The 72,089-nt window shown below is 45.1% G+C and overlaps 1 pseudogene; it reads left to right on the forward strand.

Moving 5' to 3' along the window:
• The first annotated feature begins 7,119 nt into the window (after nucleotides 1-7,119).
• Nucleotides 7,120-43,426, forward strand: LOC132533726 (NADP-dependent malic enzyme, mitochondrial-like; annotated as a pseudogene).
• Nucleotides 43,427-72,089: the final 28,663 nt, after the last annotated feature.

Here is a 72,089-nt window from a genome sequence, read left to right on the forward strand (position 1 = left end):
ACTGTTTCACTGCTCCTAAAGTTCCCCTTCCCCATCCAATGCAAGTGGGGGCAGAATTTAAGCCTCTTGTGTACATAAGAGGCTTTCAAATGCTTCTGCTGTGCTAGCTGGACTTCAAATAGCACTGAACACCCAGGAGATGTTTAGTGGTATTGTAAGGGTAAAAGAAAGTTCACTTGGATAGTGTGCTGCTTTGCCATGTGCACAACCTGGATTCAAGCCCAGCCCCATCACACTGGAGGAAGCTTTGGGATTACGGTCTCTTTCCCTCTCTCCTTGCTTCTCTCTCTCTCTCTTAAAAATTATCATATTGGGAGAGGACTTCCGGAGGCGGAGCTACGAGCAGCAGATCGCTTTCTCTCCTCTCCTCTCCTCTCCCGGATCAACTAGGAATACCAAAGGAGACCACCCGGACCAAAAACAAGACAGGACTATAATGACCACAGGAACCCAGTAAATCACCCGTGAGTACAAACATGCGTGGCTGGTGATAGAGAGGAGAGAGGGGCCTAAGGAGAGATTAAGTGACTGCTAACAGTTCAACAGTTTGTCAGTGGAGACACCACCTCCAGTCTGCTCCACCAACAAGGGGACAGCTGAAGGGAGGAAAGGACTCCCCAGAGACTCACCAAGTACAACTCTGAGTCTCCATTGCTACTACCCTCAGAATCTGGAGCAGCAACAGGGAGGGACACCAGGGCACAGAGATCTAACCGGGAAATTCAGGAGAAGACCTATACCTCGGTGGCATAGCTGAAGGGCTGTGAAAGTCTCTTTGCATAACCACTGGATTATCTCTGCCACACCCTGCTTTATCTCTTGGTCAGGAGTCATTGATTAAGCCAAGAAGCCTATTGATAGTTTAAAAGCCCTCAGGCTACCATAGCCTACAGGGGAAAAAAAAAGGCTTTTACACCACTGAACTCCAACTCAGGGATTGAAAAACCTCTTAACTTATATAAAATGGTTAAAACAACAAGAAAAAATCATGGAGACTCGAACCAGGACAAGAGTCCAGCTAAAAGTCCTCCAGAGGGCGAAGCACAAAACGAGTTCAACATCCAAACATTAGCTAAGGAAATAATAACAGGAGTGAGTAAAGAATTTGAAAAAATTGTAATCAGAACTGCAGGAACAACAAATGAGAATATGGAAGAAAATTCTAATAATCTCATGGTTATTAGAGAGCTGAAAGCTGAAATTGCTGAGCTAAGAAGGCAACTAGCTGAACAAGCTAAAACAGTATCAGAGCAGGGCAACCAAATAGATGAACTCCAGAAAGCAGTAGAGGGCAGAGAGAATAAAATCAATGAGGCTGAAGACAGAATTAGCAAGATTGAGGATGAATTAGAGACAACTAAAAAAGAAGTAAGAGATCTCAAAAAGAGATTAAGAGATGCTGAAAACAACAACAGAGTCCTATGGGATGACTTCAAAAGAAACAATATACGCATTATTGGCTTACCAGAGGAAGAAAGAGAAGGGGAGGAAGAAAGCGTTCTCCAGGCCATAATAGCTGAAAATTTCTCTATTCTAGACAACACCAAAGACATAAAGATTCAAGAAGCCCAGAGGGTCCCAAACAGAATTAACCCAGACCTAAAGACACCAAGACATGTCATACTTAGATTGGAAAGGAATAAGGATAAAGAAAGGATCCTCAAGGCTGCAAGAGAAAAACAAAGAGTCACCTACAAAGGAAAACCCATAAGATTAGCAGCAGACTTCTCCATACAAACACTACAGGCCAGAAGAGAATGGCAAGATATCTATCGAGTGCTCAATGAGAAAGGGTTTCAGCCAAGAATACTATATCCTGCTAGATTGTCATTCAGACTAGATGGAAGCATCAAAACCTCCTCAGACAAGCAACAGTTGAAGGAAGCAACCATCACCAAGCCTGCCTTGAAAGAAGTTCTGAAAGGTTTCCTATAAACAACCAGACCACCACAAATAGAACATATATCAAAACACTCTAAAACTCTACAAGAATGGCGTTAAAATATCTTCAATCTTTGATATCAATAAATGTGAATGGCCTGAATTCACCTATTAAAAGACACAGAGTAGGAAGATGGATCAGAAAACACAACCCAACAATATGTTGTCTACAGGAAACTCACCTAACGCAACAAGACAAACACAGACTTAAAGTGAAAGGATGGAAAACTATCATTCAAGCCAATGGCCCACAAAAAAGGGCAGGAACAGCTATTCTCATATCTGACATGATAGACTTTCAAATACATAAGATTAAAAAAGATAGGAATGGACACTACTTAATGCTCAGAGGATCAGTCAATCAAGAGGACTTAACAATTATTAATATCTATGCACCCAATGAGAAGTCATCTAAATACATCAAACTTCTACTGAAAGAGCTACAGCAATATATTAACAGTAACACAATCATAGTAGGGGACTTCAACACCCCACTATCTCAACTTAACAGATCATCCAGGAAGAAAATCAGTAAAGACATAAGGGAGCTAAATGAAGAGATAGATAAACTAGAACTATTGGACATTTTCAGAGTCATTCATCCCAAGAAACTGGAATACACATTTTACTCAAATCCACATGGATCATTCTCAAGGATAGACCATATGTTAGGCCACAAAGACAGCATCAGCCTATTCAAGAGCACTGAAATCATCCCAAGCATCTTCTCAGACCACAGTGGAATTAAACTAACACTTAACAATCAACAAAAGATTAGTAACAGTGCCAAAATGTGGAAGCTCAACAGTACACTTCTTAACAACTTCTGGGTCAAAGACGAAATCAAAGAAGAAATCAAAATGTTTCGAGAGTTCAATGAAAATGAAGACACAAGCTATCAAAATATTTGGGACACAGCTAAAGCAGTCCTAAGAGGGAAGTTCATAGCTATACAAGCACACATTAGGAAACAAGAAAAGGCACAAAGAAACAGCCTGATTGCACATCTTAAAGACCTAGAAGAAGAACAACAAAGGAACCCTAAAGCAACCAGAAGGACAGAAATTACTAAAGTTAGGGCAGAAATAAATAACATTGAGAATAGGAAAACCATACAAAAGATCAATGAAAGTAAATGTTGGTTCTTCGAAAGAGTAAACAAAATCGACAAACCTTTAGCCAGACTCACAAAACAAAAAAGGGAGAAGACCCAAATAAATCGGATAGTAAATGAAAGAGGAGATATCACATCAGACATTGCAGAAATTCAACATATCATGCGAGGCTTCTATGAACAACTATATGCCACCAAGTTAGAGAACCTGGAAGAAATGAATGATTTCCTAGATACCTACCAACTTCCAAAACTAAGTAAAGAGGAAGTGGATAACATGAACAGGCCCATCACAGCTAATGAAATTGAAACAGTTATCAAAAATCTTCCCAAAAATAAAAGTCCTGGACCAGATGGTTTTACAAATGAATTCTACAAAACTATCAAAGAAGAACTAATACCTCTACTTTTAAAAGTCTTCCAGAAGATTGAAGACACCGGAATACTCCCTGCCAGCTTCTATGAAGCCAACATCACCCTGATACCAAAAGCAGACAGGGACACAACCAAAAAAGAAAACTACAGACCAATATCTCTGATGAACATAGATGCGAAAATATTGAACAAAATTCTAGCCAACCGGATACAGCAGTATATCAAAAAGATTGTTCATCATGACCAAGTGGGGTTTATCCCAGGCATGCAAGGTTGGTTTAATATATGTAAATCAATCAATGTGATCCACCACATCAACAAAAGCAAGACCAAAAACCACATGGTCATATCAATAGATGCAGAGAAAGCCTTTGACAAAATACAACATCCCTTTATGATCAAAACACTGCAAAAAATAGGAATAGATGGAAAATTCCTGAAGATAGTGGAGTCTATATATAGCAAACCTACAGCCAACATCATACTCAATGGTGAAAAACTGGAAGCATTTCCCCTCAGATCAGGTACTAGACAGGGCTGCCCACTATCACCATTACTATTCAACATAGGATTGGAAGTTCTTGCCATAGCAATCAGGCAGGAGCAAGGAATTAAAGGAATACAGATTGGAAGAGAAGATGTCAAACTCTCCTTATTTGCAGATGACATGATAGTATACATGGAAAAACCTAAGGAATCTAGCAAGAAGCTTTTGGAAATCATCAGGCAATACAGTAATGTGTCAGGCTATAAAATTAACATTCAAAAGTCAGTGGCATTCCTCTATGCAAACACTAAGTTAGAAGAAATTGAAATCCAGAAATCAGTTCCTTTTTCTATAGCAACAAAAACAATAAAATATCTAGGAATAAACCTAACCAAAGAAGTGAAAGACTTGTATACTGAAAATTATGAGTCACTACTCAAAGAAATTGAAAAAGACACAAAGAAGTGGAAAGATATTCCATGCTCATGGGTTGAAAGAATTAACATCATCAAAATGAATATATTACCCAGAGCCATCTACAAATTTAATGCTATCCCCATCAACATCCCAAGCACATTTTTTAGGAGAATAGAACAAATGCTACAAATGTTTATCTGGAACCAGAAAAGACCTAGAATTGCCAAAACAATCTTGAGAAAAAAGAACAGAACTGGAGGCATCACACTGCCAGATCTCAAACTATATTATAGGGCCATTGTCATCAAAACTGCTTGGTACTGGAACATGAACAGACACACTGACCAGTGGAATAGAATTGAGAGCCCAGAAATGAGGCCCCACACCTATGGACATCTAATCTTTGACAAAGGGGCCCAGACTATTACATGGGGAAAGCAGAGTCTCTTCAATAAATGGTGTTGGAAACAATGGGTTGAAACATGCAGAAGAATGAAGCTGAATCACTGTATTTCACCAAATACAAAAGTAAATTCCAAGTGGATCAAGGACTTGGATGTTAGACCAGAAACTATCAGATACTTAGAGGAAAATATTGGAAGAACTTTTTTCCGCATAAATTTTAAAGACATTTTCAATGAAACGAATCCAATTACAAGGAAGACTAAGGCAAGTATAAACCTATGGGACTACATCAAATTAAAAAGCTTCTTCACAGCAAAAGAAACCACTACCCAAATCAAGAGACCCCTCACAGAATGGGAGAAGATCTTTACATGCCATACATCTGATAAGAGTTTAATAACCAACATATATAAAGAGCTTACCAGACTCAACAACAAGACAACAAATAACCCCATCCAAAAATGGGGGGAGGAATTGGACAGAATATTCACCACAGAAGAGATCCAAAAGGCCGAGAAACACATGAAAAAATCCTCCAAGTCTCTGATTGTCAGAGAAATGCAAATCAAGACAACAATGAGATATCACTTCACTCCTGTGAGAATGTCACACATCAGAAAAGGTAATAGCAGCAAATGCTGGAGAGGATATGGGGTCAAAGGAACCCTCCTGCACTGCTGGTGGGAATGTCAATTGGTCCAACCTCTGTGGAGAACAGTCTGGAGAACTCTCAGAAGGCTAGAAATGGACCTACCCTATGACCCTGCAATTCCCCTCCTGGGGATATATCCTAAGGAACCCAACACATCCATCCAAAAAGATCTGTGTACACATATGTTCTTGGCAGCACAATTTGTAATAGCCAAAACCTGGAAGCAACCCAGGTGTCCAACAACAGATGAGTGGCTGAGCAAGTTGTGGTATATATACACAATGGAATACTACTCAGCTGTAAAAAATGGTGACTTCATCGTTTTCAGCCGATCTTGGATGGACCTTGAAAAAATCATGTTGAGTGAAATAAGTCAGAAACAGAAGGATGAATATGGGATGATCTCACTCTCAGGCCGAAGTTGAAAAACAAGATTAGAAAAGAAAACACAAGTCGAACCTGAAATGGAATTGGAGTATTACACCAAAGTAAAAGACTCTGGGGTGGGTGGATGGGTGGGTAGAATACAGGTCCATGAAAAATGATGAATGAAATAGTGGGGGTTGTATTGCTAAATGGGAATCTGGGGAACGTTATGCATGTAAAAAAAAAAAAAAAAAAAGAAGTAGAAACGCAAAGCAGAAAATGACTGAGTTTGGAGTATGGCACCAAAGTAAGAAAGCAGAAGTATACTAGAGTTTGCAGTGAGTACCTCCCTAATACTTCCTCTCCACTTTTCCAAGCTTTGGGTCCATGATTGCTCAACAATTTGTTTGGCTTTGTATGTTAACTCTCTTTTCAGTCACCAGGTTCCAGGTGTCATCAGGATGCCGGCCAGACTTCCCTGGATTGAAGACACCACCAATGTGTCCTGGAGCTCAGCTTCCCCAGAGACCCATCCTACTAGGGAAAGAGAGAGGCAGACTGGGAGTATGGACCGGCCAGTCAACGCCCATGTTCAGTGAGGAAGCATTTACAGAAGCCAGACCTTCTACCTTCTGCAACCCTCAATGACCCTGGGTCCATGCTCCCAGAGGGATAGAGAATGGGAAAGCTATCGGGGGAGGGGGTGGGATATGGAGATTGGGCGGTGGGAATTGTGTGGAGTTGTACCCCTCCTACCCTATGGTTTTGTTAATTAATCCTTTCTTAAATTAAAAAAAAATTTAAAAAAAAAGAAACTAGGAAAAAAAATTATCATATTGGAGCCAGTGAAGCCCCCCAGCAACAGCAATACATAAATTATCGTGTTTTTTTTGAGAAGTAGTGGAGCCCCAGTAATAATAAAAAAATAAATTAATTAAAAACAAATGAAAGAGAGTGCCAAGTGCAACAATCTGTGTGTATCTTCTATCCTATTCCTCTCTCTCTCTATATATATATATATGTGTGTGTGTGTGTGTGTGTGTGTGTGTGTGTGTGTGTGTGTGTGTGTATTTCCTTTTTTTTCTGTAAAGCTAAAAACTATATCAAGATCAACTAGGTACAACACAGTGATGACCCAAACTCCAGGCAGTTCACAAGCAGAGATGGTGCCCCAATTCCCAGGAGGAAGCTAGGGCACAGAGTAGACCCTGACTTACCTGTGCCAGGTGGTTGAGTCAGCAGAGCTGGAGTTCAAATGCAGCTCCAACTCCCCACCCCCACTCGGAATCTGCAGGGAATTCAGGGCTAGATGGTGGGGTTCTAGATACCCATGGGACTGCCTCTCTTCCTCCTCTCCAGGGCATGGCCTTCATGCTAGAGGAGCAGCTGCAGCTGTGCATACATGGCTTGACCCTGCCCTGCTTCCTGAGCCAGGACGTGCAGCTGCTCCCTGTCATGAGGTCCTATGAGCGGCAGCAGAGTGACCTGGATAGATCAGTGGTGTCCTCTGGCCAACTGCTTTCTAATACACTCCTGCAGGCACCCCAAACCCAACCTGGCCCCCAGAGCAGTGCAGGTCCACCTAAGGTTCTATCTGTTTGACTGGGAAGGATTCCATCCATGAAAACCCAGAAAGCCCCTTAAAAAGAGGTGGCATTTGAGTCAACCAGAGAGAAGCATGAATGAATGCCTTCATTGAACTGTGTGGATTTTCTGGTGGGACCCTCGGCTCCTGGAATGAGGAGAATGACGCTGTGTGGGGTGGAGGGAGAGAAGAGGGTTCCTTGCCTCCAGGATCCTACTGTCACATGTGATACTTGTGAAACCTTCCCCCAACAGGACAGATGGGGTTCTGGGGACATCAGTGATCAGAGTGGTAAATGGAATTGAAGCTTACTTCCAGCCACTCAGAGACTAAAGCTGAATCTTGAGACCAAAGCACAGCCTCAAGGACTAGAATCCTACTGGTCTTTGGACAGATAACTCAGCTAGGTAATCTCTGCCATGTGAGTCACCCAGGTTTGAGCCCGGCCCCCAATCACTGGACAAAGCTTCAGTGCTGTGGTCTCTCTCTCTCTCTCTCTCTTTCTCTCTCTCTCTCTCTCCCTCTCTCCCTCTTCCTCTCCCTCTGCCTTGAAAGACAGAAAGTCCACCTGATGGTTTTACCCTCTTGAAACAAACAAACAAAAAAATCAAGACCCTTTGTGAACTGAAGTCTAGGAGGAAGTTTTGAGACACTCTGCTCCCAGAGGTAGGAAAATGCAAGGTGTTTGGCCTCTCTCTGCTTGCCCTAAATCAGGTTAAAATCTTTCCAGTCCTTCCCATTGCCATTCTTAAGGGAGTGGGAGGTGAAATGGGGTTTCCTGAATGTCATGTGTGAGTGTGTGTGAGTGTGTGTGTGTGTGTGTGTGTGTGTGTGTGTGAGAGAGAGAGAGAGAGAGAGAGAGAGAGAGAGAGATTCAGACAGAGAAAGAGGGAGACACACCACAGCACCAGAGCTTTCCTGGTGCTCTATCACCCTCCTGTGTGGTGCTGGGACTCCAACCTGGGCCACATACATGTCAAGGCAAGTCCTCCCCAACCAGTGAGATATTGCTCTAGCCCCTTCCTCTATTTCTACCTACCTAGAAGGAGCGAGTGCGTCAGGTAGTGGATTTCATGGACTCTATCTCTGATTTCCAAGTTCAAGTGACAATAATGCAAATATCCTTTCATGTCAAAGCTGGCATGTGACAGCATCCAGCTTTCAGGAAGGGAAATGTTTGCTGCCTACATGAATCCACCATCCTGACCACCATTTTTTATAATGAGTGACAAGTAAGAGAAGGAAAATAAGGGAGATATCTGCAGCACTGCTACACCACGTGGAAAGCTTCCCCTTCAGGTGGGGGCAAGAGAGTCAATCCTGGACCCTCACAAATGGGGATGGGATGAGCCACCACCAGAGCCCTCAGCCTGGTTCTTGTCTTCCTTCCTGAGGTACATCATCCCCATGACGCTCCAGAATCAGAATGAGAAACTCTTATACTGGGTGCTGACGTCTGATGTGGAGGGTTCATGCCCATTGTGTACATGCCCACCATGGGGCTGGCCTGTCAGCACTATGGCCTGACCTACCGGAGGCCACAGTGGGTCCTGGGGATGGTAGTAGAGGTGGAGACATCTCCTGGATAGGACCCCATTCCTTCTGCTGGCTTTGGCCACTGGACTTCTACTTGCCAACTCCTGATGTTAAAAATAGTTCTTATTTTCTTTTCATCATGCCTGGGGCTTCTCCTCTCCATGCCACCTTTTTCAGAGAGAGAGACAGACAGAGACAGAGATAAACCACAGCATTGAAGCATTGTCCAATATGTTGGGGACCAAAATTGACCCTGGGCCATGTACAGTACAGGGCAAAGCAGCTCACTATCCAGGTGAGCTCTCTTGCTAGCCCAAGACATCTACTTTTCAGCACTACCCAATAAATAAAGAAAGAAATAAAAGGGAACAAGGAAATAAACAAATTTGACAGCACTGACTATACTAAATGCATCACATCCCAAAGACAATGTCTCTATGGAACTGTGGGCTGCATCTGCAAAACCCCACCACCTCCTCGGCTGATGGAGGCAAGGGTTGGGGGACCACTGGAGGCCCATGGAGGTACCAAGGGCCAGGCATGGTCGTGTGGAGACACGAACTTCTGGGAGTACTTCAGAGAGACAACTCAATTTTATTGGGGTGATAACAGGTATATATATATATATGGTTAGAAAAGGAAGAAAAGGATTTGGGCGGTAGCACAGCAGGTTAAGTGCAGGTGGTACAAAGACAAGGACCAGCATAAGGATCCTGGTTTGAGCCCCTGGCTCCCCACCTGCTCACAGGGGAGTTGCTTCACAAGCAGTGAAGCAGGTCTGCAGGTGTCTGTCTTTCTCTCCCCTTTTCTGTCTTCCCCTCCTCTCTCCATTTCTCTGTCCTATCCAATAATGATGACAACAGTAATAACTACAACAACAACAACAAACCAACAAGGACAACAAAAGGGAATAAATAAACAAATAGAAAAAATAAATAAATAAAAGTGGCAAAAAAAGGGAGAGAACTAATAGAAGAGGATCACTCCAAATAAGGAATATTGGGGAAAGGCCCATTGCTAGTATGCTGAACAAAGTGGCTAGTAAAGGAATTTATGATCAGGCTGGTCCTGGAGAGTAGGGTTAATCTTATCTCTGGCCAGGGGGAGGGCCTCTTTTATTGCAGGTCAGTGGTCCATTCAGCTTCTTGTAAGCTGAGGCTGGAAGCACATGCCGATCTCTTTGTAGAGGGAACCTGGGGTTCAACCCCCTCAAGGCTTAGGGACAACTCTCCACATGGAAGTAACAAGTTGAGATGAGAAAGTTCTGACAAAAGCACTGCAGAGCTCCCCCAGCCCTGACTAAGATCTGACCGGCAAGTGCCTCATTCAGAGCTGTGTTGCTGTCTGTTTTTCTCCCCGTATCTCCCTCTCACCTCCCCACCGCCTGTTTCCTGGTCATTTCTGAAGGAAGGGAGGTGAGCTTGCCTGCCTGCTGGGTGTCACTGATGGATCACTGAATGTTTAGATTCCAAAGACAAGAGTTCTCAGGCTGACTCAAAGAGCCAAACACCCTCCTTTGTGTTTCACTCTAATTTCACTTCAAATGTGATTTTATTAGGGTGGGGCAAGAGGGGACAGGGGTTCCAACTTCTTTCAGAAACAAAGATTTCCAGGAACATTTCCTAAAGCGATCCCTCATGGGGGGTTTGTGTGTGGGGGGGTTGTTTTCATAGTGTATTCATGCCCCGGCCAACGGGACATGAACAGGGGCTAGGAACCCAAGAACCTGAAATGAAAGGAACAGGAGACACAAGGAATGACAGCAAGACAGGATTCTGATCAAGCTGCAAAATTTTATTGTGTTCACAGGCATTATAAGGCTTTGGGGAAGGGGGAAGTACTGGAGGAGGAAGAGGAGGGGGAGCAATCATCAGGGTGGAATGTTCCTTGCAACATACAATAGCCGAAACCATGTTTGTTACCACAACTATGTGGTGTGTCACTTGCTTTCTGATAAATGGCCTACCTGAGGGGAAATGGCCTGCCCGTGGGGGAAATGAAAACTTGTCTTGAGGGCTTCCATTGTTTCAAAGCTTATCAAGCAGAGAATGGCTCCTGGCATCTCCTCCCTTCGTTACAATTTAACTGAGACAGGCAATCATGGGTGAGGTATAGAGACCTTAACAGCAGTTTTGGTGGGCATTAACCAGAGGGAAGAAGTATTGACCTGATTCCTCCTGTGGGGTGAATGTAAAACCAGTCTTCCCGCATCTTATAAGGCTCTTGGTGTCTTTTTGGGGAGGGGAGGCAGAGCCAAAGTTTTCAGGGTGTAGACAACTTCAAGGCAGAAGTTTTTTCTTGCTGACACCAACCTCCATGCAAATCAGGTTTGCTTCACGGGGGACTCAGAGGTGGACTATAGGGTCTTCCCCCTGAAGTGCTTTGCCTTGCACCCCTTCCTGGTGTCCTTTCCCTGCCAAGGTTGGATGTCTCAATGTATAATTCTGAGTTTTATGCCATCCGAAAAGGAGGTCTGTCACCCTCAGGTTCAGCCAAGCCTCTGTCAGTCAACTCAAACCTATCATAATGTATTTGTAAGGGTTTTGATGCCAAGGAGTCAATTTGCCATTTTATAAAATCAGTAATCTTATTAAAAATAAAGGGTCCTAAGGTAATCATTAACAAAAGACTAATCAGGGGTCCCACGACTGAAGGCAGCCAAGAAGGGGGAATTCATCCATGATTGTGCAGAGGAAGGGTCATATCTATTTCTCAAATCTCGACTAAGTGTTTGTAGGTTTTTAACATTTTGTTCTATAATTCCTGATTCATTAATATAAAAACAACATTATTCTTGTAAAGCTAAGCAGGTTGCTTCCTTTTCTGCTGTGAGAAGGTCAAGGACTCATCTGTTCTGTAAAGTAACCTTTGCCAGAGATGTGATCTGTCTCTGTAGTGACTCTAGACTGTTTGTAGTGGAATCTATGACTTGTTGTAATTTGTCAGAAAAGTCATGGGAGAAGTAAATAGAATGTCCTACTGCCCCACCAACTATGCCAGTAGAGGTAGCTAAACCTATGCCAACTATCAATGGGAGGAAAACAGATCTTTTATGAGTGGAGTGTAGGAGCCATGCAAACTCATCAGGTTCATATAAAGTGAGTTGGGGGATTATAGCTACCATGAGGCAGGGCCCAGGGGTAGCTATATAAATACCACTACCAGGGGTAGTGGTATTTATGCTAGTCAGAAGTGTCCCACAGCACCAGAAGTAAGCTAATTGTGGTGCTTCATGGACAGTGCTTACAGAAATATTATGGGTGCAAGTGAAATTAACAGGGCCAGTGTTGTTGGTATAAAGGAATACCAGTATAAATGAATTGCCTATGTGTTCTAGAAAAAGTGGGACTGAGGAGACGGAGGGATGGGGCCCCATAGGGGGGTCATTTGTGGTTGCATCTAGAAAAGTTGGCGGTGTGTTGTTTAAAGGTTCTGCTGCAAGAATGGGTCGTGAAAGGGATGCACATAGCAAGCAATGGGAAATGTTGAGAACAATCTGAGAATAATTTAAAAGGTTAATTGCATATTGGAGATATAGGGGCCAAGTAGCCCATTTTTTAGTGACTTCCATGGCCGAATTTGTTTGGAAAGCCGAATGGAGCTTATTCTCTGTTTCTATAATGACTTGATTTACTTGTTCTCTATGCTCGGCCAATGCCAATTGTCTGGATATATGTATAGTTACTGTAGGATATGTGGAGTATCCATTATTATATAATTTACCTGTAACTCCCTCTTGCCAACGGGTATCCCAGGGATCAGAAATCTGAATAGTAAACTGGGACCCTTGTAATCTGAGACTACTGGGCTTTCCTGTTTTGGTTCTTGGCAAGTGGGCATCATGGAGAATGCAGGACCAATAGCGGCAGCCTCCATAAGTGGAAACATCAGTAAGGCATCTGCTCCGGTCCTTATTATCAAAAAGAAAGCAGGCATAAGGCCGATGGGTGCTAGATATAGTCTTGGGAGAAATATTAATGACAACAGTCTCCCAGAAACCTTTAGGAGGATAGTGTGCTGTGCCAATGTTTTGGACTGTAGTGTGAGAGTCTTTGGTTTGTGTCTCTCTAACCTGGAATTCCCACTGATAAACAAGGGCTGTACAAGTGGGAATGGCCAATATTAGGGGCATGTAGAGAAGACAACGAAGCATCACACGGTTGGACTTCTTTGGAACCATCTTCAGATTTTAGTGTTGTTTTCCTGAAAGACAAAAGAAGAAAAAAGGGCCTCAGGAACTCACATTCTTGGGCACGGAATACATTAGTAATTCTTGGGGCTTTAGGGAAGTGTATCAACACTGTTTTTAGGAAGAGCAGGGCAATCTCCCCTTGAGGGTGAGATTCCATTGACTTGTCTAACAAGCCTTTCATGAAGCCACGTAGGAGCTCCTTCATTTTGATCATATATGCAGGCCGAGCCACGTCCCCAGATGAGGACAGGGTCAGGACCTTTCCATTGTGAGGGGGTCATGCCACCTGAACATGGCTTGTCTATTATGGGTCTCAGGATGCCAGAGATGGTTAGCAGCAGATCTTTCTTGTGCATCCAGATTGAGAAAATTAAGAACAAAAAGAGCATGGTTGAGGCTATTACGTGGCACTCCACGAGTTTCATAGACGGAAGTCTTTTTGAGTTTATGTAGAGTTGCCTTAAGCATTTGGTAGGGTTCCCATCAATACGTAGGCTGCAGTTCCATTAACAGAGCCGTCAGTAAATACCAAGGAGGCCTTATTAAGAGGCTGGGTAGCTGTTATCTTGGGGAATACAAAGGGATGCACAGCAGCAAATTGTAGCAGGGGACTGTTGGGATAATTATTATCAATGGTGCCTGAGAAGGAGGCACATGCAATAGGCCAGTCATCAGAGGCTTGGAGCAACCAATCAAGCTGATTTTTAGTGTAGGGTAAGATAAGAGAGTCAGGATCTTTTCAAAAATATTGACGGCTCAGTTTTCATGCTTTTATAATCAGCTGTGCAACCAGGAATGGATATGTGGCAAGCACCTTTTGAGGGGAAGCAGGCAGATGAACCCATAGTAGGGGGTGCCCCTTATCTTTGGCTTTAAGTGAGTTTTGCCAGAAAACACCAGTGGGTGTATGAGAAGTGGAACAGATAACAAATACCAGGGGTGTATTATAGTCAATTTGAAAAACAGTCTGCTCTTGTATAGTGCGGTTTAAGGAATCTTGGGCTTCAGTGGAGAGCTTTCTGGGAGACAATGGGTTTGGGTCACCGTTAAGGACTTCATTTAGGGGGAGAAGGGCATGAGTGGGCAATTTTAAATATGATCTAAGCCATTGAATATCACCTAGAAGTTTTTGGAAGTCATTTAAGGTCTGTAAATGGGAGGTGCGTAGTTGAATTTGAGGGGTTAGCATGCGATGGTGAAGTAATTCATATCCCAAATAAGTATAAGAGTCAGCTATTTGTACTTTATCGGGGGCAACTTGAAGTCCTCTATTTGAAAGGCTGGCTGTCAGGTCTTCTAGGCATTGAAACAGGCTGTCCTTTTGATCAGCAGCCAAAATTATATCATCCATATAATGTAGAATATATATGGAAGGCCATTTTTGTCTAATTGGAGCAACAGCCTCATCAACAAATTTTTGACAAAGGGTATGGGTATTGGCCATGCCTTGTGGTAATACTTTCCATTGATAACGGGGCATAGGGCCCTGAAAATTTATTTGGGGTATGCTGAAGGCAAAATGGGGCCTGTCATCAGGGTGTAAGGGAATAGTGAAGAAACAATCTTTGAGATCAATAACTATTTTAAGATAGCCAGAGGGGATCACTACAGGGGAGGGTAGACCTGGTTGAAGGGTCCCCATAGGGAACATTACTTTGGTAATAGCTCTTAAATCTTGTAATAATCGCCATTTTCCTGATTTCTTTTTTATGACAAAAATTGGGATATTCCACGGGGAGGTAGTTGGCTCTATGTGAACTGCAGCAAGCTGCTCCTGCACTAGCGTCAGTGCTGCTTTGGCTTTTTCTTGTGTTAAAGGCCATTGATCAACCCATACGGAGACACTTGTTTTCCAGGCAATTTTTTCTGCTTGGGGTGCAGGCATGTCAACGGCCATTAGGAAAAAGGCAGAGGGGGAGGGATACCCAGCCCAGACTGATCTGTCCTTTGGACGACTGTAAGGGGTTCTCTAATTCCTTGAGAGTTTTTTTACAAGTCCACTTCCCGGGAGAAAACCTTGATTTAACATCTGCCGGGACACCTTTTCGTTGGGGCTGCACATAATGACATTCATTTGAGATAAAATATCATGGCCCCAGAGATTAACTGGCAGCCCAGGGATAACAAATGTAGTAACAGAGCCAGTATTGCCCTCTTCATCTGACCAAGTAAGAGCCTGGGAGCTGACTTTGGGGTCAGTGGACTGGCCTATGCCTTTTAAGTGGGTGTCAGAGGCCGTTAAGGGCCAAGTGTGTAGCCAGTCTTTTTCAGAAATGACTGTGGCATCAGCCCCTGTGTCTATAATACCAGTAAAAGGTTTGCCATTTAAAAATAGTTTCAAGGAGGGGCGGTCGAGAGAAACCTGTTGGACCCAATATGCGTCTGAGGACCCAGGGGGGGGGTCATCGAGATGGGACTGTTTATGGAAATTACTATTAAGGTGCTGTAAGGGAAGTAATATTAGTTGTGCTAAATGCTCACTGGGTGGAATGACCTGTGTGCCTTCTTGAGAGGAGGCGATAACTTTAATTTCTCTAGTGAAGTCATTGTCAACAACTCCGGGGACCACATGTAGACCTTGGAGGGTGGAACTAGCTTTTCCTAGTATTATGCCAAACAAATTTTGAAGGAGGGGGCCAAAGACTGCAGTATTTATGGTCAGAGGGCCTGTATCAGGGGTTAATACTGTGAGGAAGGTGGCACAGAGTTCTAGTCCTGCGCTGCAAGCGGTGGCTCTCCAGAGACTAGAGACCGATCTGCGGAGGCATTGGGAGTTGGCTGGGGAGGGGGAAGCAGCTGGGCTGGAGCCGGAGGGACAAACCTGATAGCCCCAGGGGTTATCCTTTGTGTGGGGGCCAGGGGCCAGCCCCGCAGGAAGTTTCCCAATGGTCGGGGGCTTAAGAATTGGCCCTGGATCTTACTTCTAGATCTACATTCAGAGGCCCAGTGCTTGCCTCTTTGGCAGCGCAAACTGTTGCCGGAGGAGGGTGCCCCAATACAAGAGGTTGGACTTGGGCGGTGGCCATACACTCTCTGATAAAATGACCAGGCTGTTTGCAGTTAAAGCAGGTCTTGTTTTGTTGGCTGGCGCCTGCAGAAAAATTATTGTTACGGAGGGTGACACCAATGACAAGCCCAAGAGCATGTGTAGTGCCGATGCCAGAGCAAAGCTTAACATAATCAGCAAGAGTGCCACGCTTGTGAAGACAGATGGCATCTTGACGAGCGGGATTAGCATTTTCAAAAGACAAATGTTTAACACAAGGATTATCAGTTTCATCACCTCTGAAAAGCCTTTCTGCTTTTGATTTAGCCTCATTTAAGCGGCTAATAAAATCACTATAGGGCTCTCTGGGCCTTGCCAGGTGCTTTCATGCTTTTAAGCCAGCCTGTTGTATCTGGGTGAGCAAGCCGGGTGGGAAACGGGCTTGAACCTCGTTGGAATTATAGGGGCTCTCACCTACGAGTTTTTTAAGAGTCCAAGTCTTTGAGGAATCTTTTTTTTCTCATTGCGCTGAGCCAGGTCCCTACAGTTTTCTATAAACTCAATTCTCCAGGAGACATAATTGCCTCCATTAAGAGCAGTGTGAGCCAGCCGATTCCAGTCATTGGGAGTGAGCCATTTATCACTAAATCCTTCTAACAAAGCTACAGTAAAAGGAGCGGTCGGACCATAGTTAGCAACCACCGCTTTAAATTTTTCTAAGTATTTAAAATTTAGATTTTTATGTTTTTGAGAACAATTATCATCATTATCATCATCTGAACTTGATTGGGCTTTGTCATTTTTGGTTTTAGAGGGGGTGGAAGATTGTGGGAGATTATTGTCGCTATCAACATCTGAATCTGGAGGTTCTTCAGGGTCTTCTATTTGTATAGAAACCTTATGTGCAGGGTCAGTTTGAGTCTGGCTCCGAGTGACAGGGAAAGCCAAAACTGGTTTTGATTTGGATGATTTAGTTTTAGGGATTGGGCTTAGGTTTTTTGGTGAGGCTAAAAATGTAGGTTCTTCTGTAACTGCAGCTATTTCTTTCATTAATTGAAGCTGCTCTCTCCAGTCAGCAAGGACCTTGTGGAGGGTGGAAATTCCTGTAAGGGCTCCTGAGCGTGCCTGCCTGATGGAAGGATCATCAAGGAGTTGGTCAGGCTGGAGAGCAGGGGCATGAATGTAAGGAGGGGGATTAAAGGGAGGAGGACACCAATCAGGATTGTGGTATTTGGCAGCCTCTCTTTCTAGCGAAGCCTCCTCCTCCACGGGAAGTGCTTCAGGAGAGGGAGGGGTTTTGTAAAACTGGATAGAGGCGGGGGAAAGATTGCAGGGTTTTATTCTCATGTGAATTAGCAATACGAGGGTCAATGGAGGTAACTTTAGTGAGTGAGGTGGAACCTGTAGGCAGGGGACAGGGTCTTTATTTTGGCCGGATACGGGGGGATCAAGGTCAACAATTACAGAAGAGCACTGGGATGGGGTCTTTGTCCTGGAGGGCAGGCAAGAAAGTTGCCGGAGGACCTTTTCACCCTCTGTAATGAGGCTTTTAATATCAGGGTGATTATTATAATTTTTTTAAGATATCATTAATTAAATTCCAATAGGAAAAGGCTGAAACAGGGACATGTTCAGGACCAAAAGATTGATAGTAGTCATTAATACAATCACCAATTCTCCTCCAATGCCTCTCATCAATAGTGCCTTCCTGGGGAAACCAGGGGCAAATATCTCCAATATCATCTAAAAACTTCTTTAAATCTTTCTTTTTAACCCTTGTTCCTCGTGTCTTGAAAGACTCCTTGAGTCCATTAATAAATAAATCCTGTTTGCTAAATGCCTGTCCCATGGTAATGCTTACCTTGTGCCTCTGTGACACTCAGATGTGACTCATGGCTGGGCAGCTCCATGGTGATCTATGCGAGCCTGTGCATTACCTCCTCGGGCCACGGTGGCTCAGTGAATTTCGGATAGCAGCAGCATTCCAACGTCCAGAAGGCTTCTTCACCCCATGTTCGGGCGCCAGATGCCCCAGCCAGCGGGGTGTGAATAGGGGCTAGGAACCCAAGAACCTGAAATGAAAGGAACAGGAGACACAAGGAATGACAGCAAGACAGGATTCTGATCAAGCTGCAAAATTTTATTGTGTTCACAGGCATTATAAGGCTTTGGGGAAGGGGGAAGTACTGGAGGAGGAAGAGGAGGGGGAGCAATCATCAGGGTGGAATGTTCCTTGCAACATACAATAGCCGAAACCATGTTTGTTACCACAACTATGTGGTGTGTCACTTGCTTTCTGATAAATGGCCTACCTGAGGGGAAATGGCCTGCCCGTGGGGGAAATGAAAACTTGTCTTGAGGGCTTCCATTGTTTCAAAGCTTATCAAGCAGAGAATGGCTCCTGGCATGTTCAAAATATCCTTTTTTTAAAAATTTTGCAATTGGGGGCTGGAAGTAGCCTACCTGGTAGAGTACACATTACCAAAAGTAAGGGCCCGGATTCAAGACACAGGACCCCAGCATGGGGCAGGGGTAGGAAGGACACTATATGAGCAGTGAAGCAGTCCTAAATGCTGTCTCTTTCTCCCTCTCTGTCTCTCTCTCCTTCTTTCCCTCTGTCATTCTACCTTTCACCTTCTGTTTTTAAAAAAAGCCACTAGGAATGGTGGAGTCAGGCAGGCATATATCAGTGATAACCCTGAAAACCCTAATGACAAAAAGAAAGGACAGCAGTTGGGGGGCCAATTGGACATATACCTTGTCATCCCCATGACACAGGCACCACATGGGAAATGCTATGACATGACAGCAGAGGAAGCTCCAGTGCAATGGTGTCTTTATATGAAAGAAACAGTTGCCATGGATTATGAAACCATATATGTATAAAACTTCAGCTATGAAAAAAATTAAAATTTAATACATAAATATAATGAGAGAGGAAGTCAGGCGGTAGCAGCAAAGCAAGTTAAGTGCACATGGCAGAAAGTTCAAGGACCTGCATAAGGATCCCAATTCAATCCCCAGCTCCCCACCTGCAGGGAGAGTCACTTCATAGGCAGTGAAGCAGGTCTGCAGGTGTTTATCTTTCTCTCCCCATCTTTGTCTTCCCCTCCTCTCTCCATTTCTCTCTGTTCTATCCAACAAAGATAATGACTACAACAATAAAACAAGGACAACAAAAACGAATAAATAAATATTTAAAAACAATTTGAAAAGAAAAGGAACACCCACTGCCCTAGTTTCTCCCTGAGTTTCTTTCATTTTCTGCCTACCAAAGACTGGCTGACGCTTAATGCTATGGCTCAGCCACTGGCACTGGGCCAGAGCTGAAGAAGTGGCCTAAGGGGGATTTAGAGGGTCTGTCAGCAAAATTCCATCTGATCCCCCAATCACTGTCATACTCTGCAGGAGAGAGCTGGGTGCAAGAGACAGGATAGTGTGGGGCCACTTACCCTGGGGCTTGACTCATGGGTTTCAATCAGTGGATGGACTAGCTCTTATTAAAGTACAGTTCTGTATGCAAGAGAGAGATCATCTGATCACTGCACTGACCCATAGAGAATTCAAGTCCTGCACTCTGCCATTTGAATATATATATATATTTCATTTTATTGAGAGAAAGACAAGAGCACTGCTCATCCCTGACTTTAGGTGGTGCTGCGTGTTGAACCTCGGACCTCAGAGACTCCAGCATGAAAGTCTTCTGCATGAACATTGTGCTGTCTCTCTTCCCCCACTCCCACCCCTAGTCAGTATTTTTTAAAGGCATGTGGAGATTTACATACACAAAATAACGTCTAAGATGTACATGAGTGGAAATTTTTTGGCATACCGAAGGAGCAGCTTGTATTTGGGGAGGCAGGGAACATGCTACATGCTCCTATGAGTGTGGACACAGGGACTGGAGTGTCAGGGGACTGACAGGCCTCATGTAGATGCATTCCTATTTCCCACTGGAGCCAGAGGGGGATGAAGTTTCGCAACTCCAACAGGATGTCCTGAGCTTGAGACCCTTCAGCTAAAGGCAGAGCTCCCTGGCAATGGAAACAAATGGACCTGAGTTTCCTTTTGATCAGCCCTTGACCTTTTCTTCCCTTGGTCCTGGCCATCCTGGCTACAGCAATCAAAAGAAGAGGTGTAGGGAAAATTTCCTAACCCAAAAGGGAAATGTGTGTATGCAGGCATGTGGCCCAGACCTTTCCTCAGATAATCTTGCTCTCCTACTGACTTGTGAAATGCCCTCAACCTGATGTCCCCTCAAGCTGACCAAAGCCTCCATCCCAAAAGAGAAGCTTCTTGAAAGAGGCTGCAAAGGGCATAGGTGTTCTCAAAGGTTCTAGACTAGGGCGTGAGTGAAGCCTCATTGTAGAATAGCTTCAATGAATGTACAGACTGCCTGTTCAGCAAAGAAGCTCAGCACCAACCAACTGGTCTACCCAGCTCCAACTTAGACCCCTTCTCTGTGTGAGTCCACTGCACTGGATGGGATTCCTTTAAATTCTCCTACTAGAATGTCCTCAGACGTTTAAAAAATGTTTTGTTTGTTTGTTTATTCATGGAGTTGAGAGAGAGAACCAAAGCATCACTCTGGATACTGCCATTCCAGGGATGGAACTTAGAATTCATGCTTGATAGTAGTGCACCTTATAGCAGCATCTTCTGAGACACAGAGCATATTTTCAGAGATCCCAGGCAAGCTGAGAGCACTGAGTGCAAAATGCATCCTGGAACCTGTTGACCTCTCCCACCTGGTGAAAGGTCAGGGGGGAACGAAGGTCATGGTCCACTTCATCCTGACTTAAGAGCACTTTCACTGGGGCCAAGCAGTAGTGCACCCACTGAGCACACACATTACCAGGTGCATGGATCCAGGCTCAAGCTCACGGTGGTCCCAACCTGCACAAGTCATAAAGTAGTACTGCAAATGTTTTTCTTTCTCTAGCCCTCTCTATCCCTCTCTCCCTCTCAGTTTCTACCTATCCAAGTATACATGTTCTAGTATTCTCTTTCAGTAACTGGCAGATAGCACATGACCAATCAATTAGCTTGGTTTTTCCCCTCCTTCATACAAACTCTTGCTTCCTTTTTCAAGTCCTCCCAAACATCTTCACCTCTGGCCACCTGCCCCAGTGTCTGTCCTTCCCTGGATATTTCTGTTTATCCCTGTGGCTCTGCCTGGGCATAAGCATGGAACAGACAGATTCATTGGCTGCTAGTGACTTACAAGCTATGTCTTCTCTCTGTGTCACTGTCACTCATCTTTGGATCTCTGTTCCTACCTGTTACTACTACCCCACCACTACCACCACCATGCTCCTTCCCCACCCCTCCACTGCCCTGTACTATTCCTTTCCACACCATCACTGATGACCTCTGAGCAGGGGACCTCTCAGACTCCCAGTTCCACACATTTTGTTGTCTCTAAGTTTGGCTTCCTGTGACCAGGACATATGTTTCCTTCTCTCCTCACTAAGTACTTCACTCTGTTCTCCTTAAAACTCTAGTTCTTGGCACCAGGAGTCTGTGAGCTCTGTCTAGCCAAGCTTCTGAGATAAATTAAAGTGGGAAGAGCCCTCCCTCCACTCACAAATAACTTCAAGATTGTCCTCAGACCTCTGCATGGAAAACTGCCCCTTTAATGACAGTGTGAAATGGGACTCTGGGTGTGGAGGAAAGCAGTTTAACCTTGGCTCCCAAGCTGCTGCCTCAGTGGGTCTTGAGAGCATCTCCCCACACCTGTTTCACCCCTCAACAAATAATAAAAACAGAAAACAAAAAACTGAGGCACAAAACACAAACATGAATGACTAAGAGGACAAAAGTAAACCTGGTCCACTTTGTAAAAAACAAGCCAGTAGGGTCTTTTTCTCTCACTGTCTCATTCATACTTACACATAAGTCACCTATTTGAGTGGGCCACTGGGTCAGAAACATACCAATTGCAGGCTCTTATGTATAAGGAATACTTGCTTTGGATAAACCAGAAACTCATGTTAGAGCAGAGCTGTGTTCCAAAAGGCATAATGCCCAAAGGTCCATATTATGTTCAGGCTTTCTACATGTTTTCTTATTTTATAAAGTGGTGGTGTGAGGGGGTCTACAGCATAGCTTTGAAAGAACGTTGTGACATGTTAAGTGTGACTTCTTGAGATGGGAAGGGGGTATTCAAAGCCTCTGCTATTATTATTTTTGGAGTCATAAACATTCCAGTAGAAAAAGAAAACCCTTTGTAACTCATTCTGAGTTTTCTTGTCACTTTTTACGGTTGTCACATAACAGCTGAAACCACATTGACCTCCCCTACTCTAGATGGAAGCATCTGGGAGTTGCCAAATGAGGATTTTCAAATGCTGAAGTCATCTGATGTTTGGGCTGGGGTGTCAGGTTAAGCAGAAATTTTCATCTTTGGGAGCCTTTCTGATTCTTCTGTTGCTTATAAACTGTGCCATTGGCTGTGATAAGATCCTGTCAGCTTTTCAATGAGCATTCGCTTGTCTGCATGAGCACAATATGTTTCTTCTCCAGCTGTTTGCACACCTTATTCTCTCCAAGGAGAAGAGCTGGAAACATTCCCCCATAATCCTTAGAATTTGACTTCATTTTCTCTTGCAAGAAAAAAAATAGCACCTTAGGACCAAAGCCGCTAAAGTAGTAGATAATGTTTGCACATTTCAGGAAGGAATAAAGCATCAAAATGTCAAGAAACCTGTTTTAGCTTCTTCTGTGTTAACAGAGACGTATCTTCTTTTTTAATTTTTTATATTTTATTTATTTATTTTCCCTTTTGTTGCTCTTGCTGTTTTTGTTTTCAATTGTTGTTGTAGTTATTAATGTTGTTATTGATATCATCGTTAGATAAAACAGAAAGAAATTGAGAGAGGAGGGGAAGACACATAGGGAAAGAGAGAGACAGACATATGTAGACCTGCTTCACACCTGTAAAGTGACTCCTATACAGGTGGGAATCCAGTATGACAGTCCTTGCACTTTGTGCCACATGCACTTAACCCGCTGTGCTACCACCTGATTTCCAGAGATCTACTTCTAAAGGGATTACTGTCTTAAGAGTAATTCCCAGGAGCTCCACTTCCTCAGAGCCCTGCCCTAATAGGGAAAGAGAAAGACAGGCTGGGAGTATGGATCAACCTCTCAACGTTCATGTTCAGTGGGGAAGCAATTACAGAAGCCGGACCTTCTACCTTCTGCACCCCATGGTGACCCTGGGTCCATATTCCCATTGGGTTAAAGAATAGGAAAGCTATGAGGGGGATGGGATATTGAGATCTAGTGGTGGGAATAGTATTCCTCTTATCCTATGGTATTGTCAGTGTTTCCATTTTATAAGTAAATACATTTTAAAAAGAAAAAAAAGTGAATAACTCACACCCAGGGACCAGGCAATGGCACACTTGGTTAAGAACACACATTACAGTACACACAAACAAAGGTTTAAGCCCCTGGTCCCCACCTGTAGGAGGAAAACTTCACAAGTAGTGAAGCAGTGCTGCAGGTGTCTCTCTGTTTATCATCATCATCATCATCATCATCATCATCATTATTTTACCAGTATACTGAATAACTCTGGTTTGTGGTGCTGTGGTGTCAGTGAAAGTTCACGGCACCAGTATGCTGGGCTAGCTTTGTAGAGGGAGACAGATGACCAGGGACACATGGCTGAGCAGGGAAGCAATATTTCTACAGGGCCCTCTGACTCTCAGGCATTAAAAACATTTCCTCACTGGTTCTAAGAGGACAGGTTCCCTTTTGCCAAAAAATGTGTGGAATGGAGGTTTTTGTCAGCAACAGAGAGCCTTTGTTGCAGAGGTGAAGATACAGACACACCCCTCCCCACCACCCCCCGATTTCATTAAGTTTTCCTTTTGTGTTTGACCCAATGTCAAGAATCCCAGTCCAATGTTTTCTGTTTGAGTGGGTTTTGTCAGTCTCTCTTGTCTAATTCTATTTGAGGAGAGTTCTAGGGGTCACTCACTCCTTTGCAGGCTTACATAAGGCCTAAGGGACATTTACTTTCTCCTAAGTGGAATGGTCTTGGTTTCTTTTTCCTCTCATGTAACTTAATTCTGAAAGTCGAGAGTTTTTTTCTGGCTCCTGATGGAAACTTCAGATGCTGCTGTGATTAACAGGCCTCTTTTGGGTGGAGATAGCATTGCCTGTAATTCCCCTTATGAAATCTCAGCAGACCAGATTCTAAGAAATGCACCATATGCCAGCACTTGAGTTCAAACCCCCAGTCCCCACCTGCATGGGGAAGCTTCATCGGTGGTGCAATAGTGCTATAGGCTCTCGTCTAAGTATCTTGTTCTGCCTCCCTCCCTTCCTACTTATCTCTATCACTTTTCCTCATGATCTCTCTCTCATCTCTATCAAAAAGAAGGGAAGAGTGACAAGAGAAGAAAGAGGGGAAACTGTGGGTGCCTCTGCTCATAGCTGCCACATGGTTGTTGTATTCACTTCCTAAAGTTACCTCAACAAAATGCCCAAAACTCTGGCCAGAAAGGTGGATCCACAGGGAGAGCATATGCCTCCAAGCATGAGGCTCTGGGTTTGATCCCCAACACTACACAACAGCACCATGGACAGAGACAAAAGGGATTCATGAGTAGCAGGGCATGGCTTTACCCTCCCCCCCACACACTCTCTTTCCTTCTCTCTCTCTCTCTCTCTCTCTCTCTCTCTCTCTCTCTCTCAAATAAATAGTAAAAATTGGGTCACATGCATGAGAAGTATTCCATTTTGTAAATAGACCACAGCTTTTCTATCCACTCAACTGTCATTGACATCTGGGTTAGTTCTGGGTTTGAGCTGTTACAAACTATGCAGCTGTGAATATATGTGTTGTTTTCGCCCGGGGCTGGCTTCACGGTTGGGTAACAGACGACCAGAAACACACGGCTAAGCTGAGAATGCAGTCTAATCTTTATTTATGAGCGGGAAATGTGCTCCTCCATCTTTCTCCTCCAGAGGAAGCGTGGAACTCAGGAAGTACATAGGAAAGGGCGTGGGGAGAAGGAAGAAACTAGCAAGGGCTAAACCAAATCTCCCAGTGGGGGAGAGTGAGACCAAAGCAATATAACAGAAAAGACTATGTAAATAGACCACAATGTCAAGCAATGTAACAGAAGCAGAACTAGATCCCAGAAGCAGATCTAGAAGCATACCAACATATATGTGTATAAAGATCTCTTTGGAGCTGGTGTTTCTGTGTTCTTTAGCTAGATCCCTAGGAAAGGAACTGATAGATCAGAGGACATATCTGTTTCTAGTGTTCTGAAGAGACTACAGGGGCTGGGTGGGGGCACACCTGGTAGAGCACACACATTGCACGGAGCCTGGTTTATTTTATATGTGTCAACAACTATAGTGTACACCATTATCCCCCAATAAAATGATTAAAAAGATTTATAAAAAGAAAGATAAGAAGAATCAAAAGAATCTCCAGACTGCTTCCCACAGGGCTTGGATTTGCATTATCCCAGATGTATAGAAGGCTTTCCTTCTCCCCATCCCCTTGCCAGCACTTGGTGTTTCTGTCCTTTCTGATATCTGACATCCTCACAGCTGGCATCTCTTTGTTGTTCTTACTTGCATTTCTCTGATAACCAGTGACTAAACGTTTATTCACATGTCTGTTGGCCATCAAGATCTCCATCTATCACAAGGAGATAAGAAACTGTCCTCAGGTGTCAGTAACTGTCCTGTAAACCATGATTTCTCCCAGGAAAATTGCTTGTGGTGGGGGATGGACTACAGAGCTGGCTCAGAGGCAGAGCACATGCATGAGTTTGATTCCTCAGTATCTTGTTTCTGAAAAATACATCAGAAACTTGTGGCTTCAAACAGTGAAATGTCTCATCTCACTGCTGGAGGCTTGCATCCTGGAATGAAGGTAATGGTAGGGTCATGAGCTTTCTAAAAGCTATGGGGGTGTCCTGTCTTGTCTCTGTAGCTTCTGAACTTCACAAGTAAGCCTAGTCCCTGTTTAGTTTGTGGATTCTGCTGCATTCACCCAGTCTGCCATCATCACTACATGTCCATTTCTACCTGTGAGTCTCTCTCTTCCCCTCTTCTCAGGAGACAACCAACAGACTAGATGACAGCGCCTCTTACCTTGAATGTGTCGGCAAAAACCCAATTTCTTTTTTTTTAAATTTTTTATTTAAGAAAGGATTAATGAACAAAAACATAAGGTAGGAGGGGTACAACTTCACACAATTCCCACCACCCAATCTCCATAACCCACCCCCTCCCATGATAGCTTTCCCATTCTCTAGCCCTCTGGGAGCATGGACCCAGGGTCATTGAGGGTTGCAGAAGGTGGAAGGTCTGGCTTCTGTAATTGCTTCCCCGCTGAACATGGGCGTTGATTGGTCGGTCCATACTCCCAGTCTGCCTCTCTCTTTCCCTAGTAAGGTGTGTCTCTGGAGAAGCAGAGCTCTAGGACACATTGGTGGGGTCTTCAATCCAGGGAAGCCTGGCCAGCATCCTGGTGGCATCTGGAACCTGGTGATTGAAAAGAGAGTTAACATACGAAGCCAACAATTTGTTGAGAAATCATGGATCCCAAGCTTGGAATAGTGGAGAGGAAGTGCTAGGGAGGTACTCACTGCAAACTCTAATGTACTTCTGCTTTCAGAAAAACCCAATTTCTAAGTAAGATCACTGGGATTAGGGTTTCCACATGTCAGTTAGCTGGATCCAGTTCCTCCGAGGGGTTCGCAGGAAATATCTGGCTATAGTATCACTCTCTAGCAAAAGTAACCCTCCTCCATCCTCATTTATGGACTGCTAGGTCATGCCCCTGGCACATTTTATCCCATGTCATTCTCATTTTGAGGTGACTCTGATCATATGTCCAGAGGCTTTATTCACTCAAAACAAAAATACAAACAGAAACATAAGAAAAGATGCAGACCGGTGCACTTGTGTGTATGTTAGTGTCCTGGATCCAGAAAGCTCACAAGTGCCCTGTGGAGGGTGATTATAGGGTAGGCTATGGGGGTGGCACCAGTGAGAAGACAGGTATTTTCTGGCCCTACAGAATAAACAGTCTAGTGGGAGGCTGTTTGCACTCAAGATGTGGCTTCCTAAATGATAACCTCTAGCCAGGCCTGAGAACAGTATGGTGATGTGCATGCCTGGGTTCTGGTGCCCTCTGGTGACTGTGGCTGTGTCTCTTCTAGTGGGCTGTTCATCACCATTCATGACAAGGGCCACATTGCCACCATGCTCAACTCCTGGTCTAAGGGTGACATTAAGGTAGGTTTCTTCTCTTCTGTGCTGTTGCTTTGTGGTGTACTGGGTCCTCTCAGCCTGGACCAGAAAGAAAGCCACCACAGCACTAAAGGGAAGAGTCAACACACCTGTCCCAGTTATGACAGGCTCACACACCTGTCATAGCTACGCAGGGAAAGGCCTGACAGAGGGAGAGTGGGCCAGAGCAAGGCTTCCAGGGATATCAGGGGCTAAGGGTCTGAACCCATATCCTGGTGCATGGTAACCTTGGCTTCTCTAAAGGATGATGACAGATGGGTTCCCTCCACTGAGCCTGCAGCAACCAAAAACCCTCAGAGGGGAGTCGAGGGGACAGAGGACCACACTGGCTCAGATAGGCTGGCATCCAGAGAAGGACCACTGCAGGAGCACTCCCCTGTCTTGCAGGCTGTGGTGGTGAACACATCCTTGGCTTGGGGGACCTGGGCAGCTATGGCTTGAGCATCCCTGTGGGCAAACTGGCACTATACACAGCATGACGGGGGTGTCTACCCACACCAGTGTCTGCCTGTGATGCTGGATATGGGCACCAACAACCAGATAATGCTCCCAATCTGGGTCACAAGGGCAGGGATGCTTCTGCCTCAGGGCACCTCCTCTGCACAGGCCACACAGGAGAAGGATAGAGAGAGACACACAGGCAGAAAGAGAGAGATGCCAGGCCAGGCAACATATGTGTCCAGCAATGAAGTAGTTACAGAAGCCAGAACTCCTTTGTTCTGTCTCCCCAAAAGAATTTTGGTTCATACTCCCAGAGGGGGGAAATGTTAAGGGAAGATGACCTGAATTCCACTGGGATCTGAAATGTTTGTCACCAAGAATCTTTATTTCTATACCATCACTGAGAGGGAAGAGAATCTCAAAAAACAGAGGAAGTCAGGTACTGTTTTGCTTCTCTGGGAGAAAAGAGGGAAAAGGAAGGACATTTGGAAAAAGTAATAGGTGTAAATGTGACTTAGAAAGGAAGTGAATAAATAATAGAAATGAATAAAAGTGGGCAAAAAATAAAACTACATACACACATATATAGACACACACACATACACACACATACACACACACACAGAGAGAGAGAGAGAGAGAGAGAGAGAGAAATATATACTCAACCCACACCTATGACCTCAGAACTATGGCAATTTCTGCAGTAGATGGATGGAAACACAGAACTCTGGTGGTAGGGATGGTATGGAATTAGACCTCTATTATCCTATAATTTTGTAGCACACTATTAAGTCACTAATAAAACATCAAATTAAAAGGAATCAGGAAAAGAAGCCAGACCAAGTAAGACAAGGGCCTGGCCCAGGTGTGAGCCCCCACACCAAACAGGGATGCTTGGCACTAAGGGAAATTCAGGTGCTGTGGTATCTTTTCTCCTCCTTCACCACCTCCTCCTTCTCATTCCTCTCTCTCTCTCTCTCTCTCTCTGTCTCTCTCTCTCCCTCTCTGAAAAACTTGGTCCTGGGCAATGAAATTGTGCATGCCTTAGTCCTGGTTCCAAAAAGCTAAATTCATGGAGAACATGGAGAGAAATGGTGAAAGTAGCATAGTGGTTCCCATTCTAGACTCTTTTCTTCAGTCTTTTTTCCACCAAAGCCATCCTTAAGTCCAAAGATACCTTTCCCAGCCACTAGAATTCAGCTGTTTGTTTGCTTGTCTGTCTGTCTGTTTGATTGTTTTACCAGGGCACCAATCAGCAATGGCTAAGGATTGAACCTGTGACCTTGGAGACTCAGGCATGGGGTGTTTTTGGTATTACTATTAAGCTGTCTCCTTTGCCTCCCCGCCCAAAGGTGTCATTTGATTGGATGCTGGGTGTATCCAGAGTTCCATAAGGAAATTCCCTTCCACAACCGGACTCAGGAAGTTTCTCATCTCCTGGCAAATAGAAACCTGGTTCTAGCACTGAGTATCTACGGATCAGTGTTTGTGTTCCATCCTGATTATCTTCTTACGATAAATTCTTAGAAACATAAGGCTGGGAGGGATAGCACAGGGATTCTACACAAATACTTTCCTGCCTGAGGCTCTGAGGTCACAGGTTCAACCCCCAATCACACCATAAACCAGAGCTAAGCAGTGTTGAAGGGGAGGTAGAAAGAGAGAAAAGAAAGAAGGAAGAAAGAGAGAGAGAGAGAGAGAGAGAGAGAAGAGAGAGAGAGAGAGAGAGAGAGAGAAATAAATGAAGGAAGGAAGGAAGTAATAAAAGGAGAAAGGAGAAGAAAGATCCTGCAGGTGTGGAGGGGAGGCAAACGTTAGTAGCTGTACTCCAGTGTCTCTCTTCTGTCTGACTCTCTCTACCTCTGAACCTGTATCTAAAAGAAAAACAGTTGTGGAGAGAGGCAGGCAGTGGTGCCCCTGGTTTAGCACACACTGCAGTGTGCAAGGTTCTGGGTTCAAGCCCCTGGTCCCCACCTGCAGGGGCAAAAACATCACAAGTACTGAAGTAAAGCTGCATGTGTGTCTCTGTCTCTTTCCTTCTCTATCTCCCTCTCCCCTTTCAATTTCTCTCTGTCTCTATCCAGCAATAAATAAAAAAATGAAGTTATAAATTACAAAAAGGAAGAAAAACAATTGATTGCTGGAACCAGCAGTTTTGTTGTGCAGGAACCGAGCTCCGAAACCAATGCTGTGTCAAAATTTAAACAAAGAAACAAATAACGGAGCTGGCTTGGAGGTGCAGAGTAGCCCCCTAGGCTGGAAGCTTAGCCCCCAGGCCCCTTCAGCACAGATCATCACCTCCCAACCCCACATCCATCCTTCCCACTGGGCTGCCATCCTGAATAGTCAGTCTGTCTGTCTGCCCCAGGAGCTGCTGGGTGACCCCCTGTACATAGCCTGTGGCAGGAGCATGTACATGGGGAAGATTAGGATTAAGACCAGATGCTGGACGAGTTCATGGATGCAGTCACCCACAAGTGAGAGACACAAGCCCCTGTGATGGTGTGGGGCAGGAAGGGGCTCTGAGAACAAACTGAGGGGGGGGAGTGCTCAGGGGGGATGAGGAATGGAGACTGCCTCACCTTTGAACTCAGAGACAATCAGGGCCATCAATGGTGAGTGTGTGTGGGGTTTGGAGGTGAGTGGTTACTGAAACACATGGGGGAGGGAACCCAGCATCTAAAGTCCAAAGAGGGAAACCTCCAGGCCTGAGCTGTTCTGACTGGAGGCAGGCTATAGGATGTTATGAGTGGAGGGGAAATGTGTCCTTCCCACAGAAGGTTCTAGCATTTAGGATGCCTCACCCCTACCTGGGGCCAGGTTGAGTAAGTGAGCAGGTCCTGTGGATGCTGGCTGTAAGATTAATGAGGGGACATCTCTGCCCTGGAATGATGGTGCCCTCACTTTGCGGAGAACTGCCCAGGGAAGTCCAGCTAAGGCCAGTGAGTTGCTCACTCTGTCTTGCCCCAAATCCCATCAACCAGCTACACACACATACTTGGAACCAAAAAGAAAGATCCAGAAAAAGGAGCTGAAAATGTACCTGAAGGGACGAGTATGCTGAAGAGGACACATGAGGCTGAGGCTCAAAGGGGCAGGAGTGTGGTGGATGTGTGGAGAAGAGCCAGAGGGATGTCATCCAGAAATGCCCACAGAGGTTGTCCTCTGGCCTAAATAAGCCAGCGCTGCCCACAGTGCTCTGGCTTCTCTTGGAGCAGAGCCCCCCGACACAGGATGAGGAACTGAATGAACTGCGTGTCTCAGTGGCTCTTCAGGGACTCTTCAAGGAGCTGGGAGTAGCTGAAAGTGCTGGGTTCAAATCCCAGCACCGCATGGGAGCATCCCAACACCAGGGGAACTTTATGCCTGGTGGACCAGTGCTGTTTCTTTCTGTTTTATGCCTGACCCCCAACAAAAAATAGGGAGCAACAAGGCACTATGGGGCTTGTCTGGTAGAGTGCATATGTTATAAGGCCAGAGGACCCTGGTTTGAATCCCAAGTCACTATCTGTGAGCACCTGCAGGGGGGACACTTCCTGTGCAGAGGAGCAGTGCTGTGGAGGTGTCTCCCTTTCTCTAGCTCTCTATCCCTTTCGGTATGTCACCCTTTCAACTCATTGCTGGGGCTCAGTGCCTGCACAGCTCCATAGCTCCCAGAAGCCATTTATTTTTCTTTCCTCTAGATAAAGGGTGAGTGACAGAGAGATAGAGAGGAGAGACACAGAGAGGAGAAGAGAAATCACAGCGCTGGTCCATTACTTGTGAAGCCACTCCCCTCTCCACTGGTGCCCCCATGTTGTGGCTGAGGTTCAAACCCAGGACCTCTTGCATAGTAGCATATACGCTCACTGACTTCTCCACTCAGATACAGAATCCACTGCCATGTCCAGTTTGAGGGCATCACCAATGCCAATGCCTACCTTCTGCTAAACAAGTACTGAAACAAGTACTGAATGTTAAATGATGATATGCAAGGTAGGTTCTGCCTTGGGACTGAGTATCTAGGACTGACTCCCTCACACATGACCACCTGCTGCCAGCGTGCTACTGGGGCTCCACTGCCTCATGGCTCAGGTTTCACTGTGACCTGGGAGAGAGTTCTGGGGCTTTGCTAAACCACTGCTCCCTGGTCTAGACCTTGGAGACCATGGCTGCATCCAGGGAGATGAGTATTACATGACTGCATATATCTGTGACTGTGTACAAGGTCGCAGGGTCTAGCCTCTGGACACCACATGGGATAACCTACAAGAGGGAAGCTTCATGAGCAATGGAGCAGTGTTATGGTGTCTCTCCTCTTTCTATCTCTCTCACTCTTAATCTCTCTGTCTCTTGATGTCTATCATATATATATGTATATATATATATGTATATATATATATATATATATATATATATATATATATATATATATATATCATGTAGGTATTGAGCCCTATCAAGAACACTGGTGGCAAAAAATGCAATGAAACATGTAAAGGGCATTCTAAATAATGCAACCAGCAAGTGCAAACTGGACTAGGACAGAGCACCTTTGTGAGCCACAGTTTCAGCCTCTCTCCACAGAAGTAGCTAACAAAGACCTGAGGCAGATACAGTAAATGTTTAAAGTGCTAATATATGGGGATCATATGGTGGCATGGCTAGTAGATCATACAGGTTATCATGCTCAAGGACCCAAGTTCAAGCCCCCAGTCCTCATCTGCTGCAGGAAGCTTCATGAGTACTAAAGCAGTATGGCAGATGTCTCTCTCTCTCTCTCTCTCTCTCTCTCTCTCTCTCTCTCTCTCTCTCTCTCAACCAGATGTCCTTCATGTTTACATTTACAGGGAATGATGAAGTGTGAGTAGTGGGTCCCCTTTCTGGTGGCCTTGAAGACCACAGGGGACGGGAGGGGCTGCTAGCAGACACTGTCAAGCACGTTCTGCATTGGAAGTGCCCAGGAGGGTCCAGACTGTGTCCAGGGGCCCTCAACAGTGGGGACTAGAAAGCTGTCCCCACAGCCAACACATGGGCCTGTGACTGCAGATAGAGGTCACCCCACAGGGAAAGGACTCTCTGGGGAACAGTCCTGCTCACTGCCAGCCCAGTGTAAGAGCATGCTGCACCTGCTGCCCCTGCCTTTCCCTCTGGCTCTGGCAGAGCTGCTGTCATGCTGAGTCAGAGCAGGCCAAGTAAAGCAGTCCAGGGGTTGGGGTTGGGAGGTGGGGTGGGTGCCTGGGTCCTGCATCCTTGGGTAGACTCTCTTCAGAATTTAGGAGGAAATACGTGGCTACGACTCTGGGAACTATTGCTGGTCTGTCTGAGACCAGGAATGTCCCAGAAGACACCAAAAAGGAGGTGGTGATAAGGGAGTCCTTGCTGGAGTCCAGCAACTCCACACTAGGCTGGGGAGAGGGAAGCCCACTTGGTCTTCCCTGGTTTTGCCCTGGTCCCTGTGTCCATGGGGGTAGATGGGAGTGAGGGCACACCCAGTCCCATCACTTTTATGCCTCCCAGTGGCCACTTGTGGCTTCCATTAAGTGACCCAACTTAATGACACGGAGCTGACAATGGGCCCACAGGGACAGCTGGCCAGTCACTATGGCTAGCATCCAACAAGCCCACCTTCTACAATAAATGGTTCAACTGGAGGCCACATTGGCCCACTATTCAGCCCTCATTCCCTAGTTGGTCTGAAGGGTTTGTCAGGTGACCAAGAATCTGGGGCTTAGCATCCTGAAAAGACATTGCAGTGGTTTTGCAAAAAGGCTTTCACTCCTGAGCCTCTGAGGTACAGGTAGAATCCCAGCAGAACCATAAGTTTGAACTGAGCAGTGCTTTGTTTAAAAAATAAATGGATAAATAATGAAATCCCTCTTGAATATACATATTTGAAATACACACATACAGATATATGAAGTATTGGGGCCTGGGTGGTGGTGTACCTCGTTAAGGGCTTTATTATCATGCGCAAGGACCCAAGTTCAAGTCCTCAATCTGTTGCTACCTGCAAGGGGAAAGCTTCGTAGGTGGTGAAGCAGTGCTGGAGGTTCTCTCTGCCTCCCCCCTCTCAGTTTCTCTCTGCTCTACCAGATAAAATAAATAAAGTAAATAAAAAATAAATGTTAGCAAGAAAGATAGACTACATATATATGAAATAAATATACATATTTGAAAGAAACATGGTTAAGGTGGGAGGCTTTGAAGGAGACAGGCACAACAGCTCATTCAGATAGTGCACTCCTTTCTCCTGTGCACAACCCAGGTTTGAGCCCAGCCCCCACACACTGGAGGTGCTATGGTCTCTCTCTCTCTCTCTCTCTCTCTCTCTCTTTGTCACCAGGGTTATCACTGGGGTTCAGTGTCTGCCTGACTCCACTACTCCCAATGACCATTTTTTTCCTTGAGATGGAGAATGAAAGACTTCAAGGGAAGGAGTGATACCACAGTACTGTTCCACCACTTGAGAAGCCCCCACCCCTCTGCAGAAGCTCCCTTAGGGTGGCTGGGGGACTTGAACCCAGGACCTTATATATGGTAATGTGTACACTCTACAGGGTGAACCAACTTCTGATCACCCCTTTCTAAGTCCTTAATATGTCACCCAAGAGCCACCCCCAACCCCCATGAAAGTCAATGTTGGAGAAAAAAACAAACCTTCTGTTGTAGAGCTCAAGACTTGTTGTTCAGCCTTTGAGGTTCTGGGCTGAACTGTGTGTTGTGGGGGGAGTAACTTTTTCCTCCAAAGGGAGCCTCCAATGGCATCCCAAGGAGAACACCCAAAGCCAGCAAGGCAGCCAAGGTGTTGGGGGGCTCAGGAAGCCACATACACTGCTGGGGTAGAGAGTACCAATGTTCAAAGGTCAAGGTGCTGCTCAGAGGTCTAGGAAAAGTATATTTGGTGACCTGGGGGAGCAAACTGGGTGCAGTAGAGCAGGAAGCAAGGTGGCAGTGGATACTATCAGGGTTAATCAGATTCCAGCCACCAGAGAGAACATTCCACACCCAGGACCAAGGCCCAGCCTTGAGGCTGTTCTGCTGATGGTCTTTGAGCCATCTGCTGGTCAGAGCACAATCCCTCCTTCAAGAGGCAGAAGGCTGCACTGAAATAGGTTCCCAGGCTGAGGAAACCCTGGAATTCTTCTAGGGAAGATTTACAGGGGCTCAAAAATCATCAGGCTGGCAGAAACACATCTTTATACTCCAAGAAATTAATATTAAAGATGGTTGGCGGGAAATACCTATTCAAAAAGGGTACCAGAGACTTCTTTGCTGGATTTCGAGGGCCTCTTGTCATTCAGGGAAAGATATCTATCTTTTGTGTCATAAGATCTGTGAGTTCAGATTTGTGACTCCCTGACTTGGCCTTGGAAGTTTCTTTGAGTTGAATATGATTTCATGAGCCCAAGAGACCTCCTACTACTAGGCCCCCAGACAATATACATGCTATGCAAACCAAGCTGTAAATTCGTGTTCAAATCTATTCTCCCCTGTCTGCAGTAGTGTTAGGCCCTGGTGATCCACTAGGCATAAAATGTAGGCCAAAGACTGTACTTGAGTCCCCACACAGCAAATCAATATAAAGGGCTGGTGTGTGTGTTTGGGGGGTAGGATGTTGGGAGAAAGAAAATCAGCATCCCTTGACCCTGATTTCCTACCTCTCCCCAAAGAACCTCTCTTCCCTTCTGGTTCCCATTCATTGGCTTTAACATCCACAAGATTATCATTATTTGATCTGGTCCATTCCTGTGTTTGCTTCTGAGTGGGAGGGCTACACAGCAGCTTCTGTCTTTACATAACAGACTGCTACTTAGGTCTTCCTCGGTCTCTCTGGGAGCCAGCTGGACACATGGGGCACCCCCTACCCCCACCAAGTAGCTGAGCCCACTCTGTTCTGTCACAGGCACAGCCTCCCTGGCAGTGGCTGGGATCCTTGTGGCTCAGTGGGTCACCAGAAGCCGGCTCTCTAGCCATGTGTTCATCTTCCGCTGGGGTGGTAGGTACTGCCAGGAAATGGAGAAGCCTAGAGGCAGCCTGGCACGATGCCTCATCTGGACACTGCACTCCTTTGCCATGTGCACGGGCACTGCATTGGAGGAACTTCCAGACCTGTGGGCTTTTTGCATCCTCCCTCGTTTGAGGATCCCTGCGTCCCCCAGGTGTGGAGCGAGGAGGGCTGGCTGCTACCTCCCTGGGTCTGAGCCTGTCCTGTGTGGCACCCCCAGGCTGCCCTGGGCATCACTCACCTCCTGGTCATGGCCCTGGAGCAGGAAGGCATCCCTGCGGCTGAGGCCACCAAGAAGATCTGGATGGTGGACTCCAGGGGACTCATTGTCAAGGTGGGTTGGCCTGGGGGCAAGACATGGGGTATCTTACAGTAGCTGGAGATGGGGTGCTCAGCTGTGAGGAGGCAAGTCTGGCAGGCAGGAGAGAGAGGAGGAGGAGGAGGGCAGGGCCTGCTCTTTATTTGGATTGATGGCTTGATTGATTTTGCCACCAGTGTTACCATTGGGGCTCAGTTCCTACACTGCTTCATTAGTTCTGGCTGCTTTTTTATGTAGAGAGGAAGAGATAGAGAGAAATAGAAAGGGGAAAAAGGAGAGAGAAACAGAGAGAAATGTAATTACCCTGCAGCACAGAGTGACCCCACTCAGATGTCACTTAGAGCCTGAACTCAAGCCCCAGATTCCACTAGCTTAGAAAACTGGGGAGAGGGACCCACGAAACTGTTCAAAGGTCAGAGCTGAAAATGTAAATACCGGGGCTAGGAGGTGGCACATCTGGTAGAGTGTTAGGACTATGTGTAAACCTGATAGAGCTTAGGGAGAACCACCCCTGTCCTTGGATGGAGGTCTGAGAAGATAACCTCTTGGTAAGTCTCTCTCAACCGAGATGAGCAAAAGGGGGGAAACTCAGACTTAGTTCTTTCCTTCTTGACTCTCAGGCCCACAGAAACCCCAATACTACCCTCTATTAACTGCAGGCCACATGGCTGCAGATTCACTTATTCAATGTTACCTTCTGATCACAGAAGAACACACTTCATCACACACCTCAGACCCCAGACAAGAGAAATTCCAAACTATATGGCTTTTTGATATCCATCTTCTCTCTGTCTCACCCTTCTGGTTTAACCCCTATGCTTCTCTCAAATACCCTTAGATTATTAAGTTGCTGCATCATGGAGAATAACTGTCTTGTATCTCATCAATTCCTGTGATACCAGCCCCCTACGATAGGGCCAAGCCGGCCTTTAAGAAACCTGTAATTTCTGACATATTTCAATAATTCCCTTTGTTTGGTTTTCTATTTAACTCATGTCCACCTTGCTAATAAACGAGTTCTGAGCATGCTGGAGAGCTCCCTGGTGTCTTTTACTTCATGTCACCCCTGTCTTGAGCGAGAAAGAACTGGTCCGTTACCTTTCCCCCCGCCAGAGACGTGACAATAGAGCACCCCACCAGAGACGCGACAGTAGAGCACACACGTTCCCATTTGTGAGAACCTGGGTTCAAGTGCCTGGTCCTGACCTGCAAATGAAAAATTTCCCGAATAGCAGAACAGGCTTAAGATGTCTCTCCTTACTCCCTTTCTGTCACTCTCTGTCTCTATAAAAGAAGGGGAGAAAAAAGAAAAGAAAAGAAAAGGAGAAGAGGGGAGAAGGAAAGAAAGGAAAAAGGAAATAGAGACCACCAAGAGTAGTGGAGTTATGTAAGTACTGAGCCTGGGCAATAACAATGCTGGGTATAATAATAATAATAATAATAATAATAATAATAATAATAATAATAATAATAACATGGCTCTGAGGTCCCAGGGTCAAGCCTGGTGTCACCAGAAGCCGTAGTAGTAGCAGTAGCAGTAGCATTAGCAATAGCAGTAACAATAGTAGTAATTAACACATTTAGCTATACTGGCCAAGATCAAATAATCTAGCTGTGACTCCTCCCTCGTGTGCCGGCTCCCAGGTGTGGCAGTCATGGCTGGTGCCTTCACAGAGCAACTCCTCAGGGACACGGCCTCCTTCCACGAGCGCCCCATCATCTTCGCCCTGAGCAACCCCACCAGCAGGGCCGAGTGCACAGCTGAGCAGTGCTACCATGCCACCCAGGTCAGCAGGCCCTTACCAGGCGGGCAGACGAGCTCTCCAGAGGAAGATGACGATGGGGCCTGGGAGCCTGGAGGAGGCATGGACATGGCCCAAGAGCAGTGGGGCTGGCAGGCAAGTGGGTGGGTGTCCAAGTGGACAGGTGAATGGGCAGGCAGGTGGGCAGCTGGAGGGCAGGTAGGTGGGCAGGCTGAGATAGGCAGGTTCTAGGACCTAGCAAGGGGCTCCCAGCTCTGTCCCCCTACCCCCACCCCAGGGCTGGGGCATCTTTTCCAGCAGCAGCCCCTTTGAGTGCATGACCCTGGAAGATGGCCACACCTTGATGCCTGGGCAGGGCAACAACGCTTACGTGTTCCCAGGGTTGGCATTGGGTGTCATCGCAGGATGTTCCTCATCAGGAACATCCCTGATGAGCTCTTCCTCCTCACTGCAGAGGTAGGCCACCTGCTGGGGAAGCCCACAGAAACTTTCCAGAAGCAAAGGTAGGGTGCATGTCTGAGTATCTGTCCCAACTCAGAAAAAGGGGGTGGATACCCCTCCAGGTAAAGTGTGGACATGAAGGTCCTTTCTGTTCTTGTCACCAGCTTCAGCACATTGGGCTAACTTTTTCAGATAAAGGAGGGAGAGGGGAGAGGCCCCATAGCCCCAAAGCTTCCCCTTTCCCCCGTGCTGTGGGAGCTGGGCCTGGACTGGGTTTCACATCTGGGAAAGCCCCTATGTTCCCAGGTGAGTTAACTCCCGGCCCTGATATAGTCACTGTAGTTTGTGTGTTGGTTTGAATTGATTTGCTCATTATGGAACACTGCTCAGCTTTGGTTGATGGTGGTGGGCAGGGATGGAACCTGGGATCTCAGAGCCTCAGGCAGGAAAGTCTTTTGAAGCACTATGCTGTCTCCTTGGCCCCAGAAGATTTTTTCCCACTTTTTAAAATTTGTGATTAATAGTAAATTATAAGATTTTACAGTGTATAGTTTCACACCACGCTCATCACCAAAGTTCTGTATCCCCACCCTTCCACCTCCCAAAGATAACCACCATAGTTCTCACAAGTCTTACAAAATCTGCTGCTTCAGGTGCTGCTTCTCCTCCTCCTACTATTCCTCCTCCTCTTTCTTATCCTCCTCCTCTTTTCAAGTTCATCTGTACCCACTCTCTAGATTTCAGTTATGAGGGAAACCATCTGATAGATATCTTCTATCTTATTTATTTCACTAAGCATAATCACCTCTAATTCCATCCATGTTGTCCCAAAGGTCATAATGTCAAGTTTTTTTTGGTCATAGAGTAGTATTCCATGGAATATATATCTTGGAACTTGCTCAGTCCACCATTTCTTGATGGGCATTTAGTCTGCTTCCATTCTTAGAAGACTTTGCACTGGACGTGCTTCATGGATTTTTTTTCTGGACAACTCTGGGCATTCATAAGACCAGCTATATTTGACTAAATATTTATTTTGATGGTGGGGGAGAGGAAAAGAGGGGGAGAGAGACTGCTCAGCTCTGGCACATGCAAGGCGCACCCTCAGGCTTGGGGGGCCTGTAATCAACTGCTGGAGTGTCTCCCTGTTGTAGTGAGTGATGCTAAGTGTTTCTGAGAGTTTATTCAGTGCCAACCTCCCCCAAACACTCCCCCCCCCCCAGAAGCCAAGGCTCAGACTTTGCCTTTGTTCTGGAAATGGCCAAACTCAGCTTATTTCTCTCTTCCCACTCCCTCCTCCCCTCCCCAACCTCACCGACCCCCCCAAGAAATTTCCCAGGAGGTGTCTGAGCAGCACCTGTTGCAGGGGAGATTATATCCACCCCTCAGCTCCATCAGAGATGTGTCTCTTCTTCTTCTTCTAGCGTTTGCCCTTCTTCTGTAATGAGTCAACAACGTCAGGTTGAGCCTGATGTAGAGTTTGGAGACCTCCTATGAATCTGTAGAGGTGGCAGTCATTGACTATGTGGGTCATAGTCTGTCTGTAGCTGCAGGGGCAGTTCGGGTCGTCTCTGGCTCCCCAGCAATGGAACATAGTGGCGCACTGGCCATGGCCTGTTCGATAGCAATTGAGGAGGGCCCAATCATAACATGCTAGGTCAAAGCCGGGTTGACACTTGCAGGAGTCTGTGATGAGGTGTTTGTTCTTTACCTCAGCTGACTGAAAACTCTGTTTCCAAGAGTCTGGAACAGAGAAGTTCAGTGTAGGTGTAGGGGACCAGATTGGGTGACGAGACGTCAAGCGTTGGACAGGGTGGGCGAAGATATCCCCGTATATTGGCAGGTCTGGTCGAGCATAGACGTGGGAAATGAACTTAGATGATGGCGCATCCCGACGAATATCTGGAGGGCCGATGTTGCTAAGAACTGGCAGCCATGGAACCAGGGTGGAACGGATGGTTCCAGAAATTATCCTCATGGAGGAATATAATTTGGAATCGACCAAATAGACATGGGGGCTACGGAACCATACTGGGGCACAGTATTCTGCAGTGGAATAGCATAATGCCAGAGATGATGATTGTAGTGTGGTAGCACTCACGCCCCATGAGGAGCTGGCCAGTCTTGCAATGATGTTATTCCTCGTGCCCACCTTTGCTGCAGTTTTTATGAGATGTTTGTGAAATGACAGAGTGCAATCGAGAGTAACGCCAAGATAGACTGGCTGGGCTTCAAGACGGATTCTCGTATCGCCTAGCTGCACATTAAGCTCACTTGAAGCTGAGGCATGGTGTAGATGGAAAACAGATGATACCGTTTTTTGCAGTGCTAGGGATTAGTTGCAATTTTTTACAGTAATCAGATATCAGAGACATGTCTTTCGTGAATGTTTCCTCGAGGATGTCGAACTTGGATGCCTGAGTTGCACAGCAGATGTCATCGGCGTAGATAAACTTCCTTGAAGAAGTTTCTGGGAGGTCATTGATGTAAATTTTAAATAGCGTAGGAGCCAGAACAGAGCCCTGGGGGAGGCCACTTGAGACAAGCCTCCATCTGCTAGACTTGTCACCCAGATGCTCCTGGAATCTTCTGTTTTGGAGAAGAAACGATATAATGTTGGCAACCCATGGAGGCAGGCATCTTGAGATCTTGACTAGGAGACCACGGTGCCAGACCGTGTCATAGGCTGCTGTGAGATCAACAAAGACAGCGCCCGTCTTTAAATTCTTCTGGAATACATTTTCAATGTAAGTTGAGAGGGCCAGGGCTTGTTCGCAGGTAGATCTTTCTGGGCGGAAACCAGCTTAGGCAGGTGATAGGAATTTCTCTGTAAGGTGAGAAATACGTGACAGAAGCAGCCTCTCAAGGAGTTTGTAACACACAGAGAGGAGAGAAATTGGTCTATAGCTGGCGGCCAGTTTTGGGTCTTTCTTTGGTTTCAAAACCACTATTACCTTCGCACGACGCCAAACTTTGGTCATAGACTCAGATTCCAAGATGTGGGAGAGGAATGAAATGAGCCACTTTTTTGCAGCGGGGCCCAGGTTAAGAATGAGTTCTGGGGTTATGTTATCATAGCCAGCAGCTGTTCCCGGTTTAACCCTCTTCAAAGCATCTTCCAGTTCAGACAGTGTAAAGGGAGAGAGTTTTGGAGATGGACAAGATAACCGGAAGTGGGATGACCACTCATGGGAAATTTCTCTTTTCCAGACTGGGTTGATCTTAGCATGTCCAACTTGAGTTAGGTGACTGGCCACTGAGTTTGGAGATACGGGAGTCTGGGAGACTGGAGGGAGTTAGCTACTGGCACCCAGACTGTGAAGAAGCTTCCAGGCCTTCCTACTTGAGTGGGTGAAGTTCAGACTTTCCGTGAGTTGTTGCCCCTCAGCTATATCTGCCCCTCAGCTCCATCAGAGATGTGTCTCTGAGAATCGCCATCAAGGTGAGGACCTCTGCCCTGTGACACTGGCAGAGAGGCAAGTGGCCTTCTCTGTGGCTTGAGGGAGGAGGGGAGAATGGTGCAGAGGATGCTGGGAATGTGCTGCCTGGGCTAAACCCTCCTTGCTTCCTGTCAACCATGCTCTCACCCAGGGCTCCCACTTATGTTTGTGCACACACAGGTATGTGAGGACATGGCTGCACATGTGTATACATGTGCATCTTATGCATGCACATATGTGTGAATGCACACGTGTATACACAGAAGACTGTATGGAACCAGAAATGGAACCTGAGAGCCCAGGCCATAAACATAAATCAGAGGTGCCAGGTGGTGGCTCACCTCGCAGAGAGCACAAGTTACCCAGGTTCAAGCCACAGATCCCCATCTCCAGGGGGAGCTTCATAAGCAGTGTAGCAGTACTGCAGGTGGCTCCCCTTCTGTCTCTCCCTCTAATTCTGTCTCTTAATTCTATCTCCCAGTATCTCTGTCTCATTAAAAAATAATGGCCACAGGGAATAGTAGAGTTATGCAGGCACTGAGCCCCAGAAATATCCCCAGTGGAAAAAACAAATGTGAAGCAGTGACGTTAACTTTGATGATTCCAGGAGTGCTGAGGACATTATTATATTGTTATTTCTATTAATATACATATACATGTATATCTTTACATCTTTTTTGTTGATTAAACCAATTTTTTACTGTTTTGTTGTCTGGATAGTGGTTTACAGGACAGTTGTGGACACATGGGTACAATGTGTCATCTGCAGAACACTCTCAATTCTAACTTAGGTCCTTCTGTTCCACCGTGCACCAGAAACCCTCCCTCCAAGCTCCCCACAGCCCTTTTGCTGCCTCCTTCCCAAAAATCCTTTGCTGTTTTTGTGCAATACATGAAACTCAGTTCAATTTTACTTGTTTTCCCTTTCTGTCCTTGACTGTTAAGATCAGCCTGTGAGTGACAACATCCATTATTCATCCTTCTATTTGGGGCTGATCTCACTTCACATGATTTCTTCAAGTTCCATCCACATGAGGCAAAGGAGATGACCTTGTCATTTTTAACAGCTGATCAGTGTCCCACCAGTGCTCCACTTTCTTAGCGACTCATCTGTCATTGGGCATCTGGTTGCTTTGAAACTTGGGTTGATACAAATAGTGCTGCTATGAAAATACCTGTAGTATTTATTTCCCAAGTCATTTTTAATATTTGTAATATTTATTGGATAGAATCCGAAATTGAGAGGGAAGAGGGAGATGGAGACAGAGAGACACCTGCAGCACTGCTCTATCACATGTACAGCGTGTCCTCTGCAGATGGGGACTGGGAGCCTGAGCCCTGGTCACTGCACATTACAATGATAGCACTTTTACCTGGCCCCATATTATTGTTTGTGTTTTTTCATTTCCTAGAATTGAGGAGCTTCATAGTATATAGTCCTCCTAACTGTCCCTGCTCCCCTACCTGTTGCCCTCCTTAGGGGCACACTAAAGGCCCTTCATCCTTCATCCCCACCATCTCACAGGTCCTCACATATGCCTACAAGCACAACCTGGACACTTACTACCCGGAACCTTTGGACAAGGAGGTGTTTGTTTGCTCCCTGGTCTACACTCCTGACTATGACTCCTTCTCACTGGACAGCTATAAATGGCCTAAGGAAGCCATGAGTGGACAGATGGTCTGATGCCATTTCTGCAGGGCTGGGGGCAGGGGCAAGGGAGGGACACCCACAATACAGATGACCTCTGATGGCTGTTCTTGTCACTGTCTATCCCTAAACTCTCTGTGCAAGAGCAGAAGCCCAGAGGCATCTTGTCCCACAGGCCCTAAATGCCCATATTTTTAGAACCTCCCTCCACATCTGGCTTAAGGATTTCTCCAGACTTTCTGTTGCCAGCCCTGAACCTAAGCTTGTGAGAAATCTAAAAGCCCCACCTGGACCTCGGCCCTGGCAGTGCCCATGACTGCTGGTGGGGAGAGAAGTGTGGTGTGGGGAGTCACTTGGCCAGGAGGAGAGTGGTTCAGGGCATGCAGCTAAGCAATGAGAGAGCAGAGTGGTGGAGCAGTAATACACGAGTCACAAGCATGAGATCCTGAGTTTAATCCTTGACATCGAGTGTGCCAGTGATGTCACTGCATGACACAGGAAGCAGACACTCAGGAAACCCCTGCTGCCTGCTCTGCCTAGAGCCACACTGCCATCTGTCAGCCACAACAGGCCCCTTTGGCCCAGGTCTTAGTCTCTCCATATCTCCCAGTGTGCTGACACTCAGTGTAGTGTCCCCAAAGCATAGCTCTGTCCCATGACTCCTGGATTCGGGCTAAAGATTCATGGGGGTTGGGGGTTGTTCCAGAACATTCATTCCTTCAGAAAAGTCCAGGCTTGGGGAGGCATGATAAGATTCACAAGTAACTGTTCTGGAGGAGAGAGGCAGAACATAGCTCTTCATACTAAGGCCTTGGGTTCGAACCCCAGTACCATATGGGAGCACCATGAATGGTAAAAGGGTTGGGGAGCTTCATGGTCAGGGGAACAGTGCTAGGGTAACTTTAGTCTCTCTCCCCCTCTGGACACAGTAAAACATTTGAAGCTGGAGGCCTCTGAGCAATGGAATTACACTAGCACAGGGCCTTGGGCTTCTTGCCTTTAGCTACAGAAAGCTGTTACAAGCAGGGACCCAGGAGGGGGCTGTGATAAAGCCTTGATATAGGAGGCCCAAAGTTGGAGACCTACCACTAAATGGGAGCACCCTGGACAAAGGCCAGTGGAGGGCTGGCAGAAAAGCTTCCCTGAACAGAGGCCTGCTTGGCCCTACACTTAGCCCTGGCTAGAGCCCAACCCCTACCACACTGGAGGAAGCTGCCCTGCTGGGGTCTTTCCTGCTCTCCCTCTGTCTGAAAGAATTGCCTGGAGTGCTGAAGCCCTGGATGGGGCTCCATGGATGGTGGGACAGTACTTTGATCTTGTCTTCTCTCTAAAAATACAGACTTACAGATTGTCCGGGAAGGTAGCTCAGTCACAATGAGCAGGCATGAGGCCCCTGGTTTCCTCCTGGAACAAGGCACCACATTAGATAAAAAAACTATGAACTGGAAAAATAGCTTAATAGAACAGTGTGCTGCTTTGTCATGTGCATGGCCCTGGTTCAAACCTGACAACCACAGAATTGAGGTAAATTCAGTGCTGCTTCTGTCTCTCAAAAAGTCAGCCCATAGTGGTTAAGTCTTGATGAGAAAAAAAAAAGATTAAGAGCAAGCAGGCACACAGAAATGCTTTATTATTTTAACATAAATTCCAAGAGGAGGTTGTACTTTATTAGAAAAGGACAGGGGTGACACACAAGGAGGGTACATGCACAAGCAGGAATACACCCCAGGCTAGGTGAGGCTGGGTGCCTCTTCCCCAGCTTCTTTGGCAGATGCTCTGGGGAGCATGGACTGGGTGCCAAGGGCATGAGAATGAAGACAGCACTGCACAGCTAGGGGGTAAAGGTGGGGTCCCCCTCCCCAGCTGCCCTGGAATTAAGTGATATGGGTGAGCTTGGAGGACAGGAGGCTGCACTGGTGGACAAGAGGGGTTGGAGTGGACTGAGGGGAACTGGTGGAGTGGGGGGAAGGAGTTTGGTGGAGTGAGGTGGAATGGGGACAGTTGGAGTGGGGGGAGAAAGGTGGATTTGAGAAGGGAGTGGGTTGGAGGAGGGGTAGAATGTTGGAGAGTGAGTGGAATGGGGGACACAGTAAAGTGGGGAGGGGTGATTTGGGGGAGGGTTAGAGTGGGGGAGAATGAGTGGAATGGGGGAGGGCGTGAAGTGGGAAGGAGTGGGTTGTGGGAGGGATAAAGTGGGGGAGAGGGATTGGAATGGGAGAGGGTTGGAGTGGGGAGGGGGTGGGTTCAGGGAGGAGTAGAGTGAGGGGGTGTGGAATTTGAGTGGGGGAGGGGTGGGATGGGGATGGGCTGGAATAGAGGAATGGGGAGTCTTGAGGGGAGGGGTTTAGACTGGCAGATAGGGGAGTTTAGTGGGAAGGATGAGAGTGGTCTGGTGTGGGGTGGGGGTGGGGATAGATGCATAATCCAGAGTTAGGCTGGGAGCACCCTCTCCATCTGTCCTGGTATCAGGGCTGTGAGGTTGACAGTGGTGCTGGACTAGTCCCAGGGGATCTGGGGCCAAGAGAGGGATGGACTGGTGGGTGTAGGGAGTGAGGAGAGCTCACCACATTCAGTATGAAGCTGGGTGCCTTCTTCCCAGCTGCCCTGAGGGTGCACTGGGAGGGTGTAAGGAGGGTGGTTGGGTTGGGGGTGCTGAAAGGGGTAGAGGCAGGTTGAGTGGTGGGGGTAGGGGGTGGGGGTGAGGGTTTGTTGAGTGGGGTGAATCCTCCCTCTACCCCCCAGTCCACCCCTAACCCCCAGGACCTGCTACCAGGACTACTGAGGAGGAGGCACCCAGCCTAACTGGCTGTGATGTTCAGTCTTGGTCCTCAATGCCCACCCCCCCACCACTCCACCCCTCCTCCACACTCAACACCCCTTCACCCCAACTACCCTCCTTTCACCACCACCCCATCTCCTGTCCACCTTCAACCCCATGGCCTTGGCTGCCAGGGAAGCTGGGTGCCTCCCAGCTGCTCTGGCAGCAGGTATTGTGGGCCTGAAGGTAGAAGGGAGATGGGGTGGTGGAAGGAGGGCAGGGGGTTGGAGGGGTTTTGAGTGGGGGGAGGGGTGCAGTGGTGGGAGCCAGGGTCAAAAACAGCACAGCACAGCACAGCCAGTGTTAGGGTGGGTGCCTTGTCCTCAGCTGTCCTGGTAGCAGGTGCTGTGGGGTTGTGGGTGGACTGGGGGTGGTGGGCAGAGGGTGGACTAATGGGAGATGGAGAGGAGGGGTTTGGTAAGATAATGAAGATAGACAGGTGGGGGGTGGAGGGAGGGTGGACTAATGGGAGTGGGAAGGGGGTCTAATGAGGAAGGGGAGAGCACTGGTGGGAGGAGGGGGTTGAAACATCAGTCAGGGTGAGGCTGGGTATCTCCTTCCTGGCAGCAGGTACAGTGGGTGAGGATGGACAGGGAAGGTGGAGGGAGGAGGCTGGACTTAGAGAAGGGGTTCAAAAAGGGGAAGGTTGGTTGCACTGGTTAGGGCGGGGAAGCAATACACCAAAGCCAAATGGAGGTTGGGTGGCTCTCCCCAGCCACTCTGGCAATGGGTAGCTTTACGGCTGAGAATGGACAGAATGTGGGGGTGTAGGGAGGGTAGAGTAATGGTTGGGTGCTTTGTAGGGGGGAATCCAGTGGGGGTGACCTGAATGGACTGGTGGGTCATAGTGGACTGGGAGGGGAGGGGTGCAGTAAGGGAGAGGTGTGGATTTGGAGAGAAAGGGGTAGACTGGGGAGGTAGATTGAGGGTGAGGACAGCACAGCACAGCCAGTTTGGTGTGGGGTGAGGATGGACTGAGTCGGGTGGGTAGTGGACTCTTGAGTGGATGTGGACGTGGACTGGGGCAAGGGAGGTGGACTTCAGGGGAGGGTGGTGGATGAGGGGAGGGTGGTGGATAAGGGGAGGGTGGTGGATGGAGGACTGGGATGGACTGCAGGAACGGTGGTGGATGAGGGGAGTGTGGTGGATAGGGAGATGGGAAACAGACTGCAGGGAGGATGGTTGGCTGGGGTAGGGTCAACTGGGGTATGAGGGGATGGCCAGAGAGGGATGAAGTAGACTGTGAGGAGAGGGGTTGTGTGGGGGGGGGCGGGTTTGAGGGCAGCGCGCCACAGCTCAGGTAAGGCTGGGTGCCTTCTCCTCTGCCACCCTGGCAGCAGGTGCTGTGAGGTTGAGGCTGGACTGATGTCAGGGGTGTGGGTGAAGGACAGCACTCCACCCTAGGGTGAGGCTACATAACTCCTCCCCACAGCTGTCACATTATGCTCTGGGTACAGGTTGACTGGGGGGAGGCTGGGGGTGGTCAGGCACACATGGATTCACAAAGGGAGGGAGGACAGACACAGTCTCCTCCTCAAGCTCCTAGTTGGCATCCAGCTGGAGTCCCAAGACAACTGGGAGGCGAGGACTGGACTCTGGCTTCACATGATCATGGGAGACCCTGGCAAGTGTTTGTTATAGGGCCAGAAGTAGGTCTTGCCCTTGTTCGATGGGTCTCGCTGACACTGTTTGCAGCATTTGTAGTCATTACACTGATCCAAAATAAATAGTTTGTCTGGGGCCCTGGAGGGGAGGAAGCACAGGTGATGGTGAGAAACCTTCCTCAAAACTGTGAAAAGGAGAAAAGGATTACAACCCCTCCCCAGTACCTGCTCCCTTAGCCTTCAGCCTGCCCTCACTGCCACAAATGATGAGACTACCTGGGAGAGGGGGAGTAAATGCCTTCCACTAAAATCAAAACATCTCTAGAAGATATTGTATCCCAGTGGTAAAAATAGCATGGCAGTTCTGCAATAGACTTGTATGTCTGAGGCTTTGAGGTCCCAGGTTCAATCCTCTGTATCATCATTAACCAGAGTGAAGGGGGAGTAGAGACAGGAAGAAGAGTAGCAGGAGAGGAAGTGGAGGAGTTATTCATGGGTTACCCAGGATAACAATTGGTTAATTGGCCATTTAGAATATTTGGGGCTACTGACAGTGCACTGTGGTTCTGCAAGTGACTTTCATTTTCTTTTATGTTCCAGTTTAATTCCCAGCTCCACTATAAGCCTGACCTAAGGTCAGGGGAAAAAAAAAAGTTCGGTATATTGAGGCTTTGATAGCATCTGAAGGGACAGGCTCCATCTGATTTGGCAAGTTTTTCACCTTCTCAGTCAGGCACATGTTAACTTTCTGCATTGACAAATGAAAATAAGACAAAAGATCATCACTCTTTCTCAGGCTAGCTGTCAACCTCCATGGCCCCGGGACTAGAGGCTCTGCACCTGGGTGGTGAGTAGAGAGAGAGGGCGGAGGAGAGGGGAAAGGCAACCTGTGGAAGGATGGTCTGGGCCTGTTCCCTGCTGGGTGTCTCACTTTGTATAGGACCCATTACCCATGACTCCATTCCTAACTGACTATTCATTTACCCATGATTCTTCAGCTCTGTTCTTAGAACAGTCCATAAGCCAAGGATGTAGTCACTCTCCCTGCTTCAAATTTGTTATTTCCAAAGGGAAATATCCCACACTCTGTTCCTCACCCTGCACAAAAGAAAAAACAAAGCTTTCAGGGAGCCAGGCTGTAGCGCAGCGGGTTAAGCGCAGGTGGCGCTAAGCGCAAGGACCAGCATGAGGATCCCAGTTCGAGCCCCAGGCTCCCCATCTGCAGGGGAGTCGCTTCACAGGCGGTGAAGCAGATCTGCAGGTGTCTGTCTTTCTCTCCTCCTCTCTGTCTTCCCTTCTCTCTCCATTTCTCTCTGTCCTATCCAACAACGACGACATCAATTACAACAACAATAAAAAGACAACAAGGGACTGGGAGTATGGACCGACCAGTCAATGCCCATGTTCAGCGGGGAAACAATTACAGAAGCCAGACCTTCTACCTTGTGCAACCCTCAATGACCCTGGGTCCATGCTCCCAGAGGGCTAGAGAATGGGAAAGCTATCATGGGAGGGGGGGGGTAAGGAGATTGGGTGGTGGGAATTGTGTGGAGTTGTACCCCTCCTACCTTATGGTTTTGTTCGTTAATCCTTTCTTAAATAAAAAATTAAAAAGAAAGACAACAAGGGCAACAAAAGCGAAGATAAATAAATAAAATAAAATAAAAACACAAAGCTTTCTTGAGTAAAGGCAAACCAAAACAGCTGAAACCCTCTTCCCGTCAATGAATCCCCACTCAAAAGTGGTTTGCTTCCTTTAACTCATCTAAAAACTCATCTCATGGACCTACACTATGATCCTACAATTCCTCTCCTGGGGATATATCCTATGGAAGCCAACACACCCATCCAAAAATCTGTGTACACATATGTTCTTAGAAACACAATTTGTTATAGCCAAAACCTGGAAGCAGCCCAGTTGTCCAACAACAGATGAATGGCTGAGCAAGTTGTGTTCTATATACACAATGGAATACTACTCAGTGTTTAAAAATGGTGACTTCACCATTTTCAGCCCATCTTGGATGGAGCATGAAGAAATCATTTGAAATGAAATAAGTCAGAAACAGAAGGATGAATATGGGATAATCTCACTCCCAGGCAGAAGTTCAAAAACAAGATCAGAAGAGAAAACACAAATAGAACCAGAACTGCAGTTGCTGTATTGCACCAAAATAAAAGACTCAGGTGCAGTCCGGGGAGAGTTCATGTTCAAAAACGATGAAACAGCACCTAGTGGGGTTTGTATTGTTATGTGGAAAACTGGGGAATGCTATGCATGTGCAAACTATTGTATTTACTGTTGAATGTGTAACATTAATCCCACATCCCATAAGCTGAGATATATACTCATCCCATAAGGTGGCCTGTGATATGCAACAGCCTCAGAAGTTGACTGGGGAGTTGAGATGAGAAAGAAGCAGGCTGGGGCGAGCTAGGGTCAGTCATGGCTCTCGATGTGTCCACACATGTTTCTACTAAGGTCGGTGTCAAGGGGTGGGGGATGAGAGGGAGAGAAAGGAGAAGAGTGTTATGGTGGGGAAGGAAGGCCCAGGCCCCTTACCTGTAATGTTTCTGGGTCATTTCTTTCTTTTGCTGATGACTATTTGTTTGGCTGGGGATACTTTCTTTCTTGTCACCTGCAGCGGCTTCCACCGGATGTTGTACAAATTGAATATTTCTCTGCCACTTCTCAGCCTCCAGAGTGTTCTTATTTTTGCCTCTTATAATAAAGTCTCCTATGGGCTCGTATACTGGAAGTATGGATGATCTTTTTTTTAACTGGAACAGAGAGAGCCAGTGTGAAGGCTGCAGCATTGAGGTACACTGACAGACCCACTGAGAGAGGAAGCATCACTCTTCTAAAGGCCACTGGCATCCCTTCAACCTGCCCTCTAGAAGGTGGGTTCAAACATTCCCAGACAGGGTTATATGCAAGAGAAGCAGAAGCAACTCTTACAAAAAAAGTGGCATTTCTGATTCCCCTGTGATTTTATAGGATCTGCGACAACAAGGTTATAAGCAGCATTCTTCATGCATTCTTCTTTTTCTGATTTTAGTCTCAACTTTGCAAGGAAAAAGAAAATAAATAAAACAAACACACACTGGAAATATCATTCTTTTTTTGCAGGCTACTAACCTTTCCTTCTACAAAGACTGTGTTTCAAATGATTCCAAACTGATTGGGCTTTTCTATGTTTGTTTTGCTCCCTGAGAAAATGTTTCAAAGTCAAGAACTTTCTTTTTCAAACCAAAGGCCATGGTGGCTCAAGCAAGCCAAACAGAATGGCAACTGAAAATGTGTGGCTGTCTATGTTCTTCCCTGCACTCATGCAACAGAGTAGAGTAAACCCTCCATTTATCCTCCAAACCCCTCGCCAATGCATTTATATAAGCTGTGAAGAGATCAGAAAGTAGTATCATCTCCTAAATGTAGTGCACCAAACATGCCTTTAGTCTGTTCCTGGAAACCTGGCCATGACCCAAACTTCATTCTCACATGAAATGCCTGATTTGGCACACTGCCAGGCAGACATGCGCGGGACATCTGCAGTGGTCTTGTCTTGTCTGCTGCCCCCACTGCACCACCTCTCAATCAAAGCATTGCACTACCTGGTCTTTGAATGCAGTGTCCTTATCTCTCATTATCTGGTATTGATGTAGAAATTGCTTGTCCTCCTCTTCTTCTTTGTTCTTCTCGATATGAGAATATAGTGCACTGTTGGCCTTCGTGCACTGCATACACACGTAACAAAGTTCCTACAATGACCAGGGGTTTGTTCCTGCCTTTTGCTTTCTTACCTTCACACTTCTTCCTGTGCTCCCCCAAGACTGGATTTCTCCAGGAGTGTGTTTGATAAAAGAACATATGAACAGCAATCGGCACAATGGGTTTGATAGGCTGAGTCCTTGGGTTGCAGGAGTGGCCACAATCCCACTTGATGTGCCGGGTCTATGTTCACTCAGAACCCTTGTTCTCCCAGCCCTATTTGTGTTCAGTGGCAGACACCCCATCATTTGCTTGTCTGGGGAGACCAGTACCTGTCCTGCTTTCTCATGATCCCTACAAGTTGTAGTCTCAGAGGTCTTAGGTTCTGTTTTCATGTTCTTTGAAGGATTGGGTGGATGTGGCACGCTATAAGAAAACAACAACAGGGAGTCAGGTGGCAGCACAGCGAGTTAAGTGCACATGGCGCAAAGTGGAAGGACTTGTGTAAGGATTCCGGTATGACTTCCTGGCTCCCCACTTGCAGGGGAGTCACTTCACAAGTGGTGAAGCAGAACTGCAGGTCTCTATTTCTCTCTCTCTCTCTCTCTGTCTTCCCCGCCTCTCTCCATTTCTCTATGTCCCATCCAACAATGACGACAACAATAAATACAACAATAAAGCAACAAGGGCAGTAAAAGGGAATAAATAAATATTAAAAACAAGAACACAATTTCACATCTAGAGTAACAATCATCTTAGAGGCAAATACAGCCAGTGGGAGATATCTCAGTGGTTCTCTTCTGCATTGCAGAAATTAGTGTCCTATGTGTCTGATAAGCCTGGACTTCAATCCCAGCATTCTTGTCTACACTTGACTTTTGAGCATTACTGACTGCACTTTCTCAGGCATGGGAGGTGCAGTGAAAACACACACACACACACACACACACACACACACACACACACACACACACACACACACACACACACATACCCTCTGCCTGAGGAATTAACATTCTAAAGCAAAGTTACTAAACAATGTAAATGAGGTCTCAAGTGTATTTGGTACTGCTGATGATCATGTACACCTGGCTTCCCCCTGATAGACTGTGAGCCCTGGACATCCCTGCAGTCCTCACCATGGAGCACAATGCAAGGGCACCATGTGAAGGCATGGATGGAAACATCTAATATCCCTGAATCAAGATAGGACTCAGACTACAGTTAGTAAAGTGTGATCCCCACCCCCCCCACAAAAGACCAGTGTGTTGTTACCTTTTGGTTCTTGTTTTTGTAAAGACAGTCTTATCAGGTTCCAATGTGATAGGCAATATTACGGGTGCAATATTTCCAGATGCTGGAATGGGTTTTTGACCTGGAGGTCTAGGTAGAAAGTTGGCTGCAGAATAAGAGATAGAGTTAAGTTTCCTTTGAGGCTTTAATGGTCATATAGATACAATGAAGAGAGAAAAAATACAATAGGAACCTATAACACATTCTTACTCTACAACAACTGTGCTAAGTACTTAATATAATGCATAATGGGCCAGGGAGATAGCATAGTGGTTATGCAAAAGAATTTTTTGTATGTGATGCTCTGAATTTGCAGGTTCAATCCCTGGCAGAAAGAGACAGAGAGAGAGACAGAGACAGAGAGAGAGAGAAAGGAAGAAAATGAAAGGAAAAGATTGCATAAATAACAACTTAAGATAACAAATAAAATCTCTTTATTAAAGGAACTGTCCTCAAAACATTGTCCAGTAACTTCTAGTCATCTCTATTAACTTAGAAAAAATAAAGAAAACCTTTGTATTTCTACGTATATTTCAACCAAAGTCACATCAGCTACAGATATGAGAACCCTACTATTTTCTATTAAGCCATATAACACAGTTGTAAAACTGGTACTCAGAATATATATATATATATATATATATATATATATATATATATATATATATATATATGGAACATGTTACATGAAGCTCACTTGATGCATTTCTGTTACCTACCTAGGCCACCCTCCCTGCCCCGGTAGCCATCTGAACTTTGACTCTTTTAATTAATAGAGAGCCAGCAAAGAGTCTTAGTTGAGAATCTTAGGGATTACAGTTAAGTAAGGTGTGATAGAAAATTCTAGAAGAGCTGATTCTTAGAAGAACATATTTCTTGGGAGTCAGGGGATTACGCAGCTGGTGAAACAAACGTAGCACAAAACACAAGGACTGGTTTAAGTATCTCGGTTCGAGCCCCTGGCTCCCCACCTGCAGAGGAGTCCCTTCACAAGCAGTGAAGTAGGTTTGCAGGTGTCTGCCTTTCTCTCCCACTATCTGCCTTCCCCTCCTTTCTCCATTTCTCTGTCCTATCCAACAATGACGACATCGATGACAATAACAACTACAACAACAATAAGAAAGGGCAACAAAAGGGAAAATAATTTAAAAACTTAAAAAAGAAAATTATAAAAGATCTGTTTCTTAGAAAGACACATTTCTTATAACTCTAATTGTACTGACTTTGGGCATAGGAGTTGCTCAGCAACAATGCCCTGCTGCTTAGCAGTAAAGAGATGATAGCTAACATCTTTGGCCTACCTTGCACATCGTCTTTGTCCAGCTTCATTTTTAACATGGACTTTCTCAGTTTAGATGTTTCTGTAGTTTCATTATTTTGTTGTGATTTGAATTCGATTCTAGGAATGGACCAAAATGTTTGCCTGCTCACTGGATCTGAATAAGACACTAGGAGAATTCTCAGTTCTGAGCAGCACCCCAGCCAGCATGATAATACTGAAATAAACCTACCACTCTGCCATGAGTGAGTGCTTGGACTTTGTTATGCAGTAATCACAGACTGAAGACTCTTTTCTTTTTTAGCCTGAATCTGACTGTGACCTGCCTCTTCTGAACTGAGGTCTCAAAAGGTACTCATACTCTGGGGAGGGAGGGGATGCCTTTGGGTTTTGGTTTCAGTTTGAATGTGACTTTTCTAGTTCTGTCACCAGATTCAATACAGGGCTGTCAGAGTAGTATGTGGTTGGCAGAGAGTTTGGGAGGCCAGGGTTGATAGGTCCATGGAACCTGTGGGGTAAGGCACTCACCTGGGGAATGAAAGAACACAGTTTGGACTTCTCTTCAAATTTTTGATGTTTGCTAAAGTTGAATTTACACTTTGAGGTTTCTGGAGAAAAATGAGAGAGGAGATTTATACCTGGTCTATATTCCAGGACCCAGACGCCTCACAGGCTCCTTGCAAGCAATGCTACTGGAAGGCTGGCTTGTTGAATGCTCAGTGACTAAAGCCTCAAGCTTACCCCCCACCCCATTTAATAACGATCTTCCGACTCTTCTCCCAGATCCAGCTTTCTAGTCCTTTTCCAACTATGACACCATTTCCCCGGACAGTAACCTGCATCCACCTTCATATTAGCTGTTAGGCTCAGGCAAAAATGGACCCCTTGGAATAAACCTAAAATAGACTTACCTGCTTTTCCAAAATAGAGACCCCAAATCTTCATCTGCAATATCCTTGCCTTTAGGTTCATAATTAGTCAAGAATATGTTCAGCTTTCTATATTAACTCTTTTTCAGCCACCAGGATCCAGATGATACCATGATGCCAACCTGACTTCCCTGGACAGAGGACTCTACCTGGAGCCACACCTATCTCAGATCTCTGCCCCACTAGGGAAAGAGAGAGACAGGCTGGGAATATGAATTGACCAGCCAATGCCAATGTTCAGTGGGGAAGCAATTACAGAAGCCAGACCTTCCACTTTCTGTACCCCATGATGATCCTGAATCCATACTCTCAGAGGGATAAAGAATAGGGAAGTTCCTTCCCTATTTCCTATTATACTTACTGCCAAGATATCCTTATCAAAGCAAGGATTGCAAAAGCTCAATAAGGGCAAGAGACTGGCATACTTTAAGAATGACTCCTTAGTCACTATCAGGCCACCCCATCAGCTGGGGCCTTAGTCTGGGAGTACTGAGACTCCCAAACAGACATGATGGGCCTTGACCTCAAATAAATCTCTCTCTCCATTGTTACTGGTCACCAGGGACAACAAAATAGATCCCTTTGTGGACCCCCTACATGGCCTTGCCCTCAACTTGTATCTACAAAGATAGAGAATGTTCCATCCTCTGAAAAGAGGCTGGACCACATACTGTATGCTACAACTGAGGAAGATGGGTCTTAATTTTGTAGCAGCTTGGAATGTTTTTACAGATGACCACAGAATGTGAGGTTGAATCTACAGGGATACAGAAGTCAAATAGGCTCCTAAACTGAATATGGGCCACAGTTCAGATCAAATTGATGGGGTTTATAGTCATCAATATTTATATACCTTTCCCACAATTGGAAGCTACTGTCTTCCCTGATCCAGCTTTCTGGTCCTTTTTCTAGTCATGACATCATCTCCCCAGACAATAACTAGGATCCATATGCATATCAGATTTCAGGCTCAGGGGAAAAACAACTAGTTTACCTACAGGCCCTTTGGAATATAACTAAAATGGAGACCACCCACAACTCTTCATCTGCACCACTCTACCCTTTAGGTACATGATTAGTCAACAACATGTTTGGCTTTATATATTAACTTCTTTTCATCCACCAGGATCCAGATGCTAGCATGATGCCAACCGGACTTCCCTGGACAGACAACTTCACCAGTGTGTCCTGGAGTTCATATTCCTCAGAACCCCACCCCACTAGAGAAAGATAGAGGCAGGCTGGTGTTGCTGAGGAGTTATTCTGATGCAGTCTCCACCCCCAGGTTTTAGTATGCCCCGCGAAATCCTAGCATTGCCCCCTTCAACCAATCCTGGCCCTACATGTCAACCCTGGTTGTCGCCCAATAAAAAGCCCCCTCACTCCCCCTCTCTCTCTGGGCTCTCAGCTCTCCCTCTCTAAGTCTCGCTCCCTGCTCTCCCCCCGTGGTCAGGTAGTGGGCACGGCCATTGCCGGCTGGCTCCACGTGGTCTGAACCAACCCCCCCCATCCTATAATAAAGATTTGTGTACCCCTTTGTTCTGGACGTCCGCTCTCTTCTCTGCGGTGCAGCCCGACACCAGACCACCACAACAACAGGCTGGGAGTATGGATCATCCTGTCAACACCCATGTCCATTAGGGAAGCAATTACAGAAGTCAGACCTTCCACCTTCTGCACCCCATAATGACCTTGGGTCCATACTCCCAGAGGGTTAAAGAATAGCTATCAAGGGAGGAGATGTAATACAGAGTTCTGGTGGTAGAAATTGTGTGGAGTTGTACTCCTCTTATCCTATGGTTTTGTCAGTGTTTCCTTTTTATAAATTAAAAATATATTTAAAAAAAGAATGTTAGGTTCCATGCAGTGGTGCGCCTGGATAAGCACACACATTATAGAGTATAAGTACCCAGGTTGAAGCCCCTAGTCCCCACCTGCAAGGGTAGAGATTCACAAGATGTGAATGAGGGCTGCAAATATCTCTGTCTCTTTTACTCTCTCTCTCCCCTCTCAATTTATCTCTGTCTCTATGCAACAATAAAAAATGAAAATCTTTAAAAAAGAATAGGGAAGCTATCAAGGGAGAGTAGTGAATACAGAGTTCTGGGGGTGGGAATTATGTGGAATTGTACCCCTTTAGTATGTGGAATTGTACCCCTATAGTCTTTTCAATATTTCCATTTTATAGATAAAAACTAAAAAAAAGGAAACAAAAAGAATGATATCCCTTAAGCTCTATGCACAACCTCACACAAGGGTCCCCATCAGCTACATGATAGTAGCAAGGATGGGGCTAGGGATGAGGTTGCTTTCACAACATGGCAACTTAAAGGTGAAGGTACATTTCCTGGACTTGCATTAGTATTGGTTGGTGATTTTCATTTTAGATAATCAGCAGCGAAAAAATATTTCGGAAACCTGTTACAGTCCTAACAGCACCATGACTAGAGGCTTCCCACATTACCTTCTAAGCCCTTCCTTGTCTCTCATTCATAACATTGTAATGGCAACTATACTTGTTTTAGGAAGTTTTGAGATTTATATGAATTATGTGTGTGAGACTTCTGGAGGTGGGGCTATGTTGCAGCAGCAGCTATGTTTCTCTCTTCATTTCTGTTCCAGGTCAACTAGGAATACCAAAGTAGATCACCTAGAACCACATCAGGACTAGAACGACTTCAGGAACCCACCAAATCACCAGTGAGTGCAAACATGTGTGGTCTGTGGACAGAGAGGAGCCTAAGGAGAGACTGAGAAGCCGGTAACAGTCCAGCAATTCACCAGTTGAGGCAACACCTCCAGTCTGTTTTACCAACTAAAAGACTGCTGAAAGGAGGAGAGGACTCCCCTAAGACTCACCAAATGCTACTGTGAGTCTCCACTGCTACTGCCATCAGAGGCTGGAGCAGCAGGGGGAGGCCCTCAGCTGACATCTGAGAATAGATAACTGAAGAGGAAACTCAGGAGAAGAGCTACATCTACATCTCAGTGGCCTAGTAGTGGGGCTGTATAGTGGGAGCCTTTCCATGTTTTTCTCCTGATGAGAAAATGGTGAATAATAATTGCCTCAGAACCTACAGACTATAAATGGGACTTGTTTAGAAACTCACAGGGGCCACCAGTGTTGCCTGGCTTGGCAGAGAAGCTCAATTGAGACTGGAGCTTTGGATTTTTGGGGTGTGAGTCTCTTTCTGCAACCACTGTGCTATCTCTCCCCAACCCTGCTTTACCTCTTGGTCAGCAGTGAGGGATTAAGATAACAAGCCTTATAGTTTAATAGCTCTCAGGCTCCCATAGCCTAGAGGGAAGAAAAAGAACAAAAGAGTTTTTAACAGCTACTGTGCTCCAACTCAGGGACTGAAATAATATTGAAACAAGTGTCAAGTTCCACAACTGTGAGCTCTTTTTTTATTTTAATATTTATTTATTTATTTATTCCCTTGTGTTTCTCTTGTTGTTTTTTCAATTGTTGTAGTTATTATTGTTGTTGTTATTGATGTCATCATTGTTGAATAGGACAGAGATAAATAGAGAGAGGAGGGGGAAAAAGAGAAGAGGAGAGAAAGAGAAACACTTGCAGAGCTCCTTCACTGCCTGTGAAGTGACTCTCCTGCAGGTGGGAAGCCAGGGGCTCAAACTGTATCCTTAAGCTAGTCCTTGTGCTTTGCACTATCTGTGCTTAACCTGCTGTGTTACTGCCCAACTCCCTTGTGAACTTTTTAAGTACCTTACTTAGACACAAGTCAATCAAGGCAAGTGTGATCTGTAATATGAAAAGTACTGAGAGAGGGACCTCATAACATACTATATAGAAGGGTTAAACCAACAAGAAGAAATACTGGAGAAAAGAACCACGTCAAGAGTCCACTTAGAAGCCACCCCCCCAAAAAAGGTTGAAGCATAAAATAATGAGGTCAACATCCAAATACTAGTTAAGGAAATAATCACAGGAGTGATTAAAGAGTTTGAAAGATTTGTCATCAGAAATGCAGAAACAACAAATGATACTCTGGAAGAAAACACTACTTATTTCAAGGTTATTAGAGAGCCAAAAGCTAAAATAGATGAGCTAAGAACACAACTAGATGAATAAACTAAAACAGTATAAGAACAAGGTAACAAAATAGATGAATTCCAGAAAACAGTAGAGGGCAGAGAGAATAGAATAAATGAGTCTGAAAACAGAAAGAGCAAGATGGAGGATGAATTAGAGACAATGAAGAAAGGAGTAAGAGATCTCAAAAAAGAGATTAAGAGATTCTGAAAACAACAACAGAGACTTATGGGATGAATTCAGAATAAATAATATGCACATCACTGGCTTACCAGAGGAAGAAAGAGAGGGAGGGGAAGAAAGCATTCTTCAGAACATAATAGCTGAAAACTTCTCTAGTCTAGACTACATCAAAGCCATAAAAGGTTCAAAAAGCCCAGAGGGTCCAAATCAGAATTAACCCAGACTTAAAGACACCAAGACACATCTTATTTAGAATGGAAAGGAATAAGGATAAAGAAAGGATCCTGAAGGCTGCAAGAGAAAAACAAAGAGTCACCTACAGAGGGAATCCCATAAGATTAGCAGCAGACTTCTCCAAACAAACACTACAAGCCAGAAGAGAATGGCAAGATATCTATAGAATGCTCAATGAGAAAGGCTTTCAACCAAGACTACTGTATGTTGGTAGACTATCATTCAGACTAGATGGAGGCATAAAAACCTTCTCATATAAGCCACAGTTGAGACAATCAACTATCACCAAATCTGCCCTGAAAGAAGTTCTAAAAGATCTCCTATAAACTCTCAGGACCACCATAAGTATGCTATATATATGAATACTCTAAAAATCTACAATAGTGATATTAATATATCTTCAATCAAAGATATCAATAAATGGCAATGGCCTGAATTCTCCTACTAAAAGGCACAGAGTAAGAAGATGGATCAGGAAACACAACCCAACAATATCCTTTCTACAGGATATCCACCTAACTCAACAAGACAAACACAGACTCAGAGTGAAAGAATGGAAAACTATCATATAAGCCAATGGCCCAACGAAAAGGGAAGGAACAGCTATTCTCATACCTGACATAATAGACTTTAAAATAAATAAAATTTAAAAGACATGGATGAACATTACTTAATACTCGGAGGATCAGTCAACCAAGAGAAATGATCAATTATTACCAAATATGCATCCAATGGGAAGCCATCTAAATGCATCAAACGTCTACTTAAAGAGCTGCAGCAATACTTTAACAGCAACACAGTCATAGTAGGGAACAACAACACCCCACTCCCTCTCTCTGACAGATCACCCAGGCAGAAAATCAACAAAGACAAGAGGGAGCTAAATGAGATAGATACACTAGACCTATTGGACATTTTCAGTGTCATTCACACCAAGAAACTGAAATGTACATTCTACTCAAGTCCACATGGGTCATTCTCAAAGATAAACCATATGTTAGGTCACAAAGACAGCATCAGCAAATTCAAGAGCATTGAAATCATCACAAGCATCTTCACAGATCACAGTGGAATTAAACTAACACTTAACAATCAACAAAAGATTAGTAATAGTCACAGAATGTGAATGCTCAACAATACACTACTTAACAACTACTGGGACACAGAGGAAATCATGGAAGAAATCAAAATATTTTGAGAGTTCAATGAAAATGAAGACAGAAGCTATCAAAATATTTGGGACACAGCTAAGGCAGTACTGAGAGGGAAGTTCATAGCCATACAAGCACACATTGGGAAACAAGAAAACACACAAATAACCTGATTGCACACATTAAGGACTTAGAAGAAGAAGAAGAAGAAGAAGAAGAAGAAGAAGAAGAAGAAGAAGAAGAAGAAGGAGGAGGAGGAGGAGGAGGAGGAGGAGGAGGAGGAGGAGGAGGAGGAGGAGGAGGAGGAGGAGGAGGAGGGGGAGAAGAAGAAGAAACCATGGTCCATGAGAATGAGCAGTGGAGAAACCTCTAACCAAACTCACAAAACAAAATGGAGAAGACCCAAAAAATCAGATTGTAAATGGAAAGCAGATATCATAGCAGATATTGAAGAAATTCAATGTATCATGCAAGGATTCTATAAACAACTATATGCCACCAAGCTAGAGAAACTGGAAGAAATGGATGATTTCCAAGATACCTACAAACTTCCAAAATTAAAGAAAGGGCACTAGATAATATGAACAGGCCCATCACAGTCAATGAAATTGAAACAGTTATTAAAAACCTTCTCAAGAATAAAATCCTTGGACCAGATTGTTTTACAAATGAATGATACAAAATCTTCACGGAAGAGTTCATTCATGCCTGTACTTTTAAAAGTCTTCCAGAATATTGAAGACACAGGAATACTACCCCACAGCTTCTATGAGCCAACATCAATCTGATTCCAAAAACAGACAGGGACACAACCAAAAAAGAAAACTACAGACCATTATCTCTGCTGAACAAAGATGCTAAAATATTGAACAAAATTCTAGCCAACTTGATATACTCGTATATTAAAAAGATTGTTCATCATAACCAAGTGGAGTTTACCCCAGGGATGCAAGGTTAGTTTAATATATGTAAATCAATCAACGTGATCCACCACATCTACAAAAGCAAGACCAAAAGCCACATGCAATAGACGCAGAGAAAGACTTTGACAAAATACAATATCCCTTTATGATCAAAACAATACAAAATGGGAATAGATGGGAAATTCCTCAAGATAGTAGAGTCTATGTATAGCAAATCTACAGCCAAAATCATACTCAATGGTGAAAAACTGAAAACATTTCCAGGCAGATCATGTACTAGACAGGGCTGCCTACTATCACCATTACTATTCAACATAGTATTGGAAGTTCTTGCTGTAGCATTCATGCAGGAGCAAGGAATTAAAGGCATAGAGATTGGAAGAGAAGAAGTCAAAATCTCCCTATTTGCAGATGACATGATAGTATACATAGACAAACCAAGGAAATCCAGCAAGAAGCATTAGGAAATCATCAAGCAATACAGCAAGGTGTCAGGCTACAAAATTAACATTCAAAAGTCAGTGGCATTCCTCTATTCAAACACTATGTTAAAAGAAGAAAAAGCAATAAATCAATTCCTTTTACTACAGCAAGAACAACAACAACAACAACAAAAAATATCTAGGAATAAACCTAACCAAAGAAGTGAAAGACTTGTATACTAAAATTTATGAGTCACTACTCAAGGAAATTGAAAAAAACACAAAGAAGTGGAAAGATAATTCCATGATCATAGGTTGGAAGAATTATCATCATTAAAATGAATATACTAACCAGGGCCATATACAAATTTAATGCTATACCCATCAAGAATCCAAGCACATTTTGTAGGAGAATAGAAAAATTCTACAAATGTTTAGCTGGAACCAAAAAAGACCTAGAATTGTTAAAACAATCTTGAGAAGAAAGAACAGAACTGGAGGCATCACACTCCTCAATCTCAAATTGTATTATGGGGCCGTTATAATCAAAACTGCTTGGTAATGGAATATGAATAGACACACTGCCTTGTGGAATAGAACTGTGAACCCAGAAGTAAGCCTCCACACAATGGACATCTAATCTTTGACAAAGGTGCCAGACTATTAAAAGGGGAAAGTAGAGTCTCTTCAACAAATGGTGTTGGAAAAATGGGTTGAAACATGCAGAGGAATGAATGTGAACCACCAAACACAAAAGTAAATTCTAAATGGATCAGGGGCTTGGATGTTAGACCAGAAACTATCAGATACTTGGAGGAAAACATTGGAAGAACTCTTTACCGCATAAATTTTAAAGACATCTTCAATGAAATGAATCCAGGTACAAAGTCGATCAAAGCAAGTATACACCTATCGGACTTCATCAAATTAAAAATCTTCTGCACAGCAAAAGAAACCAATACGCAAACCAAGAGATCCCTCACAGAATGGGAGATCATCACATGTCGTGCATCAAATAGGAGGATAATAACCAAAATATATAACAAGCTTACCAGCCTCAAACACAAGAAAACAAATGACACCATCCAAAAATGGGGAGAGGACATGGACAGAATATTGACCACAGAAGAGATCCAAAAGGATGAGAAACACATGAAAAAATGCTCCAAGTCTTTGACTGGCAGAGAAATGCAAATAAAGACAACCATTAGATCCCACTTCACTCCTATGAAAATGTCATACTTCAGAAAAGGTAGCAGCAACAAATGCTACATAGGTTGTGGGGTCGAAAGAACCTTCCAACACTGCTGGTGGGAATGTAAATTGGTCCAACCTATTTGGAAAACACTCTGGAGAACTTTCAGAAGGCTAGAAACGGACCTACCCTATGATCCTGCAGTTCCTTTCCTGCAGATAAATCCTAAGGAACCCAACATGCACATCCAAAAATATGTGTGCATACCTATGTTCAGGCAGAAGCTGAAAAACAAGATCAGAAAACACAAGTAGAACCTGAACTGGAATTGGCGTATTTCACCAAAATAAAAGACTCTGTGGTACAGTGTTGGCTGAGTACAGGTCCAAAAGGGATGACAGACAACCTAGTGGGTATTGTACTGTTATGTGGAAAACTGAGAAAAGTTATGCATGTACAAACTATTGTATTTACTGTTGAATGTAAAATATTAACCACCCAATAAAGAAATAAAACAACAAATTATGTGGGTGAGATACTTTTATCTATTATATATATATATATATTTATTTATTCCCTTTTTATTGCCCTTGTTGTTTTATTGTTGCAGTTATTATTGTCATTATTGATGTCTTTGTTGTTGAGTAGGACAGAGAGAAATGGAGAGAGGAAGGGAAGACAGAGAGGGGGAGAGAATGATAGACACCTGGAGTCCTGCTTCACTGCTTGTGAATCGACTCCCCTGAAGGTGGGGAGCCGGGGGCTTGAACCAGGATCCTTATGCCAGTCCTTTTGCTTTGGGCCAAGTGTGCTCAGCCTGCTGCACTACTTCCCAACTCCCAGTGAGATACTTTTATACTATACTTTTCTCCTGGCCTTGGCTCAGACCTTCAGATTTTCAGCCCTTCTGACCATTTTGTCTGAAGAAGTCACTTAGAAACAAGCATTTCTTTGCCCATGGGGCGCTCGTCACTTAAGACAGGTCAATAACTGAAGGATGACAATTCAGAACTGTAAGAAAGAGAAACAAGTAGATGGTCAATATTACCTTTGCAATACCTTTCTCCAGATTGCCACTTTTATCCGTTGCAGACAAGAAGTCCTTAAAAAAATTCATTTTTACTTTGTCATTTTCAATTGTAAGGATACCGATTCCTTGGAAAGTAAATTCAACTTTCTTTCGTGTGCAGATTGACCGTGATAAGAGCTGCACAGTTTCTTTAATGCATCCTTCGACTGTGTCCCTTCTATAATGCCCCGCTATGGCAACCGTGATAAAATTCAGTGGTTCAACGGGGATATCCCCTGGAAGAGAAAAAGACAGTTGTGTGGGGGAAAGACAGTGAGCAGATGGCAGATACTCAGAAGTAACTGTCTCTCTTTAAATGGGAAAGGTTGAGCCAGTAGAGCTACTTACTAGCTGTGTGGATCTTAGTTTGTTGTAGTCCATGCAGCTGTAATAGCTTCTCTGACATGATAAAGATCGGTATCTGGATAAAGCTAAACCTGTTCCCAACATATAGTTTTTGCCTCATAAAAGTAAATGTCCCAAAATCAGGTAGTAAGTAGACCCCCTAGAAACAAAGCAAAAAGAAGGTGGGAAGAAAATTACCACATGCTGACTTCACTGAAGGGATGATAAAGAAGAATGCTGAGAGAATTTTAGACTCAAATTTTCAAATGATTTTTGCATAAAATATAACCACTTTAAGGGCTATGATACCTTTTTCACATTTTAAAATTTCTTTATTGGGGAATTACTGTTTTACATTCAACAGATTCAATAAATTCAATAGTTTGTATATGCATAACATTTCCCAGTTTTCCATGTAACAATACAGCCCCCACTAAGTCCTCTGTCATCCTTCTTGTATCTGCATTCTCCCCTCCCTCCCACCCTAGAGTCTTTTACGTTGGTGCAATACGCAAATTCCAGTTCAGGTTCTACATGTGTTTTCTTTTCTGATCTTGATTTTCAACTTCTACCTAAGAGCGGGATCATCCCATATTCATCCTTCTGTTTCTGATTTATTTCACTTAACATGAATTTTTCCAGGTCCATCCAAGATCGGCTAGTAATGGTGAAGTCACCATTTTTAACAGCAGAGTAGTATTCCATTGTGTAGATATACCACAACTTGCTAGCCACTCATCTGTTGTTGGACACCTGGGTTGCTTCCAGGTTTTGGCTATTACAAATTGTGCTGCCAAGAACATATGTGTACACAGATTTTTTGGATGGGTGTGTTGGCTTCCTTAGGATATATCCCCAGGGGAGGAATTGCAGGATCATAGAGTAGGTCCATTTCTAGCTCAAAGGCTAAGATATTAAGACAAAATATAGGGATGCCATAGTTGCATATATATATATATATATATATATATATATATATATATATATATATATAGAGAGAGAGAGAGAGAGAGAGAGAGAGAGAAACAGAGACAGAGAGAGGTGAGAGAGCATGATACCAGAGCACCAATCCAGCACAGTCAGTGCCAGGCTTCAATCTCAAGACCTCAGGCATGTGTGCAGGGTTGGTGCTCCACTGCCAAGTCACCTTCCGAAGTCCTACCTTTTGCAGCCTCAGCTGTCGTAGAATAAAGTCACAAACGTGGCTCCATATCATAGAGACTTCTGAAATTCAAAGAAAACAAAAACAGAATTTGATTTATGTAAGTGTCCCTGTCACTGTCCAAAGGCAAATGCAAAAGACTCCCTCAAATAGCAAGTCATTCTCAGCTAGGAACAGACAGAAATAAGGTCCTTCCTGAAAATCCGTTTCCCTGATTGTTTAACTTTACCCCCGCTAAGCTCTGTAAACATGTAAGAAATAGTACATCATGATGTGTGCTTGAAGAAAATCTTTCTGGAGTAAAGCAAACTGCTCAATTCATTGGAATATTCCCTCCACCCCCAAACTACTACCCAAGACAGAGATACCACAGTCTTTCACTTCCAGTATGTGGAGATTATACACAGTTCTTTCTGATGTCCTAGGAAGGAAGCACAGGTTGTTCAAGGAGAACTAGTAATTGCTCTTATGGACATTGGAGACAAACTGGGTGGTGGAAACTTACCCCAAAACATGTGCTATGGTAAGCCAAGTACTAAAGTTAAGTAAGTCAAAGACTAAGATTTTGCCCTATCCTCTCTACCATGCTCTAAATCATGGCTAATCAATGTACTAAAACTGATCAGGGGATGTGAGGGTGATCTGGTTGTGACAGTTGTCACCCCATTGATTGCCAGGTTGATTTGGCTGATCTGGCTGGCTAGGCGGGTGTCCCCTTCCTCCGTCACCACTCCATGTGTGATCCTCCAGAAGCCTTGCACTTGGTTGAAGACTGACGGCCTACCGAGTAGAGGTCACCAGTCTTTGGTTGAGGGTATATTAGTAGCTGTGCTCCCCTGCTAGAACCTGATCAGATATTTCCTCTATCCTGTCATATTTTCATCACCAAAATAATTCTCCTCCTGGAAGCTAAGCACAAAGGAGATACTCCAACCTAGTCCAACTTGTACCCTCCAAGTTAAAATTTTCATCATGATCAAATATACACAGGAATAAAATAGAATCTCACTATCTGGATATAGGGGAGCTCTTTCCAAGTTAGTGTGTCAAAACTATTGTCTTTATTTTTTAAATTTTTTTTTATTTAAGAGAGGATTAATTAACAAAACCATAGGGTAGGAGGGGTACAACTCCACACAATTCCCACCACCCAATTTGCAGTGAGTACCTCCCTAACACTTCCTCTCCACTATTCAAAACTATTGTCTTTCATGTGACAGGTAGCTCAGATTTCAGGAAAAACATCTATTCAAAAAGGAAATGACCTAGTTGGGATCCAGAGAAATGATATTCCTTGCAACCAAATGCAAGTAGAAAGGTTTGTGAAAGCTAAATTGGAAATGGAAGAGTCATGTTTCTTCATCTAGGTATTATACCAACCCACTGTGTGGTTTTGCTTTTAAGAATCTAATAGATGTTCTAATAAGATCAGCATTAAATTCCTTTGACCTGGTATTTCCTACTTCTCATTGAAGACAGAGAACACATGCACAGTATTCATTCTAAAAAGTTTTTATTTTTTTATATTTATTTAATTTATTTATTCCCTTTTGTTGTCCTTGTTGTTTTATTGTTGTAGTTATTATTGTTGTTGTCGTTGTTGGATAGGACAGAGAGAAATGGAGAGAGGAGGGGAAGACAGAGAGGAGGAGAGATAGACACCTGCAGACCTGCTTCACCACCTGTGAAGCGACTCCCCTGCAGGTGGGGAGCCAGGGTTCGAACCGGGATCCTTATGCCGGTCTTTGTGCTTTGCACCACCTGCACTTAACCTGCTGCACTACAGCCCGACTCCCTAAGAAGTTTTTCTTTTTCTTTCTTTTTTTTTTTTTTTCCTGCAGGGCTATTGGAGCTTAGTGTTTGCACTATGAACCTTTTCTCTTTTTTTTTTTTTTTTGGATAGGACAGACAGAAATTGAGAGGAGAAGAAAATAGTGCAGAGAAGAGAAAAACAGGCACCTGCAGACCTGCTTCACCACTTGTGAATCAAATCCCCTGCTTGTGGGGAATCAGGGGTTTGAAAGAGGATCATTGTGCAGCTCCTTGCAGTTTGCACTATGTGCACATAAGCCGGTGGGCTACCACCTGGCCCCCTCTAGACAAGTTTCAGGCGTCTGCAATTCAGTTGGACTAGACTTGGAAACCTTACAGACTCTTGATTTTGCACTGCTTTTTCTGATGCCCCAATATGTCAGTGTGTCAGGGAACTGGAATTTATTTTACATGTGTTTAAAAATATGACTTTTATATTTAAAAATACTTCTCTGCCCTTCAACCAGTGAGGCTTTTTCAGGAGTCACTAACACTGTTTCCTTGCCAACAAGCTCACTGGATATGTACCCACTGTGCCCTGGCGATGAGGGCTTGTGGCATCAAAGGTTGGCTTTGTGGCACCATTCTCTTTTGGGATTCCCTGTGTCTCTCTGCCATTTCTTCTCAGTTCCCTTAGCAGGTTCACTTGCTCAGTATTGCACTTGTTGAGGTCTAGCTCCACATTCTCTTTTTTCCCTCCATGCCCCCTGCTTATATCATGCCCAGGGCCTTGTGAACCATCACTATGCAGATCACTGCCAAAGGCAAATTCAGAAGCCTAGGTTCCCTCCCTCCAACCCCCTATCGCCAACTCACACACAATCACCTTTTTGATCCTGTGCATGTGACTTCCTACCTGAATATCCCACAATCAATATGCTTGGACTGGAGAAATAAATAGCACAATGGTTATACAAAAAGACTCATGCCTGAAGCTCTGAGGTCCCAGGTTCAATCCTCAGTGCAACTATAAGCCTGCGAAGCCCACTGCTCTGGGGAAAACCACACACAGCTCACTCAAAGCCAGAATCAAGCCTCCTTTAAATATTGTCTTTGAGTCAGGCTTTTTGCTCTTGACAAAGAGCATCATCACTTGATTTACTTGCATAGACCCAAACTCAAAAGCTGCTTGGGAAGTTCCTTTCTGCTATATCCTGTCATTTACTCCATCACCGCAACCAATAGATTTTCATGTCCCACAGGCCTTTAACTCTGTCCACTCTCTACACTTCATTCTACCAATTCAGGCCAAGTCACCATTCATTCTCTCTTAGATAACTCTGAAAGGAAACAGTTGTTCTATGTTAAGTCATCCATTGTTGCCTGAGTGGTCCACATGCTTCTCTATTGCATGGCCTTTTCATTTTCCTGATTAAAGTTTAAAACAGGGGGGTGCGGATAGGGAGGAAAAGAAATAGTAGAGAGAAAGAGACAGAACCAGAGAACTGTTCTGGCACATAGAATGCCATGGAATTATTATCAAGACCTCATGCTTAAAAATCTAACAACCTGGGTCAGCAAAATGCTCCCTTGGACACTGAAGTGCTTTGCCATGTGTGCTATCCAGGGTTAATCCCAGCCTCCAACTCCTTAAATGAAATTTTGTTCTTGTGAGCTTTTGCACTCTCTGTGCAAACAAATAACAAATATATGAAACAACATCCAACATCTTATCCACTGTGCCACCACCCGACCTCCACTTAATTCTCCACACTTCCACCTGAGCCAGTGTTTCCCAGCACAGATCTTGGGGGGTCACTCCTCTTCTACCCCCTCATTAGGATTATCCTCAATGCCAACATATGTGATTTGACTGACAGTGCCCCGAATAACCTGACTTTTTCCTCTCATTAAACAGACACTTTGGCTGGGTGTCATGCACATTTAAGTTAAGTGCACATCATTTTTTTGTGCAAGGACCTGAGTTTGAGTCCGGGATCCCCACCTGCAGTGGGGATGTTTCACAAGCACTGTAGCAGTCCTGCACGTGTCTATCTTTCTCTCTCCCTACTCTCTAATTTCTTCTGTCCTATTAAAAAAGAAAAGGAAAATATGGCTGCCAGGAGTTCTGACTTTATATTACCAACACAACACCCCAAAAATAAGCTTGGTGGGAAAAAAATCACATACTTCCATGCCCAGTCAGACAGCAGCCATAGTGTTGTCTTTCACCTCCTTCCACAAAGTGTCCACCCACCCTCAGTCAAGTGTGTTTGTTCTCCTTGTTCCCTCTACCAAAGAAAATCCTCCCCTCCTGCTCCACTAATCCTTATTCTCACTTCACATCCCCCCCCCTTATTTAGTCAGCCTTGAAACATACCCCACCCTCGCCCTCTGTAAAAATCTTCCTTGTAGTTCAGGTCCTGGAACATGATGGCAGAGTACCTAGTGGGGGTTGTATTGTTATGTGGAAAACTTGAGAAATGTTATTCATCTAAAAACTATTGTACTTACTGTTAACAGGAATACATTAATCCCCCAATAAGGAAATTAAAAAATTATTCCTTGTAACCATACAAATTATGACTTACACTCACTGTACACGTGTGTTTACATCTGTGTTTACTGGGTTTTGTTTGTCTCTCCCCACTAGGTTATAAATTCAAAAAATGTTTGAATTTGATGAGTAACCCAGTACCCAGCACATAGCCATACACTTGGTGGTGCTGGGCAATGTCCACCTTTATGACCTGGGACTTGGCATCCAGGCTGACCTTTGTCACATACTGGTCTCCCCAGCAATGTCCACCTTTATGACCTGGTGACTGGCAGTCAGGGTGGCCTTTGTGACATACTCATCTCCCAGGCAACCTGACCTCTAGCCACACCAAGTCACAGTATGGGCTCTCCAAATGGCTTGATGAAAGGACAACTACCAAAAATTAGAAAGAAATCAAGAAAAAAATGGAGAAATTTGCCCAGACATAGATTTCTTAAGATGTAGAAGATCGGGAGTTGGGCAATAGCGCAGTGGGTTGAAGGGGTGAAGCAGGCCTGCTGCAGGTGTCAACTTTCTCCTCTCTTCCTTTCTCTCTGTCTTATCCAACAACTATGACAATAATAGCAACAACAACAATAATAATAAAACAACAAGGGCAACAAAAGGAAATAAGTAAATAAATACTTCAAAAATATCCTTTTTAAAAAGACCCATAAAATCATTACCTGTGATGTTTCATTTCAGAATTTGTTTGGGGGGAAAAATCAACTGGTGTTTTGTAAGAAATGTTTTAACTATAATTTAATGGAAATGTGAAAACTGGGAAAGTAATTAAATGTCACACAGAGGACGACGACTAACAGTGACAGCAGAATAAAGTTCTTATAAAAATATGGAAGTAGAACAGATGCCAAGGAAGAGAAAGAAGAGATGCCTCTCCCTGGTTTATCTCAAATCATTTAGTGAGACTCTGGGCAAGAGCCCCAATGACATAATGATAATGGTGGTGCCATTCCTGAGGCACCTGTTTTGCCAAGAGCTCAGCGCCCCCTTGGGGTTCTCTTTCAAACAAGCCTAGAAAGTCTTCTAGGAGATGCTGCTCTGGTCCTCTCCCAAACATTAAGCCACTATTTTCATATTCACCCCTGGCTTACTTTCCAACAGAGGGGCAGAGAACGTGCAAGAGCGAAACTGAAGAGATACCTGTCGCACTGCTCCACTGCTCCTAAAGATCTCCACCCTCTGAAGGTGGGAACTGGGGGCTTGAACCTGGGCCTCTCACCCCAGTTTCTTAACACAGCCCCAGGAATCAGGGATGCCACTGGCTGTCTAGTCCTGGCCAGGAAGCCTGGAGGTGGCTGTGTTGAGTGGCATTTATTCGGCACAGACTTGGTGTCAATAAAACAGATCATATCAGAGTTTGGGGCACCCCAGGCTTTCAGGGTGTAAGTTTCCCCTCCAGGGCCCCCAGCCCTGCCAGCCTGCCCAGGAAGAGAGGCACAGAGGGATGGGTGGGTCCTTACCATCCCAGCTCAGTCGAGCTAGGGTGTGCAGCTTGTTGTTACTCATGTGCTGTTGCCAGACCGTCAACTCTTCTGCTGTGGCGCCCATGGCATCGAAAGGGCAGAGGCCAGTCCTGTCTGCTGGGCGCATGGTTCCCCCCGCCCCACCGAAGGAGGTGGGCGGTGGGACTCGCCCACCAAGGCAGGCACTGGGGTTGTCCGACTTCTGACTGTGCCTCGAAATTACACTATCTTTGAGTGATCAAATTGATTTTTTTAAATATATATGCAAAGGCTCTTCCTTGCTTCCCCTCAAAGCCCCTTGAGCTAAGTATTTAGGGAAAGAGACCCAGAAGGGCAGTGCCACAGCTGAGCCTGGTTCCTACCCTCCTGCTTTCCAGGGATTCAGAGAGAATATGCAGGGCAACCTGGTGGAGGGGCGTGGCCAGGGAAGCAAGCAACAAAGGCTCAGAGGTCATCACCTGGGCCCCAAGCCCCACCCCATTGCCAGAATGCTGCCACCCTATCTGCTCCACAGGCTGTCACTCTGGCTCTCTCTGTTGCCTTTTTTTCCC

This window comes from Erinaceus europaeus, chromosome 17 (assembly GCF_950295315.1).
Source record: "Erinaceus europaeus chromosome 17, mEriEur2.1, whole genome shotgun sequence".
NCBI lineage: Eukaryota > Metazoa > Chordata > Mammalia > Eulipotyphla > Erinaceidae > Erinaceus > Erinaceus europaeus.